Source organism: Triticum urartu, chromosome 5A (assembly GCF_056163025.1).
Source record: "Triticum urartu cultivar PI428250 chromosome 5A, HENAU_Tu73, whole genome shotgun sequence".
In the NCBI taxonomy this organism is placed as follows: Eukaryota; Viridiplantae; Streptophyta; class Magnoliopsida; order Poales; family Poaceae; genus Triticum; species Triticum urartu.
The window spans coordinates 513,848,270-513,920,358 of NC_141877.1; positions in this window are offsets into that span (position 1 = coordinate 513,848,270).

Consider the following 72,089-nt stretch of genomic DNA (forward strand, 5'->3'; position numbering starts at 1 on the left):
TTTCAGGTGCGGTTGAATTGACAACTCAACTGTTAATACTTGAGAATATTCTTTGGCTCCCCTTGTGTCGAATCAAAAAATTTGGGTTGAATACTCTACCCTCGAAAACTATTGCGATCCCCTATACTTGTGGGTTATCATGCACCAATTTACCCACCATGCTCGATTAACTCCGGCTGGACACACTTTGCTGGGTCATGCCAGGCCTCGGCCAATCGATACACCGCAACCCGACCTAGGCTTAATAGAGAGGTCAGCATGTCGGACTAAACCTATGCCCCCAGGGGTCATGGGCCATCGCCCTGGGAACTCCTGCACGTTGCGTACGCGGCCGGTGAGCAGACCTAGCTACCTCCTTCAAAAAGGCAGGTGCTTACCAATCCAACCTGGCTCGCGCCGCTCAGTCGCTAACGTCTATTAAGCTTTGTTTGATGCATACGACGCAGAACACCCATACTATGCCCACGTGATGGTTAGTGCTATCAGGCCAGAGGACCCTCAGATCAAATATCCAAATCGTAGTGGATTAGGAACGTGCGGTAACAAGCAGAGACTCACAAAAGATGTGACCCTGTCGCCCCGTCTCGAGGACTTGCTGCAAGGGCTAAGAATGCCCGGCCACGCCTCGTAGTTATCTCGCGGGCACCCTGTAGGTCAACCCGACTCCTCAGCACTCGCAATTAAGCTCGCGCGGGTACCCCTCAGGGCCGACCCGTCTTTAGTAACATGGTTCTGTGTAAAGTCATAGTAACCATAGTAACTGTGTGTCTAACACCAAGGGGAACCCTGAGGAATCACCCTCAGTGGATTCCACTCGATGTAATCATCAAGGTGAACGTAAGAGGAACCACCCTTGAGGTTCACACTTGAGGGGTTGCACGACAGAGTCATATTGGAAGTGGTTAAGGAGGAAATCACCCTTGATGACCATGATCGAATAGCTACACTACAGAGATCTCATCAGGAGTGATATATGAGGTTCCACCCTCGGCACTCGATGGTAACTCTGCAGAGTCGAGCAACAAAAGGGGCGTGATGTGATGAGAGGTGTCGGGCTCTGGTCGTCGATCACATTGATCGAGTCATCGATGATGAAGCAGGGGCAACAAGGACAAGGTGGGGGGTCACTGATGGATCACTAACCAACCTATACTAAGCAGTTGAGGATAAGCAGGTAAGGTAACTATAAGCAGGTTACAAAAGCAGGCTATGCATCAGAATAGGAGAAAACAATGATAGTAGCAAAATCTAATGCAAGCATGAGAGAATGGAATGGGTGATATCGGGATGATCAAAGGGGGGCTTGCCTGGAAGCTCCTCTGAAAGGGAAGAAGGGTCGTCGGTGATGTTGTTGATCACAGGGGCATCAGCAGCGGTCTTGGGGTCTACCAAAGAGAAGAGGGGGGGACGGTAAATACATAGCAAGCAAGTGCATAACATGACAACAGGCAGAGCTAGACATGTTCTAATGCGGCACTACACGATACCGGCAAAGGGGATAACATCCGGGTATGCTTTCCCGAAGTTTAGCATTTTTGGACAGCCGAACCGGAGGGGAATGGTTTGATGTTCGCTATGCTAGGGATGTGTGGCAGATGAACGGACCGCGTATTCGGTTTCGTTTCGTCATTTTGAGTAACTTTCATGTACAAAGTATTTTCATCCGAGTTACGGATTATTTACTACGATTTATCAATGATTTAAACATTTTATGGAATTGTCTAAATTAGCAGAAATGGAATTATGATGTCAGCATTACATCATTGTGACATCAGCAGTCAACAGGACGGCTGACCAGGTTAAATTGACCAGTGGGTCCCACATGTCATAGACAATGGACAAACAGAAGTTTAAACTAACTAAAATGAGGTTAATTAATAGCTGGGCCCCACATGTCAGTGGCAGATTAGATTACTAATTACTTTTAATTATAAAAACATTTATTTATCCTAATTAACAGAGGGGGCCCGCATGTTAGCGTCTGGGGTTGCCCAGTCAGCACCGTTCACTGGTCAAAGCAGTCAACGGGGTCAGCGGGGCCACTGGGGGCCACCAGTCAGTGGCTGCGGAGGTGTCCCCAGGGGCACCACGTCGGCAGGGCACCGGAGAGGGGCTCCGGCAACCATTTTCGCGGCGGAGTCCCCGGGTCTCGCCGGAAAACTGCCACGGGCCACCATTTGGCATGGGGCTGGCCGCGTTTGAATGTGCGGACAAAGCCGCATCCACCCATGGTGGTCTTGTAGGGAGGTGTGGCCGGAGCTGAGAGCTACAACGACGACGCGACAACACTTTCGGGTGCTCCACGGGGACGGCAAGGCGGAGCATGGTTCAGCGTGCGGGGCGGCTCTACGGGTAGATGGCACTCGCGTGAGTCCATTGCCGCAGTCAGCAGCAGGCAGGAGGCGATGAGCTCGCTGGAGACAAGCTCGCGGCGGCGGCCAGATCACTGCCCCGTCGAGGACGGCGCTAGAGGAGCGGGAGGAGTAGTGGGCGCGTGCAGTGGGTGTGGGTGGAGGTGCTGAGCACGACGTGGTGGTCAGCTGCGAGCTCCGCGAGCCGTGTCCACGACGGCGAGCACCACCGCGTTGATGAGCTCGGGCACGACGGGGGAAGCAGCTACGGCCGAGGTAGAGGCTGGGAAGAGAGGGGGAGGAGCGCGGGGCTCACCGGGCCCTGTAGTTGTGCATTCGCGGGCTCTGGGAGGGCTCGTGGTGGCCGGAGACGGTGACAGCATGCGGCGGTGCAGAGTTGGAAGAAGACGTCACAACGGGCTCTCCGGTGGCGCCCGACCCACTTGGGTGGTCGGGGATGACGAGGCAGACGACGACCATGCTCCCGGGCATGACAGTGAGGCCTGGGGCCGCGGTGGAGCACCAGCGCGGTGGCGGCGGCGCTCGGGTGAAAGGGGATCTGAAGAGGGGGAGAGAGGGTGAGGGTGAGACGGGGAGCAGGGTGGAGTGGGCAAGAGGGGAGGGAGCTCGAGGCGTCGGGGCTGCCCTTATTCCCTCAGGACGGCGCGGGCGAGGTGGTGCGGTGGGGACACGCGGGAGGAGCCCCGATCAGTTGAACAGGGGAGGAAGAGAGCGACCGGGGGGAGGTGGTCCGGCTTGCTGGGGTGGGCTAAATCCCAGTGGGCAGGGGGGCCTCTCTTTTCCTTTTTCTCCTTTCTTTGATTTCTGTTTTTTTAATAAACAGAGATGGGTAAGAAAATATTTGGGCATGCTATTTACTTAGAAAAATATGGGAAGTGCCCCTTTTATTTCCTGGTGATCTTAGACAGTGCCACAAATATGTTGGAGACCGGAAGAATTCATTTGGTAATTTTCATAGATAGGATAGCATTTAAAAATGCTGAATTGGTGCTGTTATAATTGCTAATGCCCATCTTTGCACAAAAGTGATGTTGTGTTCCTTAACAAATAATTGTTATGGAATTTTTGACAAATGATGAACATTTTTCCAGCAACTTTTGAGCAACTTCAAACTTCACTTGAATTTGAATTGACTGGAATTTCAAATGGGATATTGAACAAAGGTGACTAAGCACTGTTTGGAAAAATGATTAGTTTAATCACAGAGGGTTACAGTAGCATGACACTAGGGGTGTTACAAATCTCCTCCACTACAAGAAATCTCATCCCGAGATTTAAGGGGTGGAGTATGGGGGAAAGAGTTGGTTACGAAATTCTAACGAGTCTTCACGGTCTTGATTGCCCTTCTCAAAGAAGTTGACCCCTTTCGTTCATGCCTTCATTTTGCTGCGTCAGGGCATCATGATGAAGTCATCGCCCTCTCTTCAGGATCTTCACCATACTTACGAAAGGATAAGAGGGGAAACTCTGTAAGGACATGTTTTAACAAGATTGAGCATCGGACGATTAACTCGGGGGAAGAAGCATAAAGTGTCTCTTGAGTTGTTTGTATAAAACACCTCAAGAGAATTATATAGGGGGGTATGGAAGTTTCAAACGTGCAAGCAATCGTTCGATACCTGAAGTAGAGTGTGAAGGGGGTTCAGAGTAGTGGAAAAATATTGTGTCTGATACCAGAATAGATCATCTCTTGTACGATGGCTCATGAATTATATACGAAGGCAAGTGGAAAGGATACTTCAGAATCAAGGATGTACAGGAGAGTCAGGTTTTGATCCTGTGGAATTGTGGGTTATGGGCCCACCATGTGGGTTAAGAGTCGGAAGAGCGGTGACATCTCGTACGTTCATGATAGCAAGCATGTCAAAGGATAGCCTGTCAGTTATGTTGGCAACTACGTTGGTACCAAGGGCGAGGGATGAAGAGAACCATTTTCCTGCTCGCAAGGCAAGGCAGACCAATAGGCAAAGTTCTCGTCCATCGGTGGTTACCGAAATGTCACCAACAATAGTAATAGGGTTATATTGACGATGTTGTACATCGAGGTGTTTACATAAGCAGGAGAATATTACTGCTTAGATCATATAGATCGCAAGAAAGGTTAAACCAAACAATGTAAAGGAAAAAAATTATCAGATTAAACAGAACAATGGAAAGGAAAATGTGTTTAAACACATATTTCCAGGGCACATCCTTCCCAAGGACAAGCAGAGCATTATATCAATGATAGGATAGAATGTAGAAACCATTTAGGTAAGGGGAGAGGAATTTCATGATGTTACCCATACAATGGTGTTTAGATAAGTCATGAAGAAACATTTAGCATTGCGCCTCCATTGTTCTTAATGATGTTCGGAGTAACAAAGTCATGCTTTTGGGTAGCGTTGACATGGTCATCAAGGAAAGGTCGGACCTTGGGAACACAAAGGATCCATCGGGAATTTTTAGAACATCTCCTGCAATTTTATCAGGGAAAAGATGAGGAGGTGACTGATGGGTTCAGCAGCAATCTATCAACATGTCAATAAGGATGTATTTCCAAAAGTTATATGAACAAGTTTTGTGTTTGGGGGGAGAAAAGAATGTTGTCGATGATAACACAAATCATCAAGGGGAAATGATGGTATTTCTCATCATGAATTCGATTGATATCCTGGAATAGCTCAGAATGTTGATGATGATCATGACACATTTGTTGAGAGATTTCATGAAGATGTAATCGATCGGCGATGACATCAAGTTAAAGGAATGATGAAGCAAATGGTTATTGGAACCACGGGTACAACACAAACTCAAAATTGAGCTTGCCGTTCAAGGTGAAAAATGATAAGACGAGGAAGATCGATGTAAGCTTAGCTCATTGTCAAAAATTATGCTCCGGGAAGGACTTGGTAGCACAGTTAAAATTTGGCATGATAATGATATTGGCGATCAGGCTAGGAATGACTAGAAGGATTATTAAACTCATAAGCAACAAAAATTACTTAAGAGTTATTGAATCGGAGTGTGGAATCGATTCACCTATCAGTGTTCTCGGTTGACAAACAACCCAGAACCCATGAAGTGACTAAGACAAGGTAAGGTAGTACTCCCTCCGTAAACTAATATAAGAGCATTCAGAATACTAAAGTAGTGATCTAAACGCTCTTATATTAGTTTACAGAGGGAGTACTTCATAAAAAGCTCATGAGATGTAGTGCAATGCATGATATCCTCAAGATACTAGAGGGTAATACTCGAAGATAGGGCATACTAGAGTTTGGACATTTGTATTCATCTACAGAAGACCAGTACTTTAACGTGTCCGAGAAATGAGATCAAAGAAGAACAATATGGTCGGAACCACGTTCGCAAAAGACCAAATCCCAAATATAATAACTTATACCAAGGGGACAATTAATTTTAGGAGAAGCTTCCATGATAAGATCTACATTGTTTCCATGGGCATGAACATAAAGTTCAAGGTCGACTCCCACTTCTCCAATACATAACCTTTCATTCACTTCTCACTTTGAAATTGGCATTGGTGTTGAAAGTTTTATCTGGTGAAATATCATATGAGTATGACCCGTGAAATCTTTCGGGTTCACACAAATGGCAAAAGAATAGATTCAACCCATAGGGGCATCTTGGGAACATATGCCACAAACTCCAAGAGTAAATGACACAAGCTCGGAAGGTAGAGCATGGTTGACAAAGCAGAGAATGCAATTTACCAAAGGCAATATGTGTCAGAGAAGACCTCACAAGGTCAATGGATATGAAGGACATTGTCGGATAATAATCCAACCAAGGATATGTCGGTCCATAGAGGATCTGATGTGAGTATCGATACTCAACCAGAAGAAGAAAGAATGCAAAGGCATCAGATTATAGATATAACTCGGATAACTTCAAAGCTTGAATACAAATGAACTACAACTTTCAAATCAGAAGATCTGAAGCAGAGGAACTAATCAAAAGATAATTGAGTTGAATCGATACAGATCGACAATCAATCAAGGTTTGATTTGGCAAGAACAAGCTCATGTTTGGAGTGATGTCTGAGCCGGAAGGATGAATGCTAGGATATGATTGAGGATTGTGAGCACTCGAAACATATTGGATCAAGGGACTCGAAACTATAGTGACACACGATGTTGACGGAGATTACTAGAAATATGGAATTAACCATAATGCAAGCAGGTAAAACTTTCCAGTGCAACAGGTTGTTGCGGATTTTCAGAAGATTGAATAGCGTTTCGAAGACATTTGTGAAATGCATGAACAACTAGGGATGAACGAATCCTGGGTAAGTGTGAGGAATTATTCATACATGTATCCATGCGGAAAAGGAGTTGCAAGGCAGCATGCACAAAGGGTTCTCGTAATACCCAAAGTATTTTAGGGTATCTTGTAATAACAAGATCAACGGAGGAATGATTGTATGAATGACAAGTGTACGTGGTCATCCATAGGGGTTTATCGATAGAAGGGAATTGCAAAAGCAATGAGTACACGTCTCGAGAGAACATCGGAGAGTGTCTTCAGAATCGTGCAACAAGCGATCATCTGGACTGAAGGGGCTCTCCGGGAGAAAGTATTTTCGAGAACCTAAAGTTAGATTTTAGAAAAATCATTTGACCCGAATAGAAGAGAGATCAGAATCCCAGAGTATATACGAGGAATAAAAGATCCTAACACCACCCAATGGCGACGTGGGCACGTAAGCCACACAGCCATGTTAGTAAAAGTTTTTCAATGACTAGACTCAACTTCGGCCAAGGAGTGTGGAAGGGGGAGTCCTACAGGAAGTCGGCTCTAATACCAACTTGTAACGCCCCCGATTCAATCGTACACTAATCATACACGCAAATGTGTATGATCAAGATCAGGGACTCACGGGAAGATATCACAACACAACTCTAGACACAAATTAAAATAATACAAGCTTTATATTACAAGCCAGGGGCCTCGAGGACTCGAATACATCAGCTCGAATACACAAGAGTCAGTGGAAGCAACAATATCTGAGTACAGACATAAGTTAAACATGGATGCGTCAAGAAGGCTAGCACGAAAGCAACATCGATCGAAAAGGCAAGGCCTCCTGCCTGGGACCTCCTAACTACTCCTGGTCTTTGGTGGCCTCCACGTAGTAGTAGGCTCCATCGGGTAGTAGTAGTCGATTGGGTGGCATCTGTCTCCTAGGATCCACCATCTGGTTGCAACAACCGGAAAGAAGAAAGAAGGGAGAAAAGAGGGTAGCAAAGCAACCGTGAGTACTCATCCAAAGTACTCGCAAGCAAGGATATACACTACATATGCATCAGTATCAATGAAATGGGTTGTATCTGTGGACTGAACTGCAGAATGCCAGAATAGAGGGAGAGCCTAGTCCTGTCAAAGACTAGAATCTTCAGTATCTTCATCAGTCTTACAGCATTAGAAGAGTGCAGACTAGCATAAAGTAAAGTAGTAGTAGTGTTATCAACCTTGCCCAGAGACTCTTCCTTGACTCCCTATGAGAAAGCAATCCCAGAGCCATACTGTCCAGTCATCACCTCAAGTATCCAGTTCTAGTTGTATCGATCGGGATACAACTCCAAGTGTCCGTTATCGTAGGACATGCTATCGATAGATGTTTTGTTCCTTGCAGGGGTGCACCAACTTACCCACCACACTCGATTAACTCCGGCCGGACACACTTTCCCAGGTCATGCCCGGCCTCGGCCAAACGTTGCGCTGCAACCCAACCTAGGCTTAATAGAGAGATCAGCACACCGGACTAAACCTGTGCCCCCAAGGTGTTGGGGATCGTAGCAGAAATTTAAAATTTTCTACGCATCACCAAGATCAATCTATGGAGTAATCTAGCAATGAGGGGAAGGAGAGTGCATCTACATACCCTTGTAGATCGCTAAGCGGAAGCGTTGCAAGAACGCGGATGAAGGAGTCATACTCGCAGCGATTCAGATCGCGGTTGATTCCGATCTAGCGCCGAACGGACGACGCCTCCATGTTCAACACACTTACAGCCCGGGGATGTCTCGTCCTTCTTGATCCAGCAAGGGGAGAGGAGAAGTTGAGGGAGAACTCCAGCAGCACAACGGCATGGTGGCAATGGAGCTTGTGGTTCTCCAGCAGGGCTTCGCCAAGCACTATGGAGGAGGAGGAGGTGTAGGAGGAGGGAGGGCTGCGCCAGGGAAGAGGTCACGGCTGCCCTCCCACCCCTCCACTATATATAGGGGCAAGGGGAGAGGGGGAGGCACCCTAGAGTTTCCCCTAGGGGGCGGCGGCTAGGCAGATTGGATCTCCCTAGGGAAAATCCTAGGGAGACTTGCCCCCCCAAGCCAAGCAGGTGGAGGCTTGCCTCCCAAGCCAGGTGGAGGCGCCCCAACCCCCCAAGTAATGTGGGAAAGGGTGTGGGGGGAGCACCACCCCTTAGTGGGCTGGTTTGCCCCTTCCCCTTTGGCCCATGAGGCCCTCCCACACTTGCCGGGGCTCCCGAAACACCTTTCGGTCATGCTGGCCATAGCCTGATACCCCCGGAACACTTCCGGACTCCAATACCCTTCATCCAATATACTGATCTTCACCTCCGGACCATTCCGGAGCTCCTCATCATGTCCGGGATCTCATCCGGGACTCCGAACAACCTTCGGTAACCACATACTATATCCCATAACAACTCTAGCGTCACCGAACCTTAAGTGTGTAGACCCTACGGGTTCGGGAACCATGCAGACATGACCGAGACAACTCTCCGGCCAATAACCAACAACAGGATCTGGATACCCATGTTGGCTCCCACATGTTCCACGATGATCTCATCGGATGAACCACGATGTCGAGGATTCAATCAATCCCGTATACAATTCCCTTTGTCTAGTGGTATCGTACTTGCCCAAGATTCGATCGTCGGTATCCCGATACCTTGTTCAATCTCGTTACTAGCAAGTCTCTTTACTCGTTCCGTAACACATCATCCCATGATCAACTCCTTGGTCACATTGTGCACATTATGATGATGTCCTACCGAGTGGGCCCAGAGATACCTCTCCGTTTACACGGAGTGACAAATCCCAGTCTCGATTCGTGCCAAGCCAACAGACACTTTCGGAGATACCTGTAGTGAACCTTTATAGCCACCCAGTTATGTTGTGACGTTTGGCACACCCAAAGCACTCCTACGGTATCCGGGAGTTGCACAATCTCATGGTCTAAGGAAATGATACTTGACATTAGAAAAGCTTTAGCATAAGAACTACACGATCTTTGTGCTAGGCTTAGGATTGGGTCTTGTCCATCACATCATTCTCCTAATGATGTGATCTCGTTATCAACGACATCCAATGTCCATGGTCAGGAAACCGTAACCATCTATTGATCAACGAGCTAGTCAACTAGAGGCTTACTAGGGACATGGTGTTGTCTATGTATCCACACATGTACCTGAGTTTCCTATCAATACAATTCTAGCATGGATAATAAACGATTATCATGAACAAGGAAATATAATAATAACCAATTTATTATTGCCTCTATGGGCATATTTCCAACAGTCTCCCACTTGCACTAGAGTCAATAATCTAGTTCACATCGCCATGTGATTAACACTCACAGGTCACATCGCCATGTGACCAACATCAAAGAGTCTACTAGACTCATTGATCTAGTTCACATCACTATGTGATAAACACTCAAATAGTTCTGGGTTTGATCATGTCATGCTTGTGATAGAGGTTGTAGTCAACGGGTCTTGCCATATTCAGATCCCTATGTATTTCGCAAAACTTTATATCGTAAATGCTGCTACCACGTTCCACTTGGAGCTATTCCAAATTATTGCTCCATTGTACGTATCCGGTATCTCTACTCAGAGCTATCCGGATAGGTGTTAAGCTTGCATCGACGTAACTCTTTATGTCAAACTCTTTATCACCTCCATAACCGAGAAACATTTCCTTATTCCTCTAAGGATAATTTTGACTGCTATCTAGTGATCCAGTCCTAGATCACCTTTGTACCTTCTCGCCAGACATGTGGCAAGGCACACATCAGGTGCGGTACTCAGCATGGCATACCGTATAGAGCCTATGACAAGAGCATAGGGGACGACCTTCGTCCTTCCTCTTTCTTCTTCCATGGTCAACCTTTGAGTCTTACTCAACATCACACCTTACAACTCAGGTAAGAACCCCTTCTTTGACTGATCTATTTTGAACTCCTTCAAAAACATGTCAAGGTGTGCGTTCTTTGAAAGTATCATCAGGCGTCTTGATCTATCTCTATAGATCTTGATGCTCAATATGTAAGCAGCTTTATCCAGGTTTTCCTTTGAAAATCACTCTTCAAACAACCGTTTATGCTTTCCAGAAATTCTACATTATTTCGAATCAACAATATGTCATCCACATATACTTATCAGAAATGTTGTAGTGCTCCCACTCACTTTCTTGTAAATACAAGTTTCTAGCAAACATTGTATAAACCTAAAAGCTTTGATCACTCCATCAAAGCATATATTCCGATTCCGATATGCTTGCTCTAGTCCATAGAAGGATTGCTGGATCCAGCATACCTTTTAGCATCCTTAGGATCGACAAAACCTTTTATTGTATCACATACAACTTTTCTTACGAAAACTTGGTAAGAAAACTTGTTTTGACATCCATCTGTAAGATTTCATAATCGAAAAATACAGCTAATGCTAACATGATTCCGACGGACTTAAGCATCGCTACGGGTGAGAAATTCTCATCGTAGTCAACTCCTTGAACTTGTGAAAAGACTCTTTCCCTCAAGTAGAGCTTCATAGACGGTAACATTACCGCCCACGTCCGTCTTCTTCTTAAAGATCCATTTATCTCAATGGCTTGTCGATCATCGGGCAAGTCCACCAAAGTCCATACTTTGTTTTGATATATGGATCCTATCTCGGATTTCATGGCTTCTAACCATTTGTCGGAATACAGGCCCACCATCGCTTCTCTATAGCTTGTAGGTTCATTGTTGTCTAACAACATGATATCTAAGACAGGATTACCGTACCACTTAGGAGTAGTACATATCCTTGTCGACCTATGAGGTTCGATAGCAACTTGATGCGAAGCTTCATGATCACTATCATTAACTTCCTATTCAACAGACGTAGGTGCCACAGAAAACATCTTTCTGTGTTGCATCATTCTCTGGTTGAAATAAAGGTTCGACAACCTCATCAAGTTCTATCTTCCTCCCATTCAATTCTTTTGAGAGAAACTCCTTCTCGAGAAAGGACCCGTTCTTAGCGACAAACAATTTGCCCTCGGATCTGAGATAGAAGGTATACCCAACTGTCACCTTTGGGTATCCTATGAAGATGTGTTTGTCCTCTTTGGGTTCGAGCTTCTCCGGCTGAAGCCTTAAGCATCGCAGCCCCAAACATTAAGAAACGACAACTTTGGTTTCTTGCCAAACCAATGTTCATACGATGTCGTCTCAACGGACTTAGATGGTGTCCTATCTAAAGTGAATGCAGCTGTCTCTAACGCATAACCTCAAAATGAAAACGGTAGATCGGTAAGAGACATCATAGATCGCACCATATCTCATAAGGTTCGATTACGACGTCCGGACACACCATTACCCTGTGGTGTTCCAGGTCGCTTCAACTGTGAAACAATTCCACAATGTCTTAAGTGATTGCCAAACTCATAACTCAGAAAATCCCCTTTTGATCAGACCGTAGGAACATGATCTTTTTGTTATGATGATTCTTAACTTCACTCTGAAATCGCTTGAAATTTTCAAACGTTTCAGACTTGTGCTTCATTAAGTAAATATACCTATATCTACTCAAATCGTCAGTGAAGATGAGAAAATAGCGATATCCACCGCACGCTTCAATTCTCATTGGATCACATGCATCAACATGTATGGTTTCCAACAAGTCACTTGCCCGTTTCATTGTACCTGAAAACGGGGTCTTAGTCATCCTGCCCATGAGGCATGGCTTGCATGTGTCAAGCGATTCAAAATCAAGTGACTCCAAACATCCATCGATATGGAGTTTCTTCATGCATCTTACGCCAATATGACCTAAGCGGCAGTGCCACAAGAAAGTGGTACTATCATTATTAACTCTACATCTTTTGGCGTGAACATGTGTATCACCACGACCGAGATTCAATGAACCATTCACATAGGGTGCATGACCATGAAAGGTATCATTCATGTAAACAGAATAACCATTATTCTCTAAATTAAAATGAATGACCGTATTGCAATGAACATGATCTAATCATATTCATGCTCAACATAGACACCTGATAACATTTATCTAGGTTCAATACTAATCCCGAAGGCAGATGGAGTGTGCGATGGTGATCTCATCAACTTTGGAAACACTTCCAACACACATCGTCACCTCGCCCTCAGCCAGTCTCCGTTTAGTCCGTAGCTTTTGCTTCAAGTCACCAATAATAGTAACTGAACCGGTATCCAATACCCAGGTGCTACCAGGAGTACTAGTGAGGTACACATTAATGACACATATAAATTTTGTTGAAGTTGCTAGCCTTCTTATCTACCATGCATTTGGGGTAATTCCGCTACCAGTGACCGTTCCCTTTACAATAGAAGCACTTAGTCACGGGTTTGGGTTCAACCTTGGGTTCCTTCACTTGAGCGGCAACTGGTTTGCCATCCATATGAAGTTTCCCTTCTAGCCCTTGCCCTTCTTGAAACCAGTGGTCTTGTTAAACCATCAACACTTGATGCTCCTTCTTGATTTCTACCTTTTGCGGTCTTAAGCACCGCGAACAGCTCCGGGATCAACTCCATCCCTTGCATGTCATAGTTCATCACGAAGATCTAGTAGCTTAGTGATAGTTGCTAGAGAACTCTATCAATCACTATCTTATCTGGAAGTTTAACTCCCACTTGATTTAAGTGATTGTAGCACCCAGACATTTTGAGCACATGCTCACTAGTTGAGCTATTCTCCTCCATCTTGTTGGCTAAAGAACTTGTCAGAGGTCTCACACCTCTCAACACGGGCATGAGCCTGAAATCCCAATTTCAGCTCTTGGAACATCTCATATGTCTTATGGCGTTCAAAACATCATTGGAATCCCGATTCTAAGCCGTAAAGTATGGTGCACTAAACTATCAAGTAGTCATCAGGATGTGTCTGTCAGGTGTTCACAACATCCACAGACGATGTTGTAGGGGTTTGCACATCGAGCGGTGCATCAAAGACGTAAGCCTTCTGTGTAGCAGTGAGGACACTCCTCGGACTACGGACCTAGTCCGCATAATTGCTTACAATATCTTTCAACTTAATCTTTCTCTAGGAACATATTGAAACAGGGAGCTACAACGTGAGCTATTTATCTACAACATATTTGCAAAGACAATTTAGACTATGTTCATGATAATTAAGTTCATCTAATCAAATTATTTAATGAACTCCCACTTAGATAGACATCCCTCTAGTCATCTAAGTGAAACATGATCCGAGTCAACTAGGCCGTGTCCGATCATCACGTGAGACGGACTAGTCAACATCGGTGAACATCTTCATGTTGATCGTATCTTCTATACGACTCATGCTCGACCCTTCGGTCTTCCGTGTTCCGAGGCCATGTCTGTACATGCTAGGCTCGTCAAGTCAACCTAAGTGTATTGCGTGTGTAAATCTGGCTTACACCCATTGTATTCGAACGTTAGAATCTATCACACCCGATCATCACGTGGTGCTTCGAAACAACGAACCTTCGCAACGGTGCACAGTTAGGGGGAACACTTTCTTGAAATTATTATGAGGGATCATCTTATTTAAGCTACCGTCGTTCTAAGCAAATAAGATGTAAAACATGATAAACATCACATGCAATCAAATAGTGACATGATATGGCCTATATCATTTTGCTCCTTTTGATCTCCATCTTCGGGGATCCATGATCATCGTTGTCACCGGCATGACACCATGATCTCCATCATCGTGTCTTCTTGAAGTTGTCTCATCATCTATTACTTCTACTACTATAGCTAATGCTTTAGCAATAAAGTAAAGTAATTACATGACATTTATGTTGACACACATGTCATAAATAAATTAAGACAACTCCTATGGCTCCTGCCAGTTGTCATACTGTAGGATCGAAAGTAGGTCTAGAGGGGGGGGGTGATTAGACTACTTGACCAAATAAAAACTTAACCTTTTCCCAATTTTAGTTCTTGGCAGATTTTAGCTATTTTAGGACAAGTCAAGCAATCATCACACAATTCAAGCAAGCATGCAAAGAGTATATTGGCAGCGGAAAGTAAAGCATGCAACTTGCAAGAATGTAAAGGGAAGGGTTTGGAGAATTCAAACGCAATTGGAGACACGGATGTTTTTCCCGTGGTTCGGATAGGTGGTGCTATCCTACATCCACGTTGATGGAGACTTCAACCCACGAAGGGTAACGGTTGCGCGAGTCCACGGAGGGCTCCACCCATGAAGGGTCCATGAAGTAGCAACCTTGTCTATCCCACCATGGCCATCGCCCACGAAGGACTTGCCTCACTAGCGGTAGATCTTCACGAAGTAGGCGATCTCCTTGCCCTTACAAACTCCTTGGTTCAACTCCACAATCTTGTCGGAGGCTCCCAAGTGACACCTAGCCAATCTAGGAGACACCACTCTCCAAGAAGTAACAAATGGTGTGTTGATGATGAACTCCTTGCTCTTGTGCTTCAAATGATAGTCTCCCCAACACTCAACTCTCTCTCATAGGATTTGGATCTAGTGGAAAGAGGGTTTGAGTGGAAAGCAACTTGGGGAAGGCTAGAGATCAAGATTCATATGGTAGGAATGGAATATCTTGGTCTCAACACATGAGTAGGTGGTTCTCTCTCAGAACATATGAGTTGGAATTGTGTGTGTGTTCTGATGGCTCTCTCTTCTAATGAAGAGGGGGTGGAGGGGGTATATATAGCCTCCACACAAAATCCAACCGTTACACACAATCTACCAATCTCGGTGGGACCGAATCAACAAACTCGGTCAGACCGAAAATGTAAACCTAGTGACCGTTAGAGATTTTCGGTGGGACTGACATGCAACTCGGTAGGACCGATTCTGTTAGGGTTTGGGCATAACATAATCTCGGTGAGACCGATTACACAAACTCGGTGAGACCGAGTTTGGTAATAAGCCAACCAGAGAGTTGGTTAGGTAAACTCGGTGGGACCGATTTGCTCTTTCGGTGAGACCGAAATGTTACAAAAGGAAACAGAGAGTTTACATTGCAATCTCGGTGGGACCGATCCGCTCTTTCGGTGAGACCGAAAAGTTACGAAAGGGAAACAGAGAGTTGCAACCCCATCTCGGTGAGACTGAGATCCCAATCGGTAGGACCGAATTGCTAGGGTTTGGCAGTGGCTTATGACAAGTGAAACTCGGTGGCGCCGGATAGATAGAATCGGTAGGACCGAGTTTGGCTTAGGGTTTAGGTCATTTGTGGATATGGGAAAGTGGTTGAGGATTTTGGAGCATATCACTAAGCACATGAAGCAAGAGGCTCATTAAGCAACACCTCATCCCTCCTTGATAGTATTGGCTTTTCCTAAAGACTCAATGTGATCTTGGATCACTAAAATATAAAATGAAGAGTCTTGAGCTTTTGAGCTTGAGCCAATCCTTTGTCCTTAGCATTTTGAGGGTTCCACTTTCACATCCATGCCATGCCAATCATTGAGCTTTCCTGAAATAATCATCTTGGAATAGCATTAGCTCAATGAGCTATATGTTGTTATGAATTACCAAAACCACCTAGGGATAGTTGCACTTTCAATCTCCCCCTTTTTGGTAATTGATGACAACATATAGATCAAAGCTTCGACAAATGATAATAAGCATGAAATATATCGTCGCTTTGAGAAGTATGTGACAAGTAAGTGCTCCCCCTAAATTTGTGCATATTTAAAATTTGCTTTGGACTGCAAATGCACAAAGAGTTAGAGTCATGGGTTACTCTTCCATGTCACATACATCTTGGTGGAGCGCTTAAAATGATAAGAATGAATTACATGCACTCATCACCAAGAATAGTGAGTGATCACATAAGATAGATAGGATGATAATATTAAGCAAACATTAAGTGTAGCTTATGATCAAACATATGATCATCGATGTCTCACGGATAATGACATAGTATCTCACACAAAAGCAAACGAAGTTCGAAAAACCACCAAATAAAACAAGAGAGAATAAAAAGCAACACTCTCTCTCGAAGCCTATGATCTATACATTTTCTCCCCCTTTGGCAACAAGTTACCAAAAAGTTCCTAGAAAATGCATAGTGCTAAGTCGACACTCAGGCTTGATCTTCAGGTGGTGGTGGAGTCCGGAGCACTCCAAGGACAAAGCCTTCTGTAGACGTGGTCGGAGTCGAGGCTGAAGTAGACGCTGGAGCTGGTGGAACTGAGGCTGTGGCTGGTGCAGAAGTTGTGGCTCTGGTGTCAGCAACTGGCACTGCAGACGACCTCGGACCTCGTGGCACTCTGGCAAAAGCATTAGTGGTAGTCTTGCCTCTCCTCTCGTGCATGTCATCCTGGAGCTGCTCTACTGCCGTCTGAATCTCAGTCACCTTGATGTCCAAGTCATAGAACCTTTGTTCGACGATCCTCTCTAGGCTTGCCTGGTTCTGAGTTAGGGTGGCTAGTCCTTTCTCAATCCGCAGGGTGGATGCAATAAGGTAACCAAGCTGCTCTTGTTTGGTTTTTAGGAAATATTCAGATGCCTCCTCTTGAGTAGGCATCTTGGCAGCTTTCTCCTTCCTAGCCTTCTCCTTCTTGGCTTGTGCTTGGGCAGATGATGGCTCATTCTCAGTCATGACCACTTGGTTATCTTCAAAGTCCGGACGAATGGGTAGGTGTTCCTTGTCCAATAAATATATGCCCGTGCCCATCTTGGAGTTGATGAGCTCCTGAATCTGTGGAGCATACCACAACTCCTCTTCTGGTCTGCTGCTGTCCTCTTGATTGTTTCTATCATAAGGCTCATGACTTTGAATTTCTGTGGCACGTCAAAGATATGAAGTAAATTGATTGCATGGCCTCTGATCATCTTGTGATCTCCAGACTTGGGCAGTAAGGTGTGCCTCAGTATCCAGTTGATAGTGGGCAGCCCTGAGAGAAGATAATGTACTGAGCCAAACTTGAAAGTGTCAAGTGCTTCATTTGGAATCTCCTTGTACATGTTGGACATGGAGTTGTGGTCCATCTTCTTCTTGGCATAAATGTCCAAGTCATCTGCTTGCTCCTCTGGGGCATTAATCAGCTAAGCCCATTCAGCCACTTTAGACTAGTACCTCGTACCCTCTGACATCCAAATTATCCTACCATCTGGATAAAAATGGGCTGTGGAGTAGAACTGCATGATGAGTTCCTCGTTCCACTTTGTGAGCTTCTGCCCAACAAAGTCCTCTACTCCACACGCCTTGAAGCTATCCTGCACTCCAGGGTAGTACTCTTCGTTGTCCTTGATGTATTGCCAATCGACCTATCTCATGTCACAGACAATGGGCTTCTTGTCTAGCAGCACTGTCTCATAGAAATCTTGCTGCTCCTTGGTGTGAAACCTGTAGTCAACTACAGTCCTTCTCCTTGAAGCATATGGGTCTGCTTCTCTCCACTTCCGGAGCCCTGAATCTCTCCTGAGTTTCATATCCTCAGCCACAGGATGAGCATCGTTGTGGTCTGGGATCTTGGGCTTGAGCTTTCTAAGAACATTCTCTTCCTCTTCTTCTGCAGCTTCAGGCACTGGGGCCTTGTTCTTTTCAGTAGCTGGGATTCTTCTTGTATTTCTCTTTGGCTTTGGCTTTGGAGCTGGCTCGGCCTTGGAAGCAGCTGCCCCTGATCTTATGGCATCACCCATCAGCTTGGGTGCCTTTGGTGCTGGTGCAGCTACCTCTTCTTCTTCCTCCTCATCTTCCATGATGGAAGCTTTGCCAAGCACTCTGGCTACATTTTTCTTCACCCTTTCTTTCCTCTTCTTGACTTCAGCAGCAATTGGCTCAATGGGAGTGGGCTTATCAGTTGAAGCTCTGGCCTTTGACATTGGCTGCCTGCCTGCTGGCCTTTTGATCTTCATCCCTGGTTTTATGCCCTGTGCTGGCTCAACTCTCTTGGAAGTTGCTTCCTCTTCTGCCACATAATCCTCATCTTCTGAATCTGAGGTTCTCTTCTTTCTCTGTCTTGTGGCAGCTTTAGGCAGATTGCTCGGGATGCTCCTGCTGCCATCATCTGAGGAACTTGAGGGACTAGTGCCCTCACTCATCTGCACCTGCTGCTCTGACAAGTTCTGGCTATCACTTTGGTCTGACATGATGCAAACTCTGACTGCTGACCCTGTGAATAGGTTAATGATGAGATAGAGTGGATGAGCATCACAAAATGCAGAGATTTTTGCAAAAGATTAATTCAAAAACTTAGTTTTAGTTTCCCACTGAAAGCATCTCGGATCTACCGATTTCTAAACTCGGTGATACCGAAGCAGTTTTGGAACCTAAACTAGTGAACTCGGTCAGACCGAGTCACAGTTCGGTGGCACCGAGACTGCTAGGGTTTCACAGAGTTCCAAAATCGGTCACACCGATAAGTAATTCTCGGTCAGACCGAGTCTCACTTGTGCAATGGCATAAGCCAAATCGGTGGGACCGAGTTTTTCAACTCGGTGGGTCCGATATGGTTTCGGTGGAAACCTAACCCTAAAATTTTCGAATTAAACCTAATCTACGGGTTCATTGACTGGATAGGAGTTTATCAAACGTGACAAGAATCATGATGATCACAATGTGCTAGGAATCGGATTGGAGAATAGCACAAAGATCGAGTCCATACCCTAGTTTGGCGGAGACTCGCTACGGCGGCAACGACGGGGTAGAATTCCCGTTGACGGCGATGGAGACCAGCGACTGGAGGCGGCTAGCGGCAAGGAGACGATCTGGAGACCAAGTTGGCAGAGCAGGCTATCGCGCGGGCGAAGGGGTTCGGAGAAATTTCCAAATTTTGCCCGTGACTATATATAGCCCGACCCTGTCGGTGTGACCGAGTGGAACAACTCGGTGGCACCGAGATGCAAAACTGTATACAGTTGTTGCAACTCGGTGTGACCGAATGGTTCAAATCGGTTGCACCGAGATTGAAAACCTAGATCAACTTAATGATCTCGGTAGGACCGAAAGTAGGGAATCGGTCAGACCGAGAATCACAAAGAGGTTTTGGAAGTTTAAGTCTATGACGAATCAGGGACTCCGAGCGCTCCTCACACAGAGTGGTTCGAATCTGACTTGATCAAATTTTGTGATGCAGCATGAATAGAGTTTGAGAGGAGAAAAGCATAGATAGCTAGAGGAGGTTCTTAGGCATTCTTTTCCATCCACTTGGCAAAAGGAAATAAAACCAAACAACCAAAACAACAAGTGGATGTCCTCGAATGAGTAAAATATGCAGCCAGCATGCTCACACAATAAGATGGCAAATGAAATATGTGACAAAGCATGCACAACCAATTCTAGCATCTATCAAGCAATTTGCGATGACTAGGTCATCTATATATGAGTATATTGACTTAGGAGTCAAGTGAGAACACTTGATCATAGGTCATACTCATCGTTTAAGCTCAAGTGGGGTTACCACTTTTTCATAAAGCATTGTTGTGTTCACATCTTTAGAGTTGCTTTAGCTCAAGTCTTAGAGTAAAGCTCCCCCTAGATGTGATATCCCCCCTAAGAGGGATGAACTAACCTTGGGTTTTGTCGATGATGACTTCATGTAGATGTTGAAGATGTGGAAGCTCAATGTTGATGTAGATCACTTGGAGCTATCCATTTGAGTGAATTGCACTTTCAATACCTACATGGGTTAGTCCCACAAGGAACAAACAAGGATATCCATAGACATAGAGTGATGCACACACAAGATGATGTCCATGAAAACTTTTAGATTACCTTGTCCCTTGTCTTACTAACAAGAGGGTTTGTGACTCCTTGAACTAGTGCAAGATGTGGAAGTTGATTGCACTTGTCCTTGCCAAAATGATAAGAGTGAAGTATGTTGGCAGAGTCACCCTCAAGAACTCTCTAGTTCTTCTTCTTTTGGATCCACACCATCTTGATGGGAATCCTTGGAGTTGTAGTCGTACTTGATGAAGTGTAACTTGATGTGGTCTTGGGAATCCACTTGACTAAGGTCTTAGGAGCTTCTTCAAATGCATCAATTTCCTCTTGAAGCTTGTCCTTGCCTTTTTGCTTGCAGTCTTGTGGTGGAAGATCATCTTGAGCTTGTGTCCCCTTGAAGGAAGTATCATACTTCTCTTGTTGAGGAACAAACTTTGTCTTGGGCTATTGATCTTCTTCCCACTCAACTCCATTGGCATTGAACTTTCGTTCAAAACCAACACCTTGATTATTCCGGTGCATTCCTTGCTTGCGCACAATTTCCTCGAATTGCTTACTCCCGGCAAGGCTTTTGTACACTCCTTTCTCTATAATTCCCTTCAATAAGCTATTTTCTTTCTCAAGTGTAACTTGGCTAAGAGAATCATTAGTGGAATCAAGAGAACTACTAGAGGCAACAATATTGGATTTAGCATGATCATTGTTACTACTAGAGGAAGAATCTTTCTTGTTCTTGTTACTAGACTTGACTTGAGGCATGTAAGTGGATAAGAGTAAACGCTTGGCAATGTAAGAAGAACTTTTCTTGCGGAGATCATCATTGATTGCTTTTAAAAACTCATGCTCTTTCTCAAGATTGAGCTTTTCAAAGCGTAATTTCTCATGAGCTCTTAAAAGTTCTCGATGATCTTCGAAGATAGTTTCATGAGCTAACTTAAGAGTGTTTAGTTCTTTAGTTAGAGCCTTAATCTTCTCCTTATCATTGTCATTCGTTTTATCTTGATTAGCATGATTAATTGACGTTTCACCATAGTATTCATCACTAGAGTTGTCAACAAACAAATCATCATCACCTAGCAAGTCATCTTCATCACTATTAAAATCAACATACTCGGGGTGTGTTACCTTAGGACCTTTGGCCATGAAGCATCTTCCAATTCCTTCATTTGGTGAGTCAAATATGTCGTAGGAGTTGGTTGACACAAGTGCTAGACCGGCAACACCTTCATCTTGAGTATCTTCGGAGTCGGAGTGATAACTTCTCTCGGAGTGGCTTTCGGAGTCGGAGCCGGATACCCATTCACCAACATGAGCTTGATGTCTTCGTTTTGTGTAGCTCCTTGATGGTTTTTTCCTTCCTTTCCGAATCCTTGCTTCTCCGTGAGTATCTTCGTTCATAACGATCATCTCTACTCCTTCTCTCTCTTGGTGGTGATTCTTTGCTTCTTCTTTTTTGAGAATCTTCTCTTCTCTTGTAGGGAGCCGTACACTCATTGGAATAGTGTCCGGGTCTTCCACAATTGTAGCAGTTTCGCTCTCGACTAGAAGATCTTTTGTCATTGTAGGACCTTGACTTGAAGCTTCTATCTTTGCTTCTACTCTTGTAGAACTTGTTGAAGTTCTTCACCATTAAGCTCAATTCTTCGTTGAAGTTTTGTTTCTCACTTGATGATGTAGGGGCTTCACATGAGGCTTTGTAGGCACCACTTGATTTGTTGTGAAGTTCCTCTTTATCCTTAAGTGACATCTCATGAGCAACAATTCTTCCAATCACCTCCGTTGGCTTGAGATCTTTGTAATTGGGCATCATTTGGATCAATGTGCACACGGTATCATATTTTCCATCCAAGGCTCTTAGAATCTTCTTATGATGAATCTATCGGTCATTTCTTCACTTCCTAAGCCGGCAATCTCATTTGTGATGAGAGCAAGCCTAGAGTACATTTCAGCGACACCTTCACCATCCTTCATTTTGAACTTGTCAAGTTGACTTTGAAGCACATCCAACTTGGATTCCTTGACGGAGTCGGTACCTTCGTGCATATCAATCAAAGTGTCCCAAATTTCCTTTGCATTCTCAAGACGGTTGATTTTGTTGAATTCTTCGGGGCATAATCCGTTGAAGAGAATATCACACGCTTGAGCATTGTATTGCAACATCTTCAACTCATCCGCGGTAGCTTCACGGTTTGGTTCTTTCCCATCAAAGAAGTCACCTTGCAAACCAACACAAACAATAGCCCAAACGGCGGGGTTATGTCCAAGAATATGCATTTTCATTTTATGCTTCCAACTAGCAAAATTAGTACCATCAAAGTAAGGACCTCTACGGTGATAATTTCCCTCGCTAGACGCCATACTCTCCTAGGTTGTGAAACCAAGGCTATGACCACCAAAAGCTATGGAGATCAAAGCAAATGTAGACCGAAGCTCTGATACCACTTGTAGGATCGAAAGTAGGTCTAGAGGGGGGGGTGATTAGACTACTTGACCAAATAAAAACTTAACCTTTTCCCAATTTTAGTTCTTGGCAGATTTTAGCTATTTTAGGACAAGTCAAGCAATCATCACACAATTCAAGCAAGCATGCAAAGAGTATATTGGCAGCGGAAAGTAAAGCATGCAACTTGCAAGAATGTAAAGGGAAGGGTTTGGAGAATTCAAACGCAATTGGAGATACGGATGTTTTTCCCGTGGTTCGGATAGGTGGTGCTATCCTACATCCACGTTGATGGAGACTTTAACCCACGAAGGGTAATGGTTGCGCGAGTCCATGGAGGGCTCCACCCACGAAGGGTCCACGAAGTAGCAACCTTGTCTATCCCACCATGGCCATCGCCCACGAAGGACTTGCCTCACTAGCGGTAGATCTTCACGAAGTAGGCGATCTCCTTGCCCTTACAAACTCCTTGGTTCAACTCCACAATCTTGTCGGAGGCTCCCAAGTGACACCTAGCCAATCTAGGAGACACCACTCTCCAAGAAGTAACAAATGGTGTGTTGATGATGAACTCCTTGCTCTTGTGCTTCAAATGATAGTTTCCCCAACACTCAACTCTCTCTCATAGGATTTGGATCTAGTGGAAAGAGGGTTTGAGTGGAAAGCAACTTGGGGAAGGCTAGAGATCAAGATTCATATGGTAGGAATGGAATATCTTGGTCTCAACACATGAGTAGGTGGTTCTCTCTCAGAACATATGAGTTGGAATTGTGTATGTGTTCTGATGGCTCTCTCTTCTAATGAAGAGGGGGTGGAGGGGGTATATATAGCCTCCACACAAAATCCAACCGTTACACACAATCTACCAATCTCGGTGGGACCGAATCAACAAACTCGGTCAGACCGAAAAGGTAAACCTAGTGACCGTTAGAGATTTTCGGTGGGACTGACATGCAACTCGGTAGGACCGATTCTGTTAGGGTTTGGGCATAACGTAATCTCGGTGAGACCGATTACACAAACTCGGTGAGACCGAGTTGGTAATAAGCCAACCAGAGAGTTGGTCAGGAAAACTCGGTGGGACCGATTTTCTCTTTCGGTGAGACCGAAACGTTACAAAAGGAAACAGAGAGTTTACATTGCAATCTCGGTGGGACCGATCCGCTCTTTCGATGAGACCGAAAAGTTACGAAAGGGAAACAGAGAGTTTGCAACCCCATCTCGGTGAGACCGAGATCCCAATCGGTAGGACCGAATTGCTAGGGTTTGGCAGTGGCTTATGACAAGTGAAACTCGGTGGCGCCGGATAGATAGAATCGGTAGGACCGAGTTTGGCTTAGGGTTTAGGTCATTTGTGGATATGGGAAAGTGGTTGAGGATTTTGGAGCATATCACTAAGCACATGAAGCAAGAGGCTCATTAAGCAACACCTCATCCCTCCTTGATAGTATTGGCTTTTCCTAAAGACTCAATGTGATCTTGGATCACTAAAATATAAAATGAAGAGTCTTGAGCTTTTGAGCTTGAGCCAATCCTTTGTCCTTAGCATTTTGAGGGTTCCACTTTCACATCCATGCCATGCCAATCATTGAGCTTTCCTGAAATAATCATCTTGGAATAGCATTAGCTCAATGAGCTATATGTTGTTATGAATTACCAAAACCACCTAGGGATAGTTGCACTTTCAATCTCCCCCTTTTTGGTAATTGATGACAACATATAGATCAAAGCTTCGACAAATGATAATAAGCATGAAATATATCGTCGCTTTGAGAAGTATGTGACAAGTAAGTGCTCCCCCTAAATTTGTGCATATTTAAAATTTGCTTTGGACTGCAAATGCACAAAGAGTTAGAGTCATGGGTTACTCTTCCATGTCACATACATCTTGGTGGAGCGCTTAAAATGATAAGAATGAATTACATGCACTCATCACCAAGAATAGTGAGTGATCACATAAGATAGATAGGATGATAATATTAAGCAAACATTAAGTGTAGCTTATGATCAAACATATGATCATCGATGTCTCACGGATAATGACATAGTATCTCACACAAAAGCAAACGAAGTTCGAAAAACCACCAAATAAAACAAGAGAGAATAAAAAGCAACACTCTCTCTCGAAGCCTATGATCTATACATTTTCTCCCCCTTTGGCAACAAGTTACCAAAAAGTTCCTAGAAAATGCATAGTGCTAAGTCGACACTCAGGCTTGATCTTCAGGTGGTGGTGGAGTCCGGAGCACTCCAAGGACAAAGCCTTCTGTAGACGTGGTCGGAGTCGAGGCTGAAGTAGACGCTGGAGCTGGTGGAACTGAGGCTGTGGCTGGTGCAGAAGTTGTGGCTCTGGTGTCAGCAACTGGCACTGCAGACGACCTCGGACCTCGTGGCACTCTGGCAAAAGCATTAGTGGTAGTCTTGCCTCTCCTCTCGTGCATGTCATCCTGGAGCTGCTCTACTGCCGTCTGAATCTCAGTCACCTTGATGTCCAAGTCATAGAACCTTTGTTCGACGATCCTCTCTAGGCTTGCCTGGTTCTGAGTTAGGGTGGCTAGTCCTTTCTCAATCCGCAGGGTGGATGCAATAAGGTAACCAAGCTGCTCTTGTTTGGTTTTTAGGAAATATTCAGATGCCTCCTCTTGAGTAGGCATCTTGGCAGCTTTCTCCTTCCTAGCCTTCTCCTTCTTGGCTTGTGCTTGGGCAGATGATGGCTCATTCTCAGTCATGACCACTTGGTTATCTTCAAAGTCCGGACGAATGGGTAGGTGTTCCTTGTCCAATAAATATATGCCCGTGCCCATCTTGGAGTTGATGAGCTCCTGAATCTGTGGAGCATACCACAACTCCTCTTCTGGTCTGCTGCTGTCCTCTTGATTGTTTCTATCATAAGGCTCATGACTTTGAATTTCTGTGGCACGTCAAAGATATGAAGTAAATTGATTACATGGCCTCTGATCATCTTGTGATCTCCAGACTTGGGCAGTAAGGTGTGCCTCAGTATCCAGTTGATAGTGGGCAGCCCTGAGAGAAGATAATGTACTGAGCCAAACTTGAAAGTGTCAAGTGCTTCATTTGGAATCTCCTTGTACATGTTGGACATGGAGTTGTGGTCCATCTTCTTCTTGGCATAAATGTCCAAGTCATCTGCTTGCTCCTCTGGGGCATTAATCAGCTAAGCCCATTCAGCCACTTTAGACTAGTACCTCGTACCCTCTGACATCCAAATTATCCTACCATCTGGATAAAAATGGGCTGTGGAGTAGAACTGCATGATGAGTTCCTCGTTCCACTTTGTGAGCTTCTGCCCAACAAAGTCCTCTACTCCACACGCCTTGAAGCTATCCTGCACTCCAGGGTAGTACTCTTCGTTGTCCTTGATGTATTGCCAATCGACCTATCTCATGTCACAGACAATGGGCTTCTTGTCTAGCAGCACTGTCTCATAGAAATCTTGCTGCTCCTTGGTGTGAAACCTGTAGTCAACTACAGTCCTTCTCCTTGAAGCATACGGGTCTGCTTCTCTCCACTTCCGGAGCCCTGAATCTCTCCTGAGTTTCATATCCTCAGCCACAGGATGAGCATCGTTGTGGTCTGGGATCTTGGGCTTGAGCTTTCTAAGAACATTCTCTTCCTCTTCTTCTGCAGCTTCAGGCACTGGGGCCTTGTTCTTTTCAGTAGCTGGGATTCTTCTTGTATTTCTCTTTGGCTTTGGCTTTGGAGCTGGCTCGGCCTTGGAAGCAGCTGCCCCTGATCTTATGGCATCACCCATCAGCTTGGGTGCCTTTGGTGCTGGTGCAGCTACCTCTTCTTCTTCCTCCTCATCTTCCATGATGGAAGCTTTGCCAAGCACTCTGGCTACATTTTTCTTCACCCTTTCTTTCCTCTTCTTGCCTTCAGCAGCAATTGGCTCAATGGGAGTGGGCTTATCAGTTAAAGCTCTGGCCTTTGACATTGGCTGCCTGCCTGCTGGCCTTTTGATCTTCATCCCTGGTTTTATGCCCTGTGCTGGCTCAACTCTCTTGGAAGTTGCTTCCTCTTCTGCCACATAATCCTCATCTTCTGAATCTGAGGTTCTCTTCTTTCTCTGTCTTGTGGCAGCTTTAGGCAGATTGCTCGGGATGCTCCTGCTGCCATCATCTGAGGAACTTGAGGGACTAGTGCCCTCACTCATCTGCACCTGCTGCTCTGACAAGTTCTGGCTATCACTTTGGTCTGACATGATGCAAACTCTGACTGCTGACCCTGTGAATAGGTTATAGATGAGATAGAGTGGATGAGCATCACAAAATGCAGAGATTTTTGCAAAAGATTAATTCGAAAACTTAGTTTTAGTTTCCCACTGAAAGCATCTCGGATCTACCGATTTCTAAACTCGGTGATACCGAAGCAGTTTTGGAACCTAAACTAGTGAACTCGGTCAGACCGAGTCACAGTTCGGTGGCACCGAGACTGCTAGGGTTTCACAGAGTTCCAAAATCGGTTACACCGATAAGTAATTCTCGGTCAGACCGAGTCTCACTTGTGCAATGGCATAAGCCAAATCGGTGGGACCGAGTTTTTCAACTCGGTGGGTCCGATATGGTTTCGGTGGAAACCTAACCCTAAAATTTTCGAATTAAACCTAATCTACGGGTTCATTGACTGGATAGGAGTTTATCAAACGTGACAAGAATCATGATGATCACAATGTGCTAGGAATCGGATTGGAGAATAGCACAAAGATCGAGTCCATACCCTAGTTTGGCGGAGACTCGCTACGGCGGCAACGACGGGGTAGAATTCCCGTTGACGGCGATGGAGACCAGCGACTGGAGGCGGCTGGCGGCAAGGAGACGATCCGGAGACCAAGTTGGCAGAGCAGGCTATCGCGCGGGCGAAGGGGTTCGGAGAAATTTCCAAATTTTGCCCGTGACTATATATAGCCCGACCCTGTCGGTGTGACCGAGTGGAACAACTCGGTGGCACCGAGATGCAAAACTGTATACAGTTGTTGCAACTCGGTGTGACCGAATGGTTCAAATCGGTTGCACCGAGATTGAAAACCTAGATCAACTTAATGATCTCGGTAGGACTGAAAGTAGGGAATCGGTCAGACCGAGAATCACAAAGAGGTTTTGGAAGTTTAAGTCTATGACGAATCAGGGACTCCGAGCGCTCCTCACACAGAGTGGTTCGAATCTGACTTGATCAAATTTTGTGATGCAGCATGAATAGAGTTTGAGACGAGAAAAGCATAGATAGCTAGAGGAGGTTCTTAGGCATTCTTGTCCATCCACTTGGCAAAAGGAAATAAAACCAAACAACCAAAACAACAAGTGGATGTCCTCGAATGAGTAAAATATGCAGCCAGCATGCTCACACAATAAGATGGCAAATGAAATATGTGACAAAGCATGCACAACCAATTCTAGCATCTATCAAGCAATTTGCGATGACTAGGTCATCTATATATGAGTATATTGACTTAGGAGTCAAGTGAGAACACTTGATCATAGGTCATACTCATCGTTTAAGCTCAAGTGGGGTTACCACTTTTTCATAAAGCATTGTTGTGTTCACATCTTTAGAGTTGCTTTAGCTCAAGTCTTAGAGTAAAGCTCCCCCTAGATGTGATATCCCCCCTAAGAGGGATGAACTAACCTTGGGTTTTGTCGATGATGACTTCATGTAGATGTTGAAGATGTGGAAGCTCAATGTTGATGTAGATCACTTGGAGCTATCCATTTGAGTGAATTGCACTTTCAATACCTACATGGGTTAGTCCCACAAGGAACAAAAAAGGATATCCATAGACATAGAGTGATGCACACACAAGATGATGTCCATGAAAACTTTTAGATTACCTTGTCCCTTGTCTTACCAACAAGAGGGTTTGTGACTCCTTGAACTAGTGCAAGATGTGGAAGTTGATTGCACTTGTCCTTGCCAAAATGATAAGAGTGAAGTATGTTGGCAGAGTCACCCTCAAGAACTCTCTAGTTCTTCTTCTTTTGGATCCACACCATCTTGATGGGAATCCTTGGAGTTGTAGTCGTACTTGATGAAGTGTAACTTGATGTGGTCTTTGGAATCCACTTGACTAAGGTCTTAGGAGCTTCTTCAAATGCATCAATTTCCTCTTGAAGCTTGTCCTTGCCTTTTTGCTTGCAGTCTTGTGGTGGAAGATCATCTTGAGCTTGTGTCCCCTTGAAGGAAGTATCATACTTCTCTTGTTGAGGAACAAACTTTGTCTTGGGCTATTGATCTTCTTCCCACTCAACTCCATTGGCATTGAACTTTCGTTCAAAACCAACACCTTGATTATTCCGGTGCATTCCTTGCTTGCGCACAATTTCCTCGAATTGCTTACTCCCGGCAAGGCTTTTGTACACTCCTTTCTCTATAATTCCCTTCAATAAGCTATTTTCTTTCTCAAGTGTAACTTGGCTAAGAGAATCATTAGTGGAATCAAGAGAACTACTAGAGGCAACAATATTGGATTTAGCATGATCATTGTTACTACTAGAGGAAGAATCTTTCTTGTTCTTGTTACTAGACTTGACTTGAGGCATGTAAGTGGATAAGAGTAAACGCTTGGCAATGTAAGAAGAACTTTTCTTGCGGAGATCATCATTGATTGCTTTTAAAAACTCATGCTCTTTCTCAAGATTGAGCTTTTCAAAGCGTAATTTCTCATGAGCTCTTAAAAGTTCTCGATGATCTTCGAAGATAGTTTCATGAGCTAACTTAAGAGTGTTTAGTTCTTTAGTTAGAGCCTTAATCTTCTCCTTATCATTGTCATTCGTTTTATCTTGATTAGCATGATTAATTGACGTTTCACCATAGTATTCATCACTAGAGTTGTCAACAAACAAATCATCATCACCTAGCAAGTCATCTTCATCACTATTAAAATCAACATACTCGGGGTGTGTTACCTTAGGACCTTTGGCCATGAAGCATCTTCCAATTCCTTCATTTGGTGAGTCAAATATGTCGTAGGAGTTGGTTGACACAAGTGCTAGACCGGCAACACCTTCATCTTGAGTATCTTCGGAGTCGGAGTGATAACTTCTCTCGGAGTGGCTTTCGGAGTCGGAGCCGGATACCCATTCACCAACATGAGCTTGATGTCTTCGTTTTGTGTAGCTCCTTGATGGTTTTTTCCTTCCTTTCCGAATCCTTGCTTCTCCGTGAGTATCTTCGTTCATAACGATCATCTCTACTCCTTCTCTCTCTTGGTGGTGATTCTTTGCTTCTTCTTTTTTGAGAATCTTCTCTTCTCTTGTAGGGAGCCGTACACTCATTGGAATAGTGTCCGGGTCTTCCACAATTGTAGCAGTTTCGCTCTCGACTAGAAGATCTTTTGTCATTGTAGGACCTTGACTTGAAGCTTCTATCTTTGCTTCTACTCTTGTAGAACTTGTTGAAGTTCTTCACCATTAAGCTCAATTCTTCGTTGAAGTTTTGTTTCTCACTTGATGATGTAGGGGCTTCACATGAGGCTTTGTAGGCACCACTTGATTTGTTGTGAAGTTCCTCTTTATCCTTAAGTGACATCTCATGAGCAACAATTCTTCCAATCACCTCCGTTGGCTTGAGATCTTTGTAATTGGGCATCATTTGGATCAATGTGCACACGGTATCATATTTTCCATCCAAGGCTCTTAGAATCTTCTTATGATGAATCTATCGGTCATTTCTTCACTTCCTAAGCCGGCAATCTCATTTGTGATGAGAGCAAGCCTAGAGTACATTTCAGCGACACCTTCACCATCCTTCATTTTGAACTTGTCAAGTTGACTTTGAAGCACATCCAACTTGGATTCCTTGACGGAGTCGGTACCTTCGTGCATATCAATCAAAGTGTCCCAAATTTCCTTTGCATTCTCAAGACGGCTGATTTTGTTGAATTCTTCGGGGCATAATCCGTTGAAGAGAATATCACACGCTTGAGCATTGTATTGGAACATCTTCAACTCATCCGCGGTAGCTTCACGGTTTGGTTCTTTCCCATCAAAGAAGTCACCTTGCAAACCAACACAAACAATAGCCCAAACGGCGGGGTTATGTCCAAGAATATGCATTTTCATTTTATGCTTCCAACTAGCAAAATTAGTACCATCAAAGTAAGGACCTCTACGGTGATAATTTCCCTCGCTAGACGCCATACTCTCCTAGGTTGTGAAACCAAGGCTATGACCACCAAAAGCTATGGAGATCAAAGCAAATGTAGACCGAAGCTCTGATACCACTTGTAGGATCGAAAGTAGGTCTAGAGGGGGGGGGTGATTAGACTACTTGACCAAATAAAAACTTAACCTTTTCCCAATTTTAGTTCTTGGCAGATTTTAGCTATTTTAGGACAAGTCAAGCAATCATCACACAATTCAAGCAAGCATGCAAAGAGTATATTGGCAGCGGAAAGTAAAGCATGCAACTTGCAAGAATGTAAAGGGAAGGGTTTGGAGAATTCAAACGCAATTGGAGATACGGATGTTTTTCCCGTGGTTCGGATAGGTGGTGCTATCCTACATCCACGTTGATGGAGACTTTAACCCACGAAGGGTAACGGTTGCGCGAGTCCATGGAGGGCTCCACCCACGAAGGGTCCACGAAGTAGCAACCTTGTCTATCCCACCATGGCCATCGCCCACGAAGGACTTGCCTCACTAGCGATAGATCTTCACGAAGTAGGCGATCTCCTTGCCCTTACAAACTCCTTGGTTCAACTCCACAATCTTGTCGGAGGCTCCCAAGTGACACCTAGCCAATCTAGGAGACACCACTCTCCAAGAAGTAACAAATGGTGTGTTGATGATGAACTCCTTGCTCTTGTGCTTCAAATGATAGTTTCCCCAACACTCAACTCTCTCTCATAGGATTTGGATCTAGTGGAAAGAGGGTTTGAGTGGAAAGCAACTTGGGGAAGGCTAGAGATCAAGATTCATATGGTAGGAATGGAATATCTTGGTCTCAACACATGAGTAGGTGGTTCTCTCTCAGAACATATGAGTTGGAATTGTGTGTGTGTTCTGATGGCTCTCTCTTCTAATGAAGAGGGGGTGGAGGGGGTATATATAGCCTCCACACAAAATCCAACCGTTACACACAATCTACCAATCTCGGTGGGACCGAATCAACAAACTCGGTCAGACCGAAAAGGTAAACCTAGTGACCGTTAGGGATTTTCGGTGGGACTGACATGCAACTCGGTAGGACCGATTCTGTTAGGGTTTGGGCATAACGTAATCTCGGTGAGACCGATTACACAAACTCGGTGAGACCGAGTTGGTAATAAGCCAACCAGAGAGTTGGTCAGGTAAACTCGGTGGGATCGATTTTCTCTTTCGGTGAGACCGAAACGTTACAAAAGAAAACAGAGAGTTTACATTGCAATCTCGGTGGGACCGATCCGCTCTTTCGATGAGACCGAAAAGTTACGAAAGGGAAACAGAGAGTTTGCAACCCCATCTCGGTGAGACCGAGATCCCAATCGGTAGGACCGAATTGCTAGGGTTTGGCAGTGGCTTATGACAAGTGAAACTCGGTGGCGCCGGATAGATAGAATCGGTAGGACCGAGTTTGGCTTAGGGTTTAGGTCATTTGTGGATATGGGAAAGTGGTTGAGGATTTTGGAGCATATCACTAAGCACATGAAGCAAGAGGCTCATTAAGCAACACCTCATCCCTCCTTGATAGTATTGGCTTTTCCTAAAGACTCAATGTGATCTTGGATCACTAAAATATAAAATGAAGAGTCTTGAGCTTTTGAGCTTGAGCCAATCCTTTGTCCTTAGCATTTTGAGGGTTCCACTTTCACATCCATGCCATCCCAATCATTGAGCTTTCCTGAAATAATCATCTTGGAATAGCATTAGCTCAATGAGCTATATGTTGTTATGAATTACCAAAACCACCTAGGGATAGTTGCACTTTCACATACTCATCGACATGCAAGTCGTGATTCCTATTACAAGAACATGATCAATCTCATACATCACATATATCATTCATCACATCCTTTTGGCCATATCACATCACAAGGCATATGCTGCAAAAACAAGTTAGACGTCCTCTAATTGTTGTTGCAAGTTTTTACGTGGCTGCTATAGGTTTCTAGCAAGAACGTTTCTTACCTACGCGAAAACCACAACGTGATATGCCAATTTCTATTTACCCTTCATAAGGACCCTTTTCATCGAATCCGATCAGACTAAAGTGGGAGAGACAGACACCCGCTAGCCACCTTATGCAACTAGTGCATGTCAGTCGGTGGAACCAGTCTCACGTAAGAGTACGTGTAAGGTCGGTCCGGGCCGCTTCATCCCACGGTGCCGCCGAATCAAGATAAGACTAGTAATGGCAAGTAAATTGACATATCGACGCCCACAACTGCTTTGTGTTCTACTCGTGCATAGAAACTACGCATAGACCTAGCTCATGATGCCACTATTGGGGATCGTAGCAGAAATTTAAATTTTCTACGCATCACCAAGATCAATCTATGGAGTAATCTAGCAACGAGGGGAAGGAGAGTGCATCTACATAACCTTGTAGATCACTAATCGGAAGCGTTGCAAGAACGCGGATGAAGGAGTCGTACTCGCAGCGATTCAGATCGCGGTTGATTCCGATCTAGCGCCGAACGGACGACGCCTCCGTGTTCAACACACGTACAGCCCGGGGACGTCTCCTCCTTCTTGATCCAGCAAGGGGAGAGGAGAAATTGAGGGAGAACTCCAGCAGCACGACGGCATGGTGGCAATGGAGCTCGTGGTTCTCCAGCAGGGCTTCGCCAAGCACTATGGAGGAGGAGGAGGTGTAGGAGGAGGGAGGGCTGCGCCAGGGAAGAGGTCACGGCTGCCCTCCCACCCCTCCACTATATATAGGGGCAAGGGGAGATGGGGAGGCGCCCTAGGGTTTCCCCTAGGGGGCGGCGGCTAGGCAGATTGGATCTCCCTAGGGAAAATCCTAGGGAGACTTGCCCCCAAAGCCAAGCAGGTGGAGGCTTGCCTCCCAAGCCAGGTGGAGGCGCCCCAACCCCCCAAGTAACGTGGGAAAGGGTGTGGGGGGCGCACCACCCATTAGTGGGCTGGTTTGCCCCTTCCCCTTTGGCCCATGAGGCCCTCCCACACTTGCCGGGGCTCCCGAAACACCTTTCGGTCATGCTGGCCATAGCCTGATACCCCCGGAACACTTCCGGACTCCAATACCCTTCGTCCAATATACTGATCTTCACCTCCGGACCATTTCGGAGCTCCTCGTCATGTCCGGGATCTCATCCGGGACTCCGAATAACCTTTGGTAACCACATACTATTTCCCATAACAACTCTAGCGTCACCGAACCTTAAGTGTGTAGACCCTACGGGTTCGGGAACCATGCAGACATGACCGAGACAACTCTCCGGCCAATAACCAACAGCGGGATCTGGATACCCATGTTGGTTCCCATATGTTCCACGATGATTTCATCGGATGAACCACGATGTCGAGGATTCAATCAACCCCGTATACAATTCCCTTTGTCCAGCGGTATTGTACTTGCCCGAGATTCGATCGTCGGTATGCTGATACCTTGTTCAATCTCGTTACCGGCAAGTCTCTTTACTCGTTCCGTAACACATCATCCCATGATCAACTCCTTGGTCACATTGTGCACATTATGATGATGTCCTACCGAGTGGGCCCAGAGATACCTCTCCGTTTACACGGAGTGACAAATCCCAGTCTCGATTCGTGCCAACCCAACAAACACTTTCGGAGATACCTGTAGTGAACCTTTATAGCCACCCAGTTACGTTGTGACGTTTGGCACACCCAAAGCACTTCTACGGTATCCGGGAGTTGCACAATCTCATGGTCTAAGGAAATGATACTTGACATTAGAAAAGCTTTAGCATACGAACTACACGATCTTTGTGCTAGGCTTAGGATTGGGTCTTGTCAATCACATCATTCTCCTAATGATGTGATCCCATTATCAACGACATCCAATGTCCATGGTCAGGAAACTGTAACCATCTGATCAACAAGCTAGTCAACTAGAGGCTTACTAGGGACATGGTGTTGTCTATGTATCCACACATGTATCTGAGTTTCCTATCAATACAATTCTAGCATGGATAATAAACGATTATCATGAACAAGGAAATATAATAATAACCAATTTATTATTGCCTCTAGGGCATATTTCCAACAGTCTCCCACTTGCACTAGAGTCAATAATCTAGTTCACATCGCCATGTGATTAACACTCACAGGTCACATCGCCATGTGACCAACATCCAAGAGTCTACTAGACTCAATGATCTAGTTCACATCACTATGTGATAAACACTCAAACAGTTCTGGGTTTGATCATGTTATGCTTGTGAGAGAGGTTGTAGTCAACGGGTCTTGCCATATTCAGATCCCTATGTATTTCTTAAAACTTTATATCGTAGATGCTGCTACCACGTTCCACTTGGAGCTATTCCAAATTATTGCTCCATTGTACGTATCCGGTATCTCTACTCAGAGCTATCCGGATAGGTGTTAAGCTTGCATCGACGTAACTCTTTATGTCGAACTCTTTATCACCTCCATAACCGAGAAACATTTCCTTATTCCTCTAAGGATAATTTTGACTGCTATCTAGTGATCCAGTCCTAGATCACCTTTGTACCTTCTTGCCAGACATGTGGCAAGGCACACATCAGGTGCGGTACTCAGCATGGCATACCGTATGGAGCCTATGACAAGAGCATAGGGGACGACCTTCATCCTTCTTCTTTCTTCTGCATTGGTCAACCTTTGAGTCTTACTCAACATCACACCTTACAACTCAGGTAAGAACCCCTTCTTTGACTGATCTATTTTGAACTCCTTCAAAAACATGTCAAGGTGTGCGTTCTTTGAAAGTATCATCAGGCGTCTTGATCTATCTCTATAGATCTTGATGCTCAATATGTAAGCAGCTTTATCCAGGTTTTCCTTTGAAAATCACTCTTCAAACAACCGTTTATGCTTTCCAGAAATTCTACATTATTTCGAATCAACAATATGTCATCCACATATACTTATCAGAAATGTTGTAGTGCTCCCACTCACTTTCTTGTAAATACAAGTTTCTAGCAAACATTGTATAAACCTAAAAGCTTTGATCACTCCATCAAAGCATATATTCCGATTCCGATATGCTTGCTCTAGTCCATAGAAGGATTGCTGGATCCAGCATACCTTTTAGCATCCTTAGGATCGACAAAACCTTTTATTGTATCACATACAACTTTTCTTACGAAAACTTGGTAAGAAAACTTGTTTTGACATCCATCTGTAAGATTTCATAATCGAAAAATACAGCTAATGCTAACATGATTCCGACGGACTTAAGCATCGCTACGGGTGAGAAATTCTCATCGTAGTCAACTCCTTGAACTTGTGAAAAGACTCTTTCCCTCAAGTAGAGCTTCATAGACGGTAACATTACCGCCCACGTCCGTCTTCTTCTTAAAGATCCATTTATCTCAATGGCTTGTCGATCATCGGGCAAGTCCACCAAAGTCCATACTTTGTTTTGATATATGGATCCTATCTCGGATTTCATGGCTTCTAACCATTTGTCGGAATACAGGCCCACCATCGCTTCTCTATAGCTCGTAGGTTCATTGTTGTCTAACAACATGATATCTAAGACAGGATTACCGTACCACTTAGGAGTAGTACATATCCTTGTCGACCTATGAGGTTCGATAGCAACTTGATGCGAAGCTTCATGATCACTATCATTAACTTCCTATTCAACAGACGTAGGTGCCACAGAAAACATCTTTCTGTGTTGCATCATTCTCTGGTTGAAATAAAGGTTCGACAACCTCATCAAGTTCTATCTTCCTCCCATTCAATTCTTTTGAGAGAAACTCCTTCTCGAGAAAGGACCCGTTCTTAGCGACAAACAATTTGCCCTCGGATCTGAGATAGAAGGTATACCCAACTGTCACCTTTGGGTATCCTATGAAGATGTGTTTGTCCTCTTTGGGTTCGAGCTTCTCCGGCTGAAGCCTTAAGCATCGCAGCCCCAAACATTAAGAAACGACAACTTTGGTTTCTTGCCAAACCAATGTTCATACGATGTCGTCTCAACGGACTTAGATGGTGTCCTATCTAAAGTGAATGCAGCTGTCTCTAACGCATAACCTCAAAATGAAAACGGTAGATCGGTAAGAGACATCATAGATCGCACCATATCTCATAAGGTTCGATTACGACGTCCGGACACACCATTACCCTGTGGTGTTCCAGGTCGCTTCAACTGTGAAACAATTCCACAATGTCTTAAGTGATTGCCAAACTCATAACTCAGAAAATCCCCTTTTGATCAGACCGTAGGAACATGATCTTTTTGTTATGATGATTCTTAACTTCACTCTGAAATCGCTTGAAATTTTCAAACGTTTCAGACTTGTGCTTCATTAAGTAAATATACCTATATCTACTCAAATCGTCAGTGAAGATGAGAAAATAGCGATATCCACCGCACGCTTCAATTCTCATTGGATCACATGCATCAACATGTATGGTTTCCAACAAGTCACTTGCCCGTTTCATTGTACCTGAAAACGGGGTCTTAGTCATCCTGCCCATGAGGCATGGCTTGCATGTGTCAAGCGATTCAAAATCAAGTGACTCCAAACATCCATCGATATGGAGTTTCTTCATGCATCTTACGCCAATATGACCTAAGCGGCAGTGCCACAAGAAAGTGGTACTATCATTATTAACTCTACATCTTTTGGCGTGAACATGTGTATCACCACGACCGAGATTCAATGAACCATTCACATAGGGTGCATGACCATGAAAGGTATCATTCATGTAAACAGAATAACCATTATTCTCTAACTTAAAATGAATGACCGTATTGCAATGAACATGATCTAATCATATTCATGCTCAACATAGACACCTGATAACATTTATCTAGGTTCAATACTAATCCCGAAGGCAGATGGAGTGTGCGATGGTGATCTCATCAACTTTGGAAACACTTCCAACACACATCGTCACCTCGCCCTCAGCCAGTCTCCGTTTAGTCCGTAGCTTTTGCTTCAAGTCACCAATAATAGTAACTGAACCGGTATCCAATACCCAGGTGCTACCAGGAGTACTAGTGAGGTACACATTAATGACACATATAAATTTTGTTGAAGTTGCTAGCCTTCTTATCTACCATGCATTTGGGGTAATTCCGCTACCAGTGACCGTTCCCTTTACAATAGAAGCACTTAGTCACGGGTTTGGGTTCAACCTTGGGTTCCTTCACTTGAGCGGCAACTGGTTTGCCATCCATATGAAGTTTCCCTTCTAGCCCTTGCCCTTCTTGAAACCAGTGGTCTTGTTAAACCATCAACACTTGATGCTCCTTCTTGATTTCTACCTTTTGCGGTCTTAAGCACCGCGAACAGCTCCGGGATCAACTCCATCCCTTGCATGTCATAGTTCATCACGAAGATCTAGTAGCTTAGTGATAGTGGCTAGAGAACTCTATCAATCACTATCTTATCTGGAAGTTTAACTCCCACTTGATTTAAGTGATTGTAGCACCCAGACATTCTGAGCACATGCTCACTAGTTGAGCTATTCTCCTCCATCTTGTTGGCTAAAGAACTTGTCAGAGGTCTCACACCTCTCAACACGGGCATGAGCCTGAAATCCCAATTTCAGCTCTTGGAACATCTCATATGTCTTATGGCGTTCAAAACATCATTGGAATCCCGATTCTAAGCCGTAAAGTATGGTGCACTAAACTATCAAGTAGTCATCAGGATGTGTCTGTCAGGTGTTCACAACATCCACAGACGACGTTGTAGGGGTTTGCACATCGAGCGGTGCATCAAAGACGTAAGCCTTCTGTGTAGCAGTGAGGACACTCCTCGGACTACGGACCTAGTCCGCATAATTGCTTACAATATCTTTCAACTTAATCTTTCTCTAGGAACATATTGAAACAGGGAGCTACAACGTGAGCTATTTATCTACAACATATTTGCAAAGACAATTTAGACTATGTTCATGATAATTAAGTTCATCTAATCAAATTATTTAATGAACTCCCACTTAGATAGACATCCCTCTAGTCATCTAAGTGAAACATGATCCGAGTCAACTAGGCCGTGTCCGATCATCACGTGAGACGGACTAGTCAACATCGGTGAACATCTTCATGTTGATCGTATCTTCTATACGACTCATGCTCGACCCTTCGGTCTTCCGTGTTCCGAGGCCATGTCTGTACATGCTAGGCTCGTCAAGTCAACCTAAGTGTATTGCGTGTGTAAATCTGGCTTACACCCATTGTATTCGAACGTTAGAATCTATCACACCCGATCATCACGTGGTGCTTCGAAACAACGAACCTTCGCAACGGTGCACAGTTAGGGGGAACACTTTCTTGAAATTATTACGAGGGATCATCTTATTTAAGCTACCGTCGTTCTAAGCAAATAAGATGTAAAACATGATAAACATCACATGCAATCAAATAGTGACATGATATGGCCTATATCATTTTGCTCCTTTTGATCTCCATCTTCGGGGATCCATGATCATCGTTGTCACCGCCATGACACCATGATCTCCATCATCGTGTCTTCTTGAAGTTGTCTCATCATCTATTACTTCTACTACTATAGCTAATGCTTTAGCAATAAAGTAAAGTAATTACATGACATTTATGTTGACACACATGTCATAAATAAATTAAGACAACTCCTATGGCTCCTGCCAGTTGTCATACTGTAGGATCGAAAGTAGGTCTAGAGGGGGGGGGGGTGATTAGACTACTTGACCAAATAAAAACTTAACCTTTTCCCAATTTTAGTTCTTGGCAGATTTTAGCTATTTTAGGACAAGTCAAGCAATCATCACACAATTCAAGCAAGCATGCAAAGAGTATATTGGCAGCGGAAAGTAAAGCATGCAACTTGCAAGAATGTAAAGGGAAGGGTTTGGAGAATTCAAACGCAATTGGAGACACGGATGTTTTTCCCGTGGTTTGGATAGGTGGTGCTATCCTACATCCACGTTGATGGAGACTTCAACCCACGAAGGGTAACGGTTGCGCGAGTCCACGGAGGGCTCCACCCATGAAGGGTCCATGAAGTAGCAACCTTGTCTATCCCACCATAGCCATCGCCCACGAAGCACTTGCCTCACTAGCGGTAGATCTTCACGAAGTAGGCGATCTCCTTGCCCTTACAAACTCCTTGGTTCAACTCCACAATCTTGTCGGAGGCTCCCAAGTGACACCTAGCCAATCTAGGAGACACCACTCTCCAAGAAGTAACAAATGGTGTGTTGATGATGAACTCCTTGCTCTTGTGCTTCAAATGATAGTCTCCCCAACACTCAACTCTCTCTCATAGGATTTGGATCTAGTGGAAAGAGGGTTTGAGTGGAAAGCAACTTGGGGAAGGCTAGAGATCAAGATTCATATGGTAGGAATGGAATATCTTGGTCTCAACACATGAGTAGGTGGTTCTCTCTCAGAACATATGAGTTGGAATTGTGTGTGTGTTCTGATGGCTCTCTCTTCTAATGAAGAGGGGGTGGAGGGGGTATATATAGCCTCCACACAAAATCCAACCGTTACACACAATCTACCAATCTCGGTGGGACCGAATCAACAAACTCGGTCAGACCGAAAATGTAAACCTAGTGACCGTTAGAGATTTTCGGTGGGACTGACATGCAACTCGGTAGGACCGATTCTGTTAGGGTTTGGGCATAACGTAATCTCGGTGAGACCGATTACACAAACTCGGTGAGACCGAGTTTGGTAATAAGCCAACCAGAGAGTTGGTTAGGTAAACTCGGTGGGACCGATTTGCTCTTTCGGTGAGACCGAAATGTTACAAAAGGAAACAGAGAGTTTACATTGCAATCTCGATGGGACCGATCTGCTCTTTCGGTGAGACCGAAAAGTTACGAAAGGGAAACAGAGAGTTGCAACCCCATCTCGGTGAGACTGAGATCCCAATCGGTAGGACCGAATTGCTAGGGTTTGGCAGTGGCTTATGACAAGTGAAACTCGGTGGCGCCGGATAGATAGAATCGGTAGGACCGAGTTTGGCTTAGGGTTTAGGTCATTTGTGGATATGGGAAAGTGGTTGAGGATTTTGGAGCATATCACTAAGCACATGAAGCAAGAGGCTCATTAAGCAACACCTCATCCCTCCTTGATAGTATTGGCTTTTCCTAAAGACTCAATGTGATCTTGGATCACTAAAATATAAAATGAAGAGTCTTGAGCTTTTGAGCTTGAGCCAATCCTTTGTCCTTAGCATTTTGAGGGTTCCACTTTCACATCCATGCCATGCCAATCATTGAGCTTTCCTGAAATAATCATCTTGGAATAGCATTAGCTCAATGAGCTATATGTTGTTATGAATTACCAAAACCACCTAGGGATAGTTGCACTTTCAATCTCCCCCTTTTTGGTAATTGATGACAACATATAGATCAAAGCTTCGACAAATGATAATAAGCATGAAATATATCGTCGCTTTGAGAAGTATGTGACAAGTAAGTGCTCCCCCTAAATTTGTGCATATTTAAAATTTGCTTTGGACTGCAAATGCACAAAGAGTTAGAGTCATGGGTTACTCTTCCATGTCACATACATCTTGGTGGAGCGCTTAAAATGATAAGAATGAATTACATGCACTCATCACCAAGAATAGTGAGTGATCACATAAGATAGATAGGATGATAATATTAAGCAAACATTAAGTGTAGCTTATGATCAAACATATGATCATCGATGTCTCACGGATAATGACATAGTATCTCACACAAAAGCAAACGAAGTTCGAAAAACCACCAAATAAAACAAGAGAGAATAAAAAGCAACACTCTCTCTCGAAGCCTATGATCTATACATTTTCTCCCCCTTTGGCAACAAGTTACCAAAAAGTTCCTAGAAAATGCATAGTGCTAAGTCGACACTCAGGCTTGATCTTCAGGTGGTGGTGGAGTCCGGAGCACTCCAAGGACAAAGCCTTCTGTAGACGTGGTCGGAGTCGAGGCTGAAGTAGACGCTGGAGCTGGTGGAACTGAGGCTGTGGCTGGTGCAGAAGTTGTGGCTCTGGTGTCAGCAACTGGCACTGCAGACGACCTCGGACCTCGTGGCACTCTGGCAAAAGCATTAGTGGTAGTCTTGCCTCTCCTCTCGTGCATGTCATCCTGGAGCTGCTCTACTGCCGTCTGAATCTCAGTCACCTTGATGTCCAAGTCATAGAACCTTTGTTCGACGATCCTCTCTAGGCTTGCCTGGTTCTGAGTTAGGGTGGCTAGTCCTTTCTCAATCCGCAGGGTGGATGCAATAAGGTAACCAAGCTGCTCTTGTTTGGTTTTTAGGAAATATTCAGATGCCTCCTCTTGAGTAGGCATCTTGGCAGCTTTCTCCTTCCTAGCCTTCTCCTTCTTGGCTTGTGCTTGGGCAGATGATGGCTCATTCTCAGTCATGACCACTTGGTTATCTTCAAAGTCCGGACGAATGGGTAGGTGTTCCTTGTCCAATAAATATATGCCCGTGCCCATCTTGGAGTTGATGAGCTCCTGAATCTGTGGAGCATACCACAACTCCTCTTCTGGTCTGCTGCTGTCCTCTTGATTGTTTCTATCATAAGGCTCATGACTTTGAATTTCTGTGGCACGTCAAAGATATGAAGTAAATTGATTGCATGGCCTCTGATCATCTTGTGATCTCCAGACTTGGGTAGTAAGGTGTGCCTCAGTATCCAGTTGATAGTGGGCAGCCCTGAGAGAAGATAATGTACTGAGCCAAACTTGAAAGTGTCAAGTGCTTCATTTGGAATCTCCTTGTACATGTTGGACATGGAGTTGTGGTCCATCTTCTTCTTGGCATAAATGTCCAAGTCATCTGCTTGCTCCTCTGGGGCATTAATCAGCTAAGCCCATTCAGCCACTTTAGACTAGTACCTCATACCCTCTGACATCCAAATTATCCTACCATCTGGATAAAAATGGGCTGTGGAGTAGAACTGCATGATGAGTTCCTCGTTCCACTTTGTGAGCTTCTGCCCAACAAAGTCCTCTACTCCACACGCCTTGAAGCTATCCTGCACTCCAGGGTAGTACTCTTCGTTGTCCTTGATGTATTGCCAATCGACCTATCTCATGTCACAGACAATGGGCTTCTTGTCTAGCAGCACTGTCTCATAGAAATCTTGCTGCTCCTTGGTGTGAAACCTGTAGTCAACTACAGTCCTTCTCCTTGAAGCATACGGGTCTGCTTCTCTCCACTTCCGGAGCCCTGAATCTCTCCTGAGTTTCATATCCTCAGCCACAGGATGAGCATCGTTGTGGTCTGGGATCTTGGGCTTGAGCTTTCTAAGAACATTCTCTTCCTCTTCTTCTGCAGCTTCAGGCACTGGGGCCTTGTTCTTTTCAGTAGCTGGGATTCTTCTTGTATTTCTCTTTGGCTTTGGCTTTGGAGCTGGCTCGGCCTTGGAAGCAGCTGCCCCTGATCTTATGGCATCACCCATCAGCTTGGGTGCCTTTGGTGCTGGTGCAGCTACCTCTTCTTCTTCCTCCTCATCTTCCATGATGGAAGCTTTGCCAAGCACTCTGGCTACATTTTTCTTCACCCTTTCTTTCCTCTTCTTGCCTTCAGCAGCAATTGGCTCAATGGGAGTGGGCTTATCAGTTGAAGCTCTGGCCTTTGACATTGGCTGCCTGCCTGCTGGCCTTTTGATCTTCATCCCTGGTTTTATGCCCTGTGCTGGCTCAACTCTCTTGGAAGTTGCTTCCTCTTCTGCCACATAATCCTCATCTTCTGAATCTGAGGTTCTCTTCTTTCTCTGTCTTGTGGCAGCTTTAGGCAGATTGCTCGGGATGCTCCTGCTGCCATCATCTGAGGAACTTGAGGGACTAGTGCCCTCACTCATCTGCACCTGCTGCTCTGACAAGTTCTGGCTATCACTTTGGTCTGACATGATGCAAACTCTGACTGCTGACCCTGTGAATAGGTTATAGATGAGATAGAGTGGATGAGCATCACAAAATGTAGAGATTTTTGCAAAAGATTAATTCAAAAACTTAGTTTTAGTTTCCCACTGAAAGCATCTCGGATCTACCGATTTCTAAACTCGGTGATACCGAAGCAGTTTTGGAACCTAAACTAGTGAACTCGGTCAGACCGAGTCACAGTTCGGTGGCACCGAGACTGCTAGGGTTTCACAGAGTTCCAAAATCGGTCACACCGATAAGTAATTCTCGGTCAGACCGAGTCTCACTTGTGCAATGGCATAAGCCAAATCGGTGGGACCGAGTTTTTCAACTCGGTGGGTCCGATATGGTTTCGGTGGAAACCTAACCCTAAAATTTTCGAATTAAACCTAATCTACGGGTTCATTGACTGGATAGGAGTTTATCAAACGTGACAAGAATCATGATGATCACAATGTGCTAGGAATCGGATTGGAGAATAGCACAAAGATCGAGTCCATACCCTAGTTTGGCGGAGACTCGCTACGGCGGCAACGACGGGGTAGAATTCCCGTTGACGGCGATGGAGACCAGCGACTGGAGGCGGCTGGCGGCAAGGAGACGATCCGGAGACCAAGTTGGCAGAGCAGGCTATCGCGCGGGCGAAGGGGTTCGGAGAAATTTCCAAATTTTGCCCGTGACTATATATAGCCCGACCCTGTCGGTGTGACCGAGTGGAACAACTCGGTGGCACCGAGATGCAAAACTGTATACAGTTGTTGCAACTCGGTGTGACCGAATGGTTCAAATCGGTTGCACCGAGATTGAAAACCTAGATCAACTTAATGATCTCGGTAGGACTGAAAGTAGGGAATCGGTCAGACCGAGAATCACAAAGAGGTTTTGGAAGTTTAAGTCTATGACGAATCAGGGACTCCGAGCGCTCCTCACACAGAGTGGTTCGAATCTGACTTGATCAAATTTTGTGATGCAGCATGAATAGAGTTTGAGACGAGAAAAGCATAGATAGCTAGAGGAGGTTCTTAGGCATTCTTGTCCATCCACTTGGCAAAAGGAAATAAAACCAAACAACCAAAACAACAAGTGGATGTCCTCGAATGAGTAAAATATGCAGCCAGCATGCTCACACAATAAGATGGCAAATGAAATATGTGACAAAGCATGCACAACCAATTCTAGCATCTATCAAGCAATTTGCGATGACTAGGTCATCTATATATGAGTATATTGACTTAGGAGTCAAGTGAGAACACTTGATCATAGGTCATACTCATCGTTTAAGCTCAAGTGGGGTTACCACTTTTTCATAAAGCATTGTTGTGTTCACATCTTTAGAGTTGCTTTAGCTCAAGTCTTAGAGTAAAGCTCCCCCTAGATGTGATATCCCCCCTAAGAGGGATGAACTAACCTTGGGTTTTGTCGATGATGACTTCATGTAGATGTTGAAGATGTGGAAGCTCAATGTTGATGTAGATCACTTGGAGCTATCCATTTGAGTGAATTGCACTTTCAATACCTACATGGGTTAGTCCCACAAGGAACAAAAAAGGATATCCATAGACATAGAGTGATGCACACACAAGATGATGTCCATGAAAACTTTTAGATTACCTTGTCCCTTGTCTTACCAACAAGAGGGTTTGTGACTCCTTGAACTAGTGCAAGATGTGGAAGTTGATTGCACTTGTCCTTGCCAAAATGATAAGAGTGAAGTATGTTGGCAGAGTCACCCTCAAGAACTCTCTAGTTCTTCTTCTTTTGGATCCACACCATCTTGATGGGAATCCTTGGAGTTGTAGTCGTACTTGATGAAGTGTAACTTGATGTGGTCTTGGGAATCCACTTGACTAAGGTCTTAGGAGCTTCTTCAAATGCATCAATTTCCTCTTGAAGCTTGTCCTTGCCTTTTTGCTTGCAGTCTTGTGGTGGAAGATCATCTTGAGCTTGTGTCCCCTTGAAGGAAGTATCATACTTCTCTTGTTGAGGAACAAACTTTGTCTTGGGCTATTGATCTTCTTCCCACTCAACTCCATTGGCATTGAACTTTCGTTCAAAACCAACACCTTGATTATTCCGGTGCATTCCTTGCTTGCGCACAATTTCCTCGAATTGCTTACTCCCGGCAAGGCTTTTGTACACTCCTTTCTCTATAATTCCCTTCAATAAGCTATTTTCTTTCTCAAGTGTAACTTGGCTAAGAGAATCATTAGTGGAATCAAGAGAACTACTAGAGGCAACAATATTGGATTTAGCATGATCATTGTTACTACTAGAGGAAGAATCTTTCTTGTTCTTGTTACTAGACTTGACTTGAGGCATGTAAGTGGATAAGAGTAAACGCTTGGCAATGTAAGAAGAACTTTTCTTGCGGAGATCATCATTGATTGCTTTTAAAAACTCATGCTCTTTCTCAAGATTGAGCTTTTCAAAGCGTAATTTCTCATGAGCTCTTAAAAGTTCTCGATGATCTTCGAAGATAGTTTCATGAGCTAACTTAAGAGTGTTTAGTTCTTTAGTTAGAGCCTTAATCTTCTCCTTATCATTGTCATTCGTTTTATCTTGATTAGCATGATTAATTGACGTTTCACCATAGTATTCATCACTAGAGTTGTCAACAAACAAATCATCATCACCTAGCAAGTCATCTTCATCACTATTAAAATCAACATACTCGGGGTGTGTTACCTTAGGACCTTTGGCCATGAAGCATCTTCCAATTCCTTCATTTGGTGAGTCAAATATGTCGTAGGAGTTGGTTGACACAAGTGCTAGACCGGCAACACCTTCATCTTGAGTATCTTCGGAGTCGGAGTGATAACTTCTCTCGGAGTGGCTTTCGGAGTCGGAGCCGGATACCCATTCACCAACATGAGCTTGATGTCTTCGTTTTGTGTAGCTCCTTGATGGTTTTTTCCTTCCTTTCCGAATCCTTGCTTCTCCGTGAGTATCTTCGTTCATAACGATCATCTCTACTCCTTCTCTCTCTTGGTGGTGATTCTTTGCTTCTTCTTTTTTGAGAATCTTCTCTTCTCTTGTAGGGAGCCGTACACTCATTGGAATAGTGTCCGGGTCTTCCACAATTGTAGCAGTTTCGCTCTCGACTAGAAGATCTTTTGTCATTGTAGGACCTTGACTTGAAGCTTCTATCTTTGCTTCTACTCTTGTAGAACTTGTTGAAGTTCTTCACCATTAAGCTCAATTCTTCGTTGAAGTTTTGTTTCTCACTTGATGATGTAGGGGCTTCACATGAGGCTTTGTAGGCACCACTTGATTTGTTGTGAAGTTCCTCTTTATCCTTAAGTGACATCTCATGAGCAACAATTCTTCCAATCACCTCCGTTGGCTTGAGATCTTTGTAATTGGGCATCATTTGGATCAATGTGCACACGGTATCATATTTTCCATCCAAGGCTCTTAGAATCTTCTTATGATGAATCTATCGGTCATTTCTTCACTTCCTAAGCCGGCAATCTCATTTGTGATGAGAGCAAGCCTAGAGTACATTTCAGCGACACCTTCACCATCCTTCATTTTGAACTTGTCAAGTTGACTTTGAAGCACATCCAACTTGGATTCCTTGACGGAGTCGGTACCTTCGTGCATATCAATCAAAGTGTCCCAAATTTCCTTTGCATTCTCAAGACGGCTGATTTTGTTGAATTCTTCGGGGCATAATCCGTTGAAGAGAATATCACACGCTTGAGCATTGTATTGCAACATCTTCAACTCATCCGCGGTAGCTTCACGGTTTGGTTCTTTCCCATCAAAGAAGTCACCTTGCAAACCAACACAAACAATAGCCCAAACGGCGGGGTTATGTCCAAGAATATGCATTTTCATTTTATGCTTCCAACTAGCAAAATTAGTACCATCAAAGTAAGGACCTCTACGGTGATAATTTCCCTCGCTAGACGCCATACTCTCCTAGGTTGTGAAACCAAGGCTATGACCACCAAAAGCTATGGAGATCAAAGCAAATGTAGACCGAAGCTCTGATACCACTTGTAGGATCGAAAGTAGGTCTAGAGGGGGGGTGATTAGACTACTTGACCAAATAAAAACTTAACCTTTTCCCAATTTTAGTTCTTGGCAGATTTTAGCTATTTTAGGACAAGTCAAGCAATCATCACACAATTCAAGCAAGCATGCAAAGAGTATATTGGCAGCGGAAAGTAAAGCATGCAACTTGCAAGAATGTAAAGGGAAGGGTTTGGAGAATTCAAACGCAATTGGAGATACGGATGTTTTTCCCGTGGTTCGGATAGGTGGTGCTATCCTACATCCACGTTGATGGAGACTTTAACCCACGAAGGGTAATGGTTGCGCGAGTCCATGGAGGGCTCCACCCACGAAGGGTCCACGAAGTAGCAACCTTGTCTATCCCACCATGGCCATCGCCCACGAAGGACTTGCCTCACTAGCGGTAGATCTTCACGAAGTAGGCGATCTCCTTGCCCTTACAAACTCCTTGGTTCAACTCCACAATCTTGTCGGAGGCTCCCAAGTGACACCTAGCCAATCTAGGAGACACCACTCTCCAAGAAGTAACAAATGGTGTGTTGATGATGAACTCCTTGCTCTTGTGCTTCAAATGATAGTTTCCCCAACACTCAACTCTCTCTCATAGGATTTGGATCTAGTGGAAAGAGGGTTTGAGTGGAAAGCAACTTGGGGAAGGCTAGAGATCAAGATTCATATGGTAGGAATGGAATATCTTGGTCTCAACACATGAGTAGGTGGTTCTCTCTCAGAACATATGAGTTGGAATTGTCTATGTGTTCTGATGGCTCTCTCTTCTAATGAAGAGGGGGTGGAGGGGGTATATATAGCCTCCACACAAAATCCAACCGTTACACACAATCTACCAATCTCGGTGGGACCGAATCAACAAACTCGGTCAGACCGAAAAGGTAAACCTAGTGACCGTTAGAGATTTTCGGTGGGACTGACATGCAACTCGGTAGGACCGATTCTGTTAGGGTTTGGGCATAACGTAATCTCGGTGAGACCGATTACACAAACTCGGTGAGACCGAGTTGGTAATAAGCCAACCAGAGAGTTGGTCAGGAAAACTCGGTGGGACCGATTTTCTCTTTCGGTGAGACCGAAACGTTACAAAAGGAAACAGAGAGTTTACATTGCAATCTCGGTGGGACCGATCCGCTCTTTCGATGAGACCGAAAAGTTACGAAAGGGAAACAGAGAGTTTGCAACCCCATCTCGGTGAGACCGAGATCCCAATCGGTAGGACCGAATTGCTAGGGTTTGGCAGTGGCTTATGACAAGTGAAACTCGGTGGCGCCGGATAGATAGAATCGGTAGGACCGAGTTTGGCTTAGGGTTTAGGTCATTTGTGGATATGGGAAAGTGGTTGAGGATTTTGGAGCATATCACTAAGCACATGAAGCAAGAGGCTCATTAAGCAACACCTCATCCCTCCTTGATAGTATTGGCTTTTCCTAAAGACTCAATGTGATCTTGGATCACTAAAATATAAAATGAAGAGTCTTGAGCTTTTGAGCTTGAGCCAATCCTTTGTCCTTAGCATTTTGAGGGTTCCACTTTCACATCCATGCCATCCCAATCATTGAGCTTTCCTGAAATAATCATCTTGGAATAGCATTAGCTCAATGAGCTATATGTTGTTATGAATTACCAAAACCACCTAGGGATAGTTGCACTTTCACATACTCATCGACATGCAAGTCGTGATTCCTATTACAAGAACATGATCAATCTCATACATCACATATATCATTCATCACATCCTTTTGGCCATATCACATCACAAGGCATATGCTGCAAAAACAAGTTAGACGTCCTCTAATTGTTGTTGCAAGTTTTTACGTCGCTGCTATAGGTTTCTAGCAAGAACGTCTCTTACCTACGCGAAAACCACAACGTGATATGCCAATTTCTATTTACCCTTCATAAGGACCCTTTTCATCGAATCCGATCAGACTAAAGTGGGAGAGACAGACACCCGCTAGCCACCTTATGCAACTAGTGCATGTCAGTCGGTGGAACCAGTCTCACGTAAGAGTACGTGTAAGGTCGGTCCGGGCCACTTCATCCCACGGTGCCGCCGAATCAAGATAAGACTAGTAACGGCAAGTAAATTGACATATCGACGCCCACAACTGCTTTGTGTTCTACTCGTGCATAGAAACTACGCATAGACCTAGCTCATGATGCCACTATTGGGGATCGTAGCAGAAATTTAAATTTTCTACGCATCACCAAGATCAATCTATGGAGTAATCTAGCAACGAGGGGAAGGAGAGTGCATCTACATAACCTTGTAGATCGCTAAGCGGAAGCGTTGCAAGAACGCGGATGAAGGAGTCGTACTCGCAGCGATTCAGATCGCGGTTGATTCCGATCTAGCGCCGAACGGACGGCGCCTCCGCGTTCAACACACGTACAGCCCGGGGACGTCTCCTCCTTCTTGATCCAGCAAGGGGAGAGGAGAAATTGAGGGAGAACTCCAGCAGCACGACGGCATGGTGGCAATGGAGCTCGTGGTTCTCCAGCAGGGCTTCGCCAAGCACTATGGAGGAGGAGGAGGTGTAGGAGGAGGGAGGGCTGCGCCAGGGAAGAGGTCACGGCTGCCCTCCCACCCCTCCACTATATATAGGGGCAAGGGGAGATGGGGAGGCGCCCTAGGGTTTCCCCTAGGGGGCGGCGGCTAGGCAGATTGGATCTCCCTAGGGAAAATCCTAGGGAGACTTGCCCCCAAAGCCAAGCAGGTGGAGGCTTGCCTCCCAAGCCAGGTGGAGGCGCCCCAACCCCCCAAGTAACGTGGGAAAGGGTGTGGGGGGCGCACCACCCCTTAGTGGGCTGGTTTGCCCCTTCCCCTTTGGCCCATGAGGCCCTCCCACACTTGCCGGGGCTCCCGAAACACCTTTCGGTCATGCTGGCCATAGCCTGATACCCCCGGAACACTTCCGGACTCGAATACCCTTCGTCCAATATACTGATCTTCACCTCCGGACCATTTCGGAGCTCCTCGTCATGTCCGGGATCTCATCCGGGACTCCGAATAACCTTTGGTAACCACATACTATTTCCCATAACAACTCTAGCGTCACCGAACCTTAAAGTGTGTAGACCCTACGGGTTCGGGAACCATGCAGACATGACCGAGACAACTCTCCGGCCAATAACCAACAGCGGGATCTGGATACCCATGTTGGTTCCCATATGTTCCACGATGATTTCATCGGATGAACCACGATGTCGAGGATTCAATCAACCCCGTATACAATTCCCTTTGTCCAGCGGTATTGTACTTGCCCGAGATTCGATCGTCGGTATGCTGATACCTTGTTCAATCTCGTTACCGGCAAGTCTCTTTACTCGTTCCGTAACACATCATCCCATGATCAACTCCTTGGTCACATTGTGCACATTATGATGATGTCCTACCGAGTGGGCCCAGAGATACCTCTCCGTTTACACGGAGTGACAAATCCCAGTCTCGATTCGTGCCAACCCAACAAACACTTTCGGAGATACCTGTAGTGAACCTTTATAGCCACCCAGTTACGTTGTGACGTTTGGCACACCCAAAGCACTTCTACGGTATCCGGGAGTTGCACAATCTCATGGTCTAAGGAAATGATACTTGACATTAGAAAAGCTTTAGCATACGAACTACACGATCTTTGTGCTAGGCTTAGGATTGGGTCTTGTCAATCACATCATTCTCCTAATGATGTGATCCCATTATCAACGACATCCAATGTCCATGGTCAGGAAACTGTAACCATCTGATCAACAAGCTAGTCAACTAGAGGCTTACTAGGGACATGGTGTTGTCTATGTATCCACACATGTATCTGAGTTTCCTATCAATACAATTCTAGCATGGATAATAAACGATTATCATGAACAAGGAAATATAATAATAACCAATTTATTATTGCCTCTAGGGCATATTTCCAACAGTCTCCCACTTGCACTAGAGTCAATAATCTAGTTCACATCGCCATGTGATTAACACTCACAGGTCACATCGCCATGTGACCAACATCCAAGAGTCTACTAGACTCAATGATCTAGTTCACATCACTATGTGATAAACACTCAAACAGTTCTGGGTTTGATCATGTTATGCTTGTGAGAGAGGTTGTAGTCAACGGGTCTTGCCATATTCAGATCCCTATGTATTTCTCAAAACTTTATATCGTAGATGCTGCTACCACGTTCCACTTGGAGCTATTCCAAATTATTGCTCCATTGTACATATCCGGTATCTCTACTCAGAGCTATCCGGATAGGTGTTAAGCTTGCATCGACGTAACTCTTTATGTCAAACTCTTTATCACCTCCATAACCGAGAAACATTTCCTTATTCCTCTAAGGATAATTTTGACTGCTATCTAGTGATCCAGTCCTAGATCACCTTTGTACCTTCTTGCCAGACATGTGGCAAGGCACACATCAGGTGCGGTACTCAGCATGGCATACCGTATGGAGCCTATGACAAGAGCATAGGGGACGACCTTCATCCTTCTTCTTTCTTCTGCATTGGTCAACCTTTGAGTCTTACTCAACTTCACACCTTACAACTCAGGTAAGAACCCCTTCTTTGACTGATCTATTTTGAACTCCTTCAAAAACATGTCAAGGTGTGCGTTCTTTGAAAGTATCATCAGGCGTCTTGATCTATCTCTATAGATCTTGATGCTCAATATGTAAGCAGCTTTATCCAGGTTTTCCTTTGAAAATCACTCTTCAAACAACCGTTTATGCTTTCCAGAAATTCTACATTATTTCGAATCAACAATATGTCATCCACATATACTTATCAGAAATGTTGTAGTGCTCCCACTCACTTTCTTGTAAATACAAGTTTCTAGCAAACATTGTATAAACCTAAAAGCTTTGATCACTCCAACCAAGCATATATTCCGATTCCGATATGCTTGCTCTAGTCCATAGAAGGATTGCTGGAGCCAGCATACCTTTTAGCATCCTTAGGATTGACAAAACCTTTTATTGTATCACATACAACTTTTCTTCCGAAAACTTGGTAAGAAAACTTGTTTTGACATCCATCTGTAAGATTTCATAATTGAAAAATACAGCTAATGCTAACATGATTCCGACGGACTTAAGCATGGCTACGGGTGAGAAATTCTCATCGTAGTCAACTCCTTGAACTTGTGAAAAGACTCTTTCCCACAAGTAGAGCTTCATAGACGGTAACATTACCGCCCACATCCGTCTTCTTCTTAAAGATCCATTTATCTCAATGGCTTGCCGATCATCGGGCAAGTCCACCAAAGTCCATACTTTGTTCTGATATATGGATCCTATCTCGGATTTCATGGCTTCTAACCATTTGTCGGAATACAGGCCCACCATCGCTTCTCCATAGCTCGTAGGTTCATTGTTGTCTAACAACATGATATCTAAGACAGGATTATTGTACCACTTAGGAGTAGTACGTATCCTTGTCGACCTATGAGGTTCGATAGCAACTTGATCCGAAGCTTCATGATCACTACCATTAACTTCCTATTCAACAGACATAGGTGCCACAGAAAACATCTTTTTGTGTTGCATCATTCTCTGGTTGAAATAAAGGTTCAACAACCTCATCAAGTTCTATCTTCCTCCCACTCAATTCTTTCGAGAGAAACTCCTTCTCGAGAAAGGACCCGTTCTTAGCGACAAACAATTTGCCCTCGGATCTGAGATAGAAGGTATACCCAACTATCACCTTTGGGTATCCTATGAAGATGTGTTTGTCCGCTTTGGGTTCGAGCTTCTCCGGCTGAAGCCTTAAGCATCGCAGCCCCAAACATTAAGAAACGACAACTTTGGTTTCTTGCCAAACCAATGTTCATACAATGTCGTCTCAATGGACTTAGATGGTGTCCTATCTAAAGTGAATGCAGCTGTCTCTAACGCATAACCTCAAAATGAAAACGGTAGATCGGTAAGAGACATCATAGATCGCACCATATCTCATAAGGTTCGATTACGACGTCCGGACACACCATTACCCTGTGGTGTTCCAGGTGGCTTCAACTGTGAAACAATTCCACAATGTCTTAAGTGATTGCCAAACTCATAACTCAGAAAATCCCCTTTTGATCAGATCGTAGGAACATGATCTTTTTGTTATGATGATTCTTAACTTCACTCTGAAATCGCTTGAACTTTTCAAACGTTTCAGACTTGTGCTTCATTAAGTAAATTATATCTACTCAAATCGTCAGTGAAGATGAGAAAATAGCAATATCCACCGCACGCTTCAATTCTCATTGGATCACATGCATCAGCATGTATGATTTCCAACAAGTCACTTGCCCGTTTCATTGTACCTGAAAACGGGGTCTTAGTCATCCTGCCCATGAGGCATGGCTCGCATGTGTCAAGCGATTCAAAATCAAGTGACTCCAAACATCCATCGATATGGAGTTTCTTCATGCATCTTACGCCAATATGACCTAAGCGGCAGTGCCACAAGAAAGTGGTACTATCATTATTAACTCTACATCTTTTGGCGTGAACATGTGTATCACCACGACCAAGATTCAATGAACCATTCACATAGGGTGCATGACCATGAAAGGTATCATTCATGTAAACAGAATAACCATTATTCTCTAACTTAAAATGAATGACCGTATTGCAATGAACATGATCTAATCATATTCATGCTCAACGTAGACACCTGATAACATTTATCTAGGTTCAATACTAATCCCGAAGGCAGATGGAGTGTGCGATGGTGATCTCATCAACTTTGGAAACACTTCCAACACACATCGTCACCTCGCCCTCAGCCAGTCTCCGTTTAGTTCGTAGCTTTTGCTTCAAGTCACCAATAATAGTAACTGAACCGGTATCCAATACCCAGGTGCTACCAGGAGTACTAGTGAGGTACACATTAATGACACATATAAATTTTGTTGAAGTTGCCAGCCTTCTTATCTACCATGCATTTGGGGTAATTCCGCTACCAGTGACCGTTCCCTTTACAATAGAAGCACTTAGTCTCGGGTTTGGGTTCAACCTTGGGTTCCTTCACTTGAGCGGCAACTGGTTTGCCATCCATATGAAGTTTCCCTTCTAGCCCTTGCCCTTCTTGAAACCAGTGGTCTTGTTAAACCATCAACACTTGATGCTCCTTCTTGATTTCTACCTTTTGCGGTCTTAAGCACCGCGAACAGCTCCGGGATCAACTCCATCCCTTGCATGTCATAGTTCAGCACGAAGATCTAGTAGCTTAGTGATAGTGGCTAGAGAACTCTATCAATCACTATCTTATCTGGAAGTTTAACTCCCACTTGATTTAAGTGATTATAGCACCCAAACATTGTGAGCACATGCTCACTAGTTGTGCTATTCTCCTCCATCTTATTGACTAAAGAACTTGTCAGAGGTCTCACACCTCTCAACACGGGCATGAGCCTGAAATCCCAATTTCAGCTCTTGGAACATCTCATATGTCTTATGGCGTTCAAAATGTCATTGGAATCCCGATTCTAAGCCGTAAAGTATGGTGCACTAAAATATCAAGTAGTCATCAGGATGTGTCTGTCATGTGTTCACAACATCCACAGACGACGTTGTAGGGGTTTGCACATCGAGCGGTGCATCAAAGACGTAAGCCTTCTGTGTAGCAGTGAGGACATTCCTCGGACTATGGACCTAGTCCGCATAATTGCTTACAATATCTTTCAACTTAATCTTTCTCTAGGAACGTATTGAAACAGGGAGCTACAATGTGAGCTATTTATCTACAGTATCTTCATCAGTCTTACAGCATTAGAAGAGTGCAGACTAGTATAAAGTAAAGTAGTAGTAGTGTTATCAACCTTGCCCAGAGACTCTTCCTTGACTCCCTACGAGAAAGCAATCCCAGAGCCATACTATCCAGTCATCACCTCAAGTATCCAGTTCTAGTTGTATCGATCGGGACACAACTCCAAGTGTCCGTTATCGTAGGACAGGCTATCGATAGATGTTTTGTTCCTTGCAGGGGTGCACCAACTTACCCACCACACTCGATTCACTCCGGCCGGACACACTTTCCCAGGTCATGCCCGGCCTCGGCCAAATGTTACGCTGCAACCCAACCTAGGCTTAATAGAGAGATCAGCACGCCGGACTAAACCTGTGCCCCCAAGGGTCATGAGCCATCACCCCGGGAACTGCTGCATGCTGCGTACACGGCCGGTGAGCAGACCTAGCTACCTCCTTCAAAAAGGCAAGTGCTTACTATCGGTGTCAAAACCGGCGGATCTCGGGTAGGGGGTCCCGAACTGTGCGTCTAGGATCAATGGTAACAGGAGACGGGGGACACGATGTTTACCCAGGTTCGGGCCCTCTCTATGGAGGTGATACCCTACGTCCTGCTTGATTGATCTTGATGAATATGAGTGTTACAAGAGTTAATCTACCACGAGATCATAATGGCTAAACCCTAGAAGCCTTGCCTGTATGACTAAGGTAATGAATATCCTTTTCTGGACTAACCCCTCCGGTTTATATAGACACCGGGAGGATCTAGGGTTTGCATAGAGTCGGTTACATAAGAAGGGATCTTCATAGTCGGTCGCAAAGCTTGCCTTCCATGCCAAGGAGAGTCCAATCCGGACACAGGTACAGTCTTCGACCTTCATGTCTTCATAGCCCATCAGTCCGGCCCGTGGATAACAGGCCGGACGCCTGAGGACCCCTTAGTCCAGGACTCCCTCAGTAGCCCCTGAACCTGGCTTCAATGACAAGGAGTCCGGTGCATAGATTGTCTTCGACATTGCAAGGTGGGTTCCCTTCTATCCGAACTTCAAGATAGTCTTCGAATGCGATGATATTATCCAGACCTTTCACACACACCATAAATAACCGCAGAGAGAATATATTTTTACACGAGTCTAACCTGCTGACAGCTTTTTACAATATGACATCACGTCTGCCCGGTCATAATTTCGAACCATTTTTCGTCTGCCGCTCCAGGTTTCGAGACGCGGTTGCCATTGGCACGTTTTGTCGAAGCAGAAATCATGTCCCCTTGTTGCGGGACTCTCATCAGTACGGGCGTGGGTGACCCAACCGTGCCGTTTGCACGTCCCTTGGGAATAGGCGAGTTTAAGGCGAGTGGGGAGACACTTGATATTCATGGCCTTTTATAAAAGGGATAAGGATTCCCTTTCCTCACCCACACCTCAGCTCCTCCTTAGTCCTTCCGTCCCTGAGCTCCAACGACCAAGCTTTTAGCTTTTCCCTCGCCCGAGAAAGCACTCCAAAGATGTCTGGATCCGGAGCTGGGGGTAAGTGGATGGCCTCTGATGTCTACTACACAACCTTCTTCTTGTAGACATTGTTGGGCCTCCAAGTGCAGAGGTTTGTAGGATAGTAGCAAATTTCCCTCAAGTGGATGACCTAAGGTTTATCAATCTGTAGGAGGCGTAGGATGAAGATGGTCTCTCTCAAGCAACCCTACAACCAAATAACAAAGAGTCTCTTGTGTCCCCAACACACCCAATACAATGGTAAATTGTATAGGTGCACTAGTTCGGCGAAGAGATGGTGATACAAGGGGTATATGGATGGTAGATAATAGTTTTTGTAATCTGAAAATATAAAAACAGCAAGGTAACGAATGATAAAAGTGAGCATGAACGGTATTGCAATGCTAGGAAACAAGGCCTAGGGTTCATACTTTCACTAGTGCAAGTTCCCTCAACATAATTGGATCATATAACTATCCCTCAACATGCAACAAAGAGTCACTCCAAAGTCATTAATAGCGGAGAACAAACGAAGAGATTATGGTAGGGTACGAAACCACCTCAAAGTTATTCTTTCCAATCAATCCGTTGGGCTATTCCTATAAGTGTCACAAACAGCCCTAGAGTCCGTACTAGAATAACACCTTAAGACACAAATCAACCAAAACCCTAATGTCACCTAGATACTCCAATGTCACCTCAAGTATCCGTGGGTATGATTATACGATATGCATCACACAATCTCAGATTCATCTATTCAACCAACACAAAGAACCTCAAAGAGTGCCCCAAAGTTTCTACCGGAGAGTCAAGAAGAAAACGTGTGCCAACCCCTATGCATAAGTTCATGGGTGGAACCCGCAAGTTGATCACCAAAACATACATCAAGTGAATCACGTGATATCCCATTGTCACCACAGATACGCACGGCAAGACATACATCAAGTGTTCTCAAATCTTTAAAGACTCAATCCGATAAGATTACTTTAAGGGGAAAACTCAATCCATTACAAGAGAGTAGAGGGGGGAGAAAACATCATAAGATCTAACTATAATAGCAAAGCTCACGATACATCAAGATCGTATCCCCTCAAGAACACGAGAGAGAGAGATCAAACACATAGCTACTGGTACATACCCTCAGCCCCGAGGGTGAACTACTCCCTCCTTGTCATGGAGAGCGCCGGGATGATGAAGATGGCCACCAGAGAGGGGTTGCCCCCTCCGGCAGGGTGCCGGAATGGGTCTAGATTGGATTTCGGTGGCTACGGAGGCTTCTGGCGGCGGAACTCCCGATCTATTGTGCTCCCCGATCGTTTTAGGGTATATGGAGATATACAGGCGGAAGAAGTACGCCAGGGGGGCCATGAGGGGCCCACGAGGGTGGAGGGCGCGCCCAGGGGGGTGGGCGCGCCCCCTGCCTCGTGGCTTCCTCGTTGATCCCCTGACGTGCACTCCAAGTCTTCTAGGCTTCTTCTGATCCAAAAATAAGTTCCGTGAAGTTTCAGGTCAATTGGACTCCGTTTGATTTTCCTTTTCTGCGATATTCTAAAACAAGGAAAAAACGGAAACTGGCACTGGGCTCTGGGTTAATAGGTTAGTCCCAAAAATCATATAAAATAGCATATAAATGCATATAAAACATCCAAAGTTGATAATATAATAGCATGGAACAATAAAAAATTATAGATACGTTGGAGACGTATTAGCATCCCCAAGCTTAATTCCTGCTCGTCCTCGAGTAGGTAAATGATAAAAACAGAATTTTTGATGTGGAATGCTACCTAACATATTTATCCATGTAGTTCTCTTTATTGTGGCAAGAATATTCAGATCCATAAGATTCAAGACAAAAGTTTAATATTGACATAAAAATAATAATACTTCAAGCATACTAACAAAGCAATCATGTCTTCTCAAAATAACATGGCCAAAGAAAGCTATCCCTACAAAATCATATAGTCTGGCTATGCTCCATCTTCACCACACAAAATATTTGAATCATGCACAACCCCGATGACAAGCCAAGCAATTGTTTCATACTTTTGATGTTCTCAAACTTTTTCAATCTTCATGCAATATATGAGCGTGAGCCATGGACATAGCACTATAGGTGGAATAGAATGGTGGTTGTGGAGAAGACAAAAAGGAGAAGATAGTCTCACATCAACTAGGCGTATCAACGGGCTATGGAGATGCCCATCTATAGATATCAATGTGAGTGATTAGGGATTGCCATGCAACAGATGCACTAGAGCTATAAGTGTATGAAAGCTCAAAAAGAAACTAAGTGGGTGTGCATCCAACTTGCTTGCTCACGAAGACCTAGGGCATTTTGAGGAAGCCCACCATTGGAATATACAAGCCAAGTTCTATAATGAAGATTCCCACTAGTATATGAAACTGACAACATAGGAGACTCTCTATCATGAAGATCATGGTGCTACTTTGAAGCACAAGTGTGGTAAAAGGATAGTAGCATTGCCCCTTCTCTCTTTTTCTCTCATTTTTTTATTTTTTTATTTGGGCCTTCTCTTTTTTATGGCCTCTTTTCTCTTTTTTTATTTGGGCTTCTTTGGCCTCTTTTATTTATTTATTTTCATCCGGAGTCTCATCATGACTTGTGGGGGAATCATAGTCTCCATCACCCTTTCCGCACTGGGACAATGCTCTAATAATGATGATCATCACACTTTTATTTTCTTACAACTCAAGAATTACTACTCGATACTTAGGACAAGATATGACTCTATATGAATGCCTCCGGCGGTGTACCAGGATGTGCAATGACTCATGAGTGACATGTATGAAAGAATTTTGAACGGTGGCTTTGCCACAAATACAATCTCAACTACATGATCATGGATAGCAATATGACAATGATTGAGTGTGTCATAGTGAACGGAATGGTGGAAATTTGCATGGCAATATATCTCGGAATGGCTATGGAAATGCCATGATAGGTAGGTATGGTGGCTGTTTTGAGGAAGGTATATGGTGGGTTTATGGTTCCGGCGAAAGTTGCGCGGTACTAGAGAGGCTAGCAATGGTGGAAGAGTGAGAGTGCGTATAATCCATGGACTCAACATTAGTCATAAAGAACTCACATACTTATTACAAAAATCTATTAGTTATCGAAACAAAGTACTACACGCATGCTCCTAGGGGGATAGATTGGTAGGAAAACACCATCACTCATCCCCGACCGCCACTCATAAGGAAGACAATCAATAAATAAATCATGCTCCAACTTCATCACATAACGGTTCACCATACGTGCATGCTACGGGAATCACAAACTTCAACACAAGTATTTCTCGAATTCACAACTACTCAACTAGCATGACTCTAATATTACCATCCTCATATCTCAAAATAATCATCAAGTATCAAAATTCTCATAGTATTCAATGCACTTTATATGAAAGTTTTTATTATATCCCTCTTGGATGCCCATCATATTAGGACTAGCTTCATAATCAAAGCAAATTACCATGCTGTTCTGAAGACTCTCAAAATAATATAAGTGAAGCATGAGAGTTCATCTATTTCTTCAAAATAAAACCACCACCATGCTCTAAAAGGATATAAGTGAAGCACTAGAGCAACGACAAACTACTCCGAAAGATATAAGTGAAGATCAATGAGTAGTCGAATAATTATGCAACTATATGAAGACTCTCTAACGTTTAAGAATTTCAGATCTTGGTATTTTATTCAAACAGCAAGCAAAGCAAAAGAAAATTACATTCTAAGAATAGCAAACATCATGTGAAGAAGCAAAAACTTAGGATCAACCGAAACTAACCGATAGTTGTTGAGGAAGAAAGGTGGGATGCCAGCCGGGGCATCCCCAAGCTTAGAAGCTTGATACTTCTTGAAATATTATCTTGGGATGCGTTGGGCATCCCTAATCTTGAGCTTTTGTGTCTCCTTAATTCCTCTCATATCACGGTCTCCCTAAATCTCAAAAGCTTCATCCACACAAAACTCAACAAGGACTCGTGAGATAAGTTAGTATAAACCATTGCCAAAACCTTATCATGCTCTACTGTAGCAAATCACTAAAATTATTATTCAACACTGCATACTAAATGCCTCTGCATATTTAATATTCCTATCCTCAAATAGAATCATTAAAGAAGCAAACATATGCAAACAATGCAAACATAAAAGCAATCTGCCTAAACAGGATAGTCTGTAAAGAGTGCAGCAAGATACATACTTCCCTAACTCCAAAAATTATGAAAGAAAATTCCCACTGTAGTAAATTTATCAGATCTTAATATTCCAAAGGTTTCAACATTTTATCACATTCGGAATTTTCTAGGGAATTATTGCAACAGCAGTAAACTTTCTGTTTTCAAACAGCAACATGTGGACTTCTAAAATAGGCATAGTAAAGGCTATCAATGCCACTTTTATTGAAATAAAAGATGAAAACAATTGTTCTAAATAACAGCAATCAAATCTTAGAAAAATAAATTGATGCTCCAAGCAAAACACATATCATGTGGTGAATAAAAATATAGCTCCAAGTAAAGTTACCGATGAACGAAGACGAAAGAGGGGATGCCTTCCGGGGCATCCCCAAGCTTAGACTCTCGGCTATCCTTGAATATTACCTTGGTGTGCCATGGTCATCCCCAAGCTTAGGCTCTTGCCACTCCTTATTCCATAATCCATCGATTCTTTACCCAAAACTTGAAAACTTCACAACACAAAACTTAACAGAAAACTCGTAAGCTCTGTTAGTATAAGAAAATAAATCACCACTTCAATTTACTGTAATGAACTCATTATTTATTTATATTGGTGTTAAACCTACTGTATTCCAACTTTTCTATGGTTTATAAACTCTATTACTAGCCATAGATTCATCAAAATAAGCAATCAACACACGAAAAACTGAATCTGTCAAAAACAGAACAGTCTGTAGTAATCTGGATCAAACGTATACTTCTGGAACTCATAAAATTATCAAATAAATTGCTGGACGTGAGTAATTTATCTATTAATCATCTTCAAAAATAATTAACTAAATATCACTCTCCAATAAAAAAAGGCAGCAGTTCCCGTGAGCGCTAAAGTTTCTGTTTTTTTACATCATGATCGCAAAGACTTTCCCCAAGTCTTCCAAAAGGTTCTACTTGGACAAACACTAATTTAAAGAATAAAACCACATATAAACAGAGTCTAGATGAATTATTTATTACTAAACATTAGAAAAAAGCAAGGAACAAAAATAAAGTTGGGTTGCCTCCCAACAAGCGCTATCGTTTAACGCCCCTAGCTAGGCATGATGGTTTCAATGATGCTCACATAAAAGATAAGAATTGTAACATAAAGAGGGCATCATGAAGGATATGACTAGCACATTTAAGCCTAACCCACTTCCTATGCATAGAGATTTTGTGAGCGAACAACTTATGGGAACAATAATCAACTAGCACAGGAAGGCAAAACAAGCATAACTTCAAAATTTTAAGCACATAGAGAGGAAACTTGATATTATTGCAATTCCTACAAGCATATATTCCTACCTCATAATAATTTTCAGGAGCATCATGAATGAATTCAACAATATAACCAGCACCGAAAGCATTCTTTTCATGATCTACAAGCATAGAAATTTTATTACTCTCCACACAAGCAAAATTCTTCTCATGAATAATAGTGGGAGCAAACTCAACAAAATAATTATCATGTGAGGCATAATCCAATTGAAAACTAAAATCATGATAACAAGTTTCATGGATATCATTATTCTTTATAGCATACAAGTCATCACAATAATCATCATAGATAGCAACTTTGTTCTCATAATCAATTGGAACCTCTTCCGGTATAGTGGATTCATCACAAAATAAAGTCATGACCTCTCCAAATCCACTTTCATCAATATAATCATCATAAATAGGAGACATGCTTTCATCATAATAAATTTGTTCATCAAAACTCAGGGGACAAACAATACCATCTTCATCAAACATAGCTTCCCCAAGCTTGTGGCTTTGCATATTATTAGCATCATGGATATTCAAGGAATTCGTACTAACAACATTGCAATCATGCTCATCATTCAAATATTTAGTGCCAAACATTTTAATGCATTATTCTTCTAACACTTTGGCACAATTTTCCTTTCCATCATACTCACGAAATATATTGAAAAGATGAAGCATATGAGGCAAACTCAATTCCATAATTTTTTGTAGTTTTCTTTTATAAACTAAACTAGTGCTAAAACAAGAAACAAAAAGATTTGATTGCAAGATCTAAAGATATACCTTCAAGCGCTAACCTCCCCGGCAACGGTGCCAGAAAAGATCTTGATGTCTACAACACAACCTTCTTCTTGTAGACATTGTTGGGCCTCCAAGTGCAGAGGTTTGTAGACAGTAGCAAATTTCCCTCAAGTGGATGACCTAAGGTTTATAAATCCGTAGGAGGCGTAGGATGAAGATGGTCTCTCTCAAGCAACCCTGCAACCAAATAACAAAGAGTCTCTTGTGTCCCCAACACACCCAATACAATGGTAAATTGTATAGGTGCACTAGTTCGGCGAAGAGATGGTGATACAAGTGGTATATGGATGGTAGATAATAGTTTTTGTAATCTGAAAATATAAAAACAGCAAGGTAACGGATGATAAAAGTGAGCGTGAATGGTATTGCAATGCTAGGAAACAAGGCCTAGGGTTCATACTTTCACTAGTGCAAGTTCCCTCAACAATAATAACATAATTGAATCATATAACTATCCCTCAAAATGCAACAAAGAGTCACTCCAAAGACACGAATAGCGGAGAACAAGCGAAGAGATTATGGTAGGGTACAAAACCACCTCAAAGTTATTCTTTCCAATCAATCCGTTGGGCTATTCCTATAAGTGTCACAAACAGCCCTAGAGTTCGTACTAGAATAACACCTTAAGAAACAAATCAACCAAAACCCTAATGTCACCTAGATACTCCAATGTCACCTCAAGTATCCGTGGGTATGATTATACGATATGCATCAGACAATCTCAGATTCATCTATTCAACCAACACATAGAACCTCAAAGAGTGCCAAAAGTTTCTACCGGAGAGTCAAGAAGGAAACGTGTGCCAACCCCTTTGCATAAGTTCATGGGCGGAACCCGCAAGTTGATCACCAAAACATACATCAAGTGAATCACATGATATCCCATTGTCACCACAGATACGCACGGCAAGACATACATCAAGTGTTCTCAAATCTTTAAAGACTCAATCCGATAAGATTACTTTAAGGGGAATTCTCAATCCATTACAAGAGAGTAGAGGGGGGAGTAAACATCATAAGATCCAACTATAATAGCAAAGCTCGCGATACATCAAGATCGTATCACCTCAAGAACACGAGAGAGAGAGAGAGATCAAACACATAGCTACTGGTACATACCCTCAGCCCCGAGGGTGAACTACTCCCTCCTCGTCATGGAGAGCGCCGGGATGATGAAGATGGCCACCGGAGAGGGATTGCCCCCTCCGGAAGGGTGCCGGAATGGGTCTAGATTGGCTTTCGGTGGCTACGGAGGCTTCGGGCGGTGGAACTCCCGATCTATTGTGCTCCCCGATTGTTTTAGGGTATATGGAGATATATAGGCGGAAGAAGTACGTCAGGGGGGGCACAAGGGGCCCACGAGGGTGGAGGGCGCGCCCGCCCCCTGGGCGCGCCCCCTGCCTCGTGGCTTCCTCGTTCATCCCCTGACGTGTACTCCAAGTCTTCTGGGCTTCTTCTGATCCAAAAATAAGTTCTGTGAAGTTTCAGGTCAATTGGACTCCATTTGATTTTCCTTTTCTGCGATATTCTAAAACAAGGAAAAAACAAAAACTGGCACTAGGCTCTGTGTTAATAGGTTAGTCCCAAAATCATAAAAAATAGCATATAAATGCATATAAAACATCCAAAGTTGATAATATAATAGCATGGAACAATCAAAAATTATAGATACGTTGGAGACGTATCAGCCTCCTTCGTCAAGAAGAGGGATATCAAGGCGCTCCGGGAGGCCGGATATGTGGCCAAGGAGATCGCTCACCGACTCCCGGCCAAGGGACAGATCGTCCCTACTCGAGAGCCCCACGAGAGGGTTGTGTTTCTTACACATTTCGTCCGCGGGCTGGGCTTACCTCTTCACCCCTTTGTCCGTGGTCTAATGTTTTACTACGGGTTAGACTTCCATGACCTAGCCCCCAACTTCATCCTCAACATCACGGCATTCATTGTCGTGTGCGAGGACTTTCTCCGCATCCCGCCTCATTTCGGCCTATGGCTGAAGACCTTCAATGTGAAGCCGTTGGTGAGCGGCCAACAAGCAGAGTGCGGAGGCGCCATGGTGGGCAAGATGCCCAATGTTACCTGGCCCGAAGGCTCATTCGCGGAGACGGTGAAAGGGTGGCAATCGGGGTGGTTCTATATCACCAAGCCGCGTGACAGCAACTGGGTGGTGGCCCACGAATTCTGATCCGGAATCCCGATGCGGCTCACCTCCTGGCAAGAGAGGGGCCTAACCTGGGGTCCCTTGGACGAGCTGACTGGGCTCCAAACGTGCGTCCAAAACATGCTAGATAGGAAGATCAAGCTTGTCAACATGGTCCAGGTCATGCTCATTCGTCGGGTCCTTCCGTGCCAACGCCGGACTTGCTATCTATGGGAGTACGATCCGGCCAAGCACCAGACGCTACTAGAGTTTCTTCGGCACGATGCACGAAGAAATCTGGAAAGTGCTTTTCAAGGCCGGCGAGACGCCACCGCCCACGACCGAAGATCGCGGGCTTAGCTTAAACCGTCAGGCTAACCCGGTAAGTTATTTTAATGTTTTCAAGGCGTACCCTTTACTAGCGTATTTTGAGAAAAAACCTAAGCTTTTCCTACCCGTGTTTTCAGGCCTGGATCAAGATAGCTGAGGAGATTAACTGTCCGGCTCCGCTGCCCGAAGACCAAGAATTCCCATTACTGACAAAAATGCTCTTTCCAGCACCTTATGAGGTGCCAGAGAAGACGGCCAAGAAAGCGGCCAAAGGGGCCAAGAAGGGCCCTCGCCAAAAGGGCGCTCCGGACGTGATGTCTGAAGACGAGACTTCCTCTTCGTCCGCTGACGATGACGACGAAGAGGAAGAAGAAAGCGACTCCTCACCTGAAGTGGGGAGGATGAAGAGAGCGCCCCCCACAAATCCAGAGGCGAAAGCGCCTAAGAGGGTTAGAGGCTCCCTCGCGGATAACTCCATGTGGGATGTTGATAGCAGTCCAGAGCGACCTCGCCGGACCAAGCCTCGGGCCGCCTCATAAGTACCAGAATCCGAAAACGTCTAGCCTTCCCGGTTTGTAATATTGATATACCTTAAACCTTGTTATTGCAGTCCAACACGCGATGGCTCCCTGCGATCCTCGACAGAGGGGTTGCTAGACTCAAAGGAGATGGCTAGCATGTCTCCACCACCTGCTCATTCCGTCTCTCCCAAGGGTGAAGACGAGGTGGTGTCGCAAAAGACCTTCCCCGACTAGGGGGGGCTTCCGGAGATCGTTGGGGTGGCGCCCCAGGACGATTCCTCAATCGCCGGACACATGGTGGAAAAAGCCCCTATGGGGACTGCTGACGGGGGCTGAGTTCCCTTCGGACCTGAGCCAGATACCATTCCGGATATCTATGCGGCTCCGGAGTCCAGCGAACAGCATTCCCCAAAAGGAGGGAATGTCCCTGTTCCGCCGGTGACCTCTATCCAACCAGAGGCACCGGATAACCTGCTGGATGCGCTACGAGGCGCCTCTATTGTGGATGAACACCGCTCCCTTATGGGCACGATAATAGAGAAGGTCCAGTTCATAAAAAGCGGATTGACCAAAGCCTGCACTAGTCTTCTATTGGGCTTTGAGGTAAGTAAGGCATTTGTAGGAAGAATATCACAATATAGACAGTAGCCCCTGATGCTCTGTTTGGTGTTCGGAGAGAAAAAGCCGAACAGAGGATCGAGAAGAAATATTGCAGGAGTCTAACATAAGTTGTATGTGTGAATAAGCAGGTATCGCTGCAGGCTGCCACCGCTCATGCTGCAGAGGTCTCCGGACTGAAGCGGAAACTGGAGCGGGCCGAGGAAGAGCTCGGCCTCATAAAGAAGCAGCTGGAAGATAGCCAAGGTATGTAGTAACCTGCGGGGTGCCTTTTAAGAAAAAATGAATAGTCCATCCGGATTGAGTTTTCATGAACTTTATTAGGGGCCAGGACCGAGATGGCAGCCCTCAAGAAGGCATTGGCCGAGGCCGAGGACAAAGCGACCAAGGAACGCGCCGCACGTGAGAAGCACGAGGCGCAGGTTGGCGAGGCGCAACAACAGCTCCACGGCGCGATCAAGAGATTTGAGTCCTTGGAGCGTGATTGTAAGGCGCAAGAGCCCGAACTAGCGAAGGCCCGCCAGAGCGCATAGGATGCATGAGCCGAAGCCCAGAACACCCTCCAGGAAATTCAGGTAGCCAAGGAGATTGCGACGGGTAATTCTTTCACCCTGCAAAGCAAGTATGTTGAAGAAACATTCCTTGTACTTATCCGAATTTGGGTTTTCCAGGGGCATTTACGGATCTGCCGCTCAGTATATCAAATGCCGCCGAGCATTATAGAGCCAAAGAAGGGATGTCTATAGAGAAGCTATTCTGGTCCCAATATCTTGGACCCGAACATCTGTTGCCCTTGAGCGACCAGCTAAAGCAGTTGGTCGAGCTGCACAGATCGGCAGAGCTAGCCATGAAGGACCTGATAGTCTGGCTGTGGCTTGCCGAGCCTATACCTAGAAGCTACTTCAGACTTGTTAACCGGCTTGTAAGTGCCTGTCCGCAGCTCGAAGCCGTGAAGCGGTCGGTCTGTATTGAAGGTGCGCGTATGGCATTTGCCCGCGTCAAGACGGATAGGGCAAAGCTGGATGCCAAGAAGCTGATGACCGAGGGGCCGCCGGAGGGCAAGGAGCATCATTGACCCGAGCTCTATTTTGATGGCGTCCTGGAGGGGTCCCGCCTTGTGGCGGATCAATGTTCGAAGGATGTTATATTCCCATGAGAACATTTGAATTATCCTGTCCTGTAATATGGAACAATGATGTTATGTATTGTAATGCTTGTGATTTACATTTTACCTCTTGTGCAGCCGTTTATGAAATTTGAGGGTTGACCAGTCGTCGGCTTCTGTCCCCACGTAGATAGTACAGGGGTGTTCGGGATAAATATAAACACTCTTTACTCCACATTCCGGTCCTTAAAGGAGGTGTTTAGTGCAACGAACAAGGCAATCAGACTATGCGGCCTTTACTGCCCTCACTTAGCCATAGGAGTTTGACAATTAAGAAATTTGGCGAAGCCCCTGGTATTCAGAAGGCCGAACTAGGGGCGTTATACACGCCTAATCGGAGGAACCGATTCTTCGCAAGAAGCGGAAAAAATCTCTAATGGTTTGGAACCTCTCGAACAGCTGACCAGCTCTCGCCGCATCATGACAGTCAGTTTTCGGCTTTCTCTACTGAGGTGCTCGTCCGGAAGAACCAGGACACAATCGCAGTAGTTCTCCCTTTACTACCCTAGCCGATATAGCGGAATGTAAGTTAGTAAGAACAGGAGCCAGGCAACCCAACTATTGACCAAAGACATGATTCAGAGCCGATGCATATAATGCTTTAAGTTCGGGGTGCCGAACTATATTGGAAAAGTGTTCAGACTTTTATTGCCGTAATGCGGGGTGTAATGAAGCCCCTGGCGCAGTAATACGTACCATGGTGTATGTGTGCAATAAGTAATTTATACAAAGGTGAGGAAACAGGAAAATCAAGTAATAAGCTGACGCCACCATTTATTCACCATTGTGATGTAATTAGTACGTCGAGGCGTACTTTGTGCAAGTAATGCGATAAGCAAGTAAAGCTATTTAACATGCCGCAACCAAGGGCGAGCTGTGTGCGGGTATGAAAAACAAGTATGGCAATCGTTTAATAGAGACCACCTGGGGATTCCCTTGTATGCCAGAGCTCCTTGTCTCCTTGGTGTGTTTTGCAAACGGGTCGTCCGCATAGACCTCGAAAAGAGAAAAAAACCGTAATAAAAAGAAAAAATAAAGGCGTGCGAATCCCAGGGTCGGTCAAGCCGTGCTGTGGATCGCGAGCGAGTTATGCCTCCGTCAGTACCCATGGGTTTTGAGTGCGTAGTTATGTACGCGCGGTACGGATGCCATTTCCTCATCGGGGCTGGGACAGAGGTCGAATTTACTAATTCAGCTCTTGACGAACCAAGCTGCCCTGTTGCAGTGTAGTCCAGACCTTCTTAACGATGTCCAAGGGCTCGGCGGCCGGATTATGGTGCCGCTTGAGAAGGCCACTCTGTACTTCTGCTGCTAGGGATGCGGTATGCTCCTCTGTACGGAGGGAACGTTTCGTGTTTCCATTTACTATAATGACGCCGCGTGGACCGCGAATCTTGAGCTTGAGATAAGCATAATGTGGCACCGCATTGAATCTGGCAAACGTGGTTCGTCCGAGCAGTGCGTGGTAGCCGCTGCGGAAGGGGACGATATCAAAGATTAGCTCTTCGCTTCGAAAGTTATCCGGGGAACCGAAGACCACCTCCAGCGTGATCGAGCCCGTACAATGGGCCTGTACGCCTGGTATAACTCCTTTAAAGGTAATTATCATGGGCTTGATTCGTGAGGGAATAATGCCCATTTTGCGTAATGTATCCTGATAGAGCAGGTTGAGGCTGCTACCACCGTCCATTAGGACTCATGTCATGTGAAATCCATCGATCATTGGGTCGAGTACCAATGCGGCCGAACCACCATGACGAATGCTAGTTAGATGATCATGACGATCAAAGGTGATCAGGAATGATGACCATGGGTTGAATTTTGGGGCGACCGGCTGTAACGCCCCGAGACCGATGTGCCAGGTGTCTTCCAGTTATTCGCTGTTGTTGCCTTGTCATTGCTTGCGTGTCATGCATTGCATATCATGTCATCATGTGCATTTCATTTGCATACATGTTCGTCTCATGCATCCGAGCATTTTCCCCATTGTCCGTTTTGCAATCCAGCGCTCCTATGTCACCCGGTGTCCCTTTCTACCTCTTTTCGTGTGCTGGTGTTAAATGTTTTTGGATTGGACCGAGACTTTCCATGTGGCCTTGGTTTACTACCAGTAGACCGCCTGTCAAGTTTCGTGCCATTTGGACTTCGTTTGATACTCCAACGGTTAACCGAGGGACCGAAAAGGCCTCGTGTGTGTTGCAGCCCAACACCCTTCCAAAGTGGCCCAAATCCCACCTAAACCCCCTCCATCATCTCGGTCGTTCGATCACGATCGCGTGGCCGAAAACTGCACCTCATTTGGACTCTCCTAGCTCCCTCTACCTATAAATATGTGCACCCCGTCCAAATCTCGGGTCCCGAAACCCTAAAAATTCCCCTCCGCGCGCCGGACATGTCCGTCCCGGACCGGACGTAATCGCGCCGCCGTCCGCCGCCATTTAGCGCCCACCACATGGCCGCTCCCGCGTCGCTTCGTCCGGCCACCGCCTCGCCTGCCGTCGTCAGCACGCCCGCGCCGCCCCGTCCTCACCGGCGCCGCGCCCACCCCTCCTATGGTCGGGTCCCTCTGCCCCAGCCCCGGATCCGGCGAGCTCCTCCTCTGCCCGGAGCTCTCGCCGCCGCCCCTGCCTTCTTCGGCGCGGATCCGACGAGATCCGCCGCCGCCTCGGTTCGTGCGCTGCCCAAACCCTAGATCTGGGCGAGGTCTATTTCTTCTAAGTCCCTGTTTTCCCCTAATCTTTTTGCATTTTTCCGCATGTCATAACACTCTCATCATAGCTCCGTTTCGCGCGTGTAGCATATCAAAATGTTTGCCTCGACGAGTACATCATTTCATCTCATTGCATCATTTTCATTTGAGCTCATCTTGATGCCCGAAATGTCGTTGGAAGAGGGCTATGTGAGTATTTTGTCAGATCTGTTTCAGTAAATGACATTTTGCCATTTTTGCCATGATTAATGTGTCCATGCTATGATCCTGAGCTCTACATGTGTTTTTTTATATGCCATGCCATCTTTACAGGGGTGCTTTCCATGTATTTTTGTGATATTTGTGGTGACTAGCACAAGCTTGCAAAGTAGCGTAATCGGTAATGCTGATTTCAGAGACTTAGAATTTCACGTCCTTGTCCTGATTTTGTTGTTATGCCATATGTTCATGTTGTTTCCTAGTTATCCGTGCCTCTTTTGAGGATTATTAGTAAGGATGTTTTGTTAATGTTGTGGTGCTCTATCCATCCATGTCTTTGTTTGCATTTATGGAGCACCCTAGCTTGAGTCAATCGAGCTCTACTTTTGTTATTAAGTGAATCCTGGCAGATTGTTGACATGTTTAGCGATTTTGCCGAGGTTGTTGCTATTGATCCGTGCATGCTATGATGTTGTTCTTGCCATGTATAGCTTCTATGCCATGTCTTATTGATGGGTGTATGCTTAGTTTTTCATGACATGCTCTGTAGTGAGTGCATCGAGCTCGTAAACATGCCTACTTGTTAACTGATTTGCATGCTCCAGTTTTTCACTAAGTCTGAGATCTGTTTATGTTTTTGCCATGTTCACATGCTTGAAATTGTATTTTCCGATCCCTTTTGGCTCAAGGTCACTAAGGGACTTTTGTTAAGTGCTTTGAGTAGCTTCATGCCATGCCTTGCTTTGCCATGATATGTTCCTGTAGCATGTAGTTTTCATGCTCTAAAGATTGCTACCTGATGATAAATTCCAGACTTGTGTTAATTTCACTAAGTCTGTAACCTGTTACCGTTTGCATTTTTGCCATGCTTGTTTGAACAAGTTATTGGATGAATTAGCTGTAGCTCAGTGTTCATCTTTTGTCAAGATTCTTGAGTGGATCCCTGCCATGTATTTTGTTGTCATGTTTGAGTGCTGTAGTATATTTATTTTGATGCATTTAGATGGTCACTTGCTGATTATCGCAGACCGGTGCCATATTTGTTTTGCTTGCCATTTCCAAACCGTGCATCCGATTCCGGTGATCTTTATATCGATTTCAACCGAAATCACCTCAACTTTCCAGT